This window comes from Carassius gibelio, chromosome B23 (genome assembly GCF_023724105.1).
Source record: "Carassius gibelio isolate Cgi1373 ecotype wild population from Czech Republic chromosome B23, carGib1.2-hapl.c, whole genome shotgun sequence".
In the NCBI taxonomy this organism is placed as follows: Eukaryota; Metazoa; Chordata; class Actinopteri; order Cypriniformes; family Cyprinidae; genus Carassius; species Carassius gibelio.
Window position 1 is genome coordinate 6,728,996 of NC_068418.1, and position 72,089 is coordinate 6,801,084.

The window sequence follows — 72,089 nt, forward strand, 5'->3', positions numbered from 1 at the left end:
ATTACATATCAAGGTATTTTTTAAGTCTATGGGAATAACGCAATAATCTACTAACTGAGCTACACGAAACGCAAACCAGAGGGCAAATAAAAGAGTAGAAAACATTAATATGAAAACGCCCTTTTGCTGATAGGGGCGCAATTGTAGTATACGCTCTGATGCGTCGTATTTCAGGGATTTGGACAAACGACCTATACAAGCGTATTGGTTGGAGGACAGGTTGCTACTGTATACAGGCATCCAGGGCACCATACATACTTTATTAAAGAGTTTGGTGATTTTACATCTGAGTTAGTTCTGGCTGCAGATAATGTTAATGTTTTAATTGTTGGTGATTTTAATATCCATGTTGATAATGAAAAAGATTCACTGGGATTAAAATTCATAGACATTCTGAACTCTATTGAGGTTAGATAACACGTCTCAGGACCAACTCATTGTCGAAATCATACTCTAGATTTAATACTGTTACATGAAATTGATGTTAATGGTGTTGAAATACTGCAGAAAAGTGATGATATCCCAGACCATTATCTATGCAAATTTCATATAGCTAAAACTGTAAATTTTACTCTTTGTTACAAGTATGGAAGAACCATCACTACCACAAAAGACTGCTTTGTAAGTAATCTTCCTGATGTATCCCAATTCCTCAGCATGTCCTATAGCTCAGAACAACTTGATGATGTAACAGAAACTATGGACTCTCTCTTTTCTAGCATTTTAAATACAGTTGGTCCTTTACGCTTAAAGGGAAAGTCAACCAACAATGAAAATTTGATATTTATCTGCTGACCCCCAGAGCATCCACAATGTAGGTGACTTTGTTTTTTCAGTAGAACACAAACCAAGATGTATAACTGAAACCATTGCAGTCTATCACTCCTATAATGAAAGTGGATGGGATTCATGGCTAAAACATACAATAAATAATAAAAAAAAAAGTACATACAAAAACAAAACCAAATAAAACCCTCAGGCTTGTGATGATAGGCTGATGTGTAAAGACACAAAACAATTTGTCTGTGCAAGAAACTGAACAGTATTTATATATATGTGATGATAGGCTGATGTGTAAAGACACAAAACAATTTGTCTGTGCAAGAAACTGAACAGTATATATATATATATATATATATATATATATATATATATATATATATATATATATATATATATATATATATATATATATATATATTACCTCTGATTCATGCAATGTCTGAATTGTCAGAACTCTCCTGAGTGCTTTCACACAAGCAGGAGCGTGAGGAGGCTTCTTCTTCTTGCTTTATGGCAGATGCCAGACTTATCAGACTTACCTATCATCCAAGTGTACCATTGACACTCCTAATTTAGATTCTAGATAGTGTAATCATTAATTTAATGAACTAAACAGAGCAACTAAGCAGCTATTTATTTCCTACAATACTAATTTCCCACTAGAAATTACATTAAAAAGTGAAAAAGGAAGTAAAACTTACATTTACATGAAAACTGACCACCAACCGAAACTTTCAGATTCCATCTTTACTTTTTAGCTCAACTATAGAATCAAATGAGGGAATTCCAAGTAGGGAAATCATTAATCCTTCAGTAGACAGGATGTGTCATGATCATTAGATTCTGACGTCCCTTGTTATCTTATACATCTATGTGCTGCCTGCAGAGGCTGCATTTTTCAGATTTTGGATGCAATCTACATATGATTTCGTCCAGCTGGAGGAGATTCAAATGATCATGTTTAGAACATTTATTGTTGGTAACACTCTAGTATATGTAGGAACTAATTCTCACTGTTGCTAATTAGAATGCCTATTATTTACAAATTGTCTGTTTATTGGAACATATTCTGCATGACCATATTTTACATCCCTTTTACATTTTACTACCCAATACCTAAACTTAACAACTACCTAACTAATTATTAATAAGCAACAACACAGGGGTTTATTGAGGCAAAATTCATAGCTATCGGTTTGTTAATAGCAGATAGTAGACCTAAAAAATAAAGTGTGACCTTATTGTTTTCATTTGTCATGTGACTCCTTGCAACAAGACACACGTTTCTGTATGAGTTTGTTGTGCTCAGAATGATTGAAGGTCTTCAGTCATTTAGTTATTCTATGTAACCATTTTCAAAGTCAGCAAGTGTTTGATGCTTAGTGTTTAAAACAATTGTTCAAATTTTAATAATTGTGCAGTGTATGCCAGCCTTCAATTTCTTCCATCGACCACAAAGAGCTGTTTTGAGAATGTTTAAACAGTTGTTATAAGCATATAAAACTATCAATTAAATACATAAATAAAAATTATGTAAAACTTTGTAAAAGATAATGATATAATATACATTGTTATTATTATTATTATTAGCCACATGATTATTTCTGTTTGTTTGTTTCTATTATGATTTAATTTTATTTAGTTCTTTTAGAATTATATGGTGAACTTTCCACCTTTTCTACCCTTTTCCAACTTTTCCACCAATGAGACTGCAGAAACGAACTCCTAATGTGGAGCTTCAGAAACTTTTCACCAATCAGAGCACAGAAGTCCGTTCCCTGTAGGGCCAACTGCCAATCGGAACGCATCTCCTGTACAGACAGTTACACGCAAAACCTGGTGTGTATTCCAGAAAGCAGGGTTAACTTACCGTGAACTTAACCCTGAACTCTCGGTTGATTAACCATATTATCTCAGATCATTATTTAGTTTTGTGAAAACGTCATATAACCAAAATTGTAAATTCTACTTCTTATTACAAGTATGGTAGGACCATCACTTCTACCACAAAAGACTGCTTTTAAGTTATCTTCTTGATGTATCCAAATTCCTTAGCATATCCAAAACATCAGAACAACTTGACGATGTAACAAAAACTATGAACTCTCTTTTCTAGCATTTTAAATACAGTTGCTCCTTTACGTTTAAGGAAGGTTAAGGAAACCAGTCTGACACCATGGTATAATGAGCATACTCGCACCCTAAAGAGAGCAGCCCAAAAAATGGAGCACAGCTGGAGGAAAGCAAAGCTAAAGGTATTTCGTATTGCTTAGCTGGAAAGTAACCTTTCCTACAGAAAAGCATTAAAAACTGCTTGATCAGATTACTTTTCTTCTCTTTTAGAAGAAAACAAACATAACCCCAGGTATTTATTCAATACAGTAGCTAAATTAATGAGAAATAAAGCCTCAACAAGTGTTGACATTTCCCAACATCACAGCAGTAATGACTTTATGAACTAATTTACTTCTAAAATCGATAATATTAGAGATAAAATTGTAACCATTCAGCCGTCAGCTACAGTATCGCATCAGACAGTGCACTATAGACCTCCTGAGGAACAGTTCCATTGATTCTCTACTCTAAGAGAGGAAGAATTGTATAAACTTGTTAAATCATCTAAACCAACAACATGTATGTTAGACCCTATACCATCTAAGCTCCTAAAAGAGGTGCTTCCAGAAGTCGTAGATCCATCTTGTCCCCAAAACCTTCAAACTGGCTGTTATTAAGCCTCTTATCAAAAAACCACAACTTGACCCCAAAGAACTACCGTATTTTCCGCACTTATAAGGCACACCAGATTATAAGGCACAACTTCATTGAATGGCCTATTTTAGAACTGTTTTCATATAAAGGGCGCACCCGATTATAAGGCGCCTAGAATAGAAGATACTGCAGACAAACGTTTGACTGGGTTTGCATTATGCTAAAGGCAATGTCAACTTTTTGAAAGAGCGCCTTGATCCAAATATAATCTATAATATAATATAATATATTGAGATCTGTCTATAATTAACTACCGTATTTTCCGCAGTATAAGGCGCACTTAAAAGCCTTTAATTTTCTTGAAGAAACGACCATATAGTGCACCTTATAGTGCGGAAAATATGGTAGTTAATTTAAAGACGGATCTCGAATCTCACTTTACTGTCCGAGATACTAGAAAAGGTAGTATCTTCACAATTATATTCCTTCTTAGAGAAAAATGGTATCTGTGAGGATTTCCAGTCAGGATTTAGACCGTATCATAGTACTGAGACTGCTCTCCTTAGAGTTACAACTGGCCTGCTCTTATCATCTGATCGTGGTTGTATCTCTCTATTAGTTCTCAGAGATGTATAGTAACGAAGTAGAACTACTTCACTACTGTACTTAAGTACTAAAAGGCGGTATCTGTACTTTACTAGAGTATTATTTTTTTCTCCTACTTCCACTTTTACTTCGGTACATATTTTCGCTGAGTTTAATACTTTTACTCCGATATTTTTTTTTATGTGCTGCATCGTTACTCGTTACAATTATAATAATGTTACGAATCATTCCATTACAAACCACTGCCAGAACTGTAGATGGCAGGTTTGATGAAGCTGGCACATCATTGAGCAAATCAAGCGAGACTGCGCGTGCTGCCTGAACTGCTGTGAAGAGAGAGATGAACACCTAGCCGAGCCAGATAATGACTCGTTCACGAGTCAAGAACCGGTTGCATCGGTTTTCGGATGACCAGTAACGTTAGTTCTTTCTGACAGTTCGATTCAATAAACCAGTTGAAGAAAACAGTTCACCGATTCTTTTGCGCTCGATGCAATGGCGTCATTGGCGTTGACTGCACCTCATAACATTAACACAGAATCAGTTCAGAATCAATCACCAAAAGAATCAGTTCGGTTCCAGACGCTCTGTGTCGGTTTGCTTCACGCTAAATCACACATGCGCAGTATCATCAGCTCCTCGGTTCACGAATCGGACGCGTCTGACAGAAACGGTTCTTGACTCGTGAACGAGTCATTATCTGGCTCGGCTCAGTGTTCATCTTCAGTTCTCTCTTCACAGCAGTTCAGTCAGTGTACTGTTTGAGTCAATGAATTACTCCGGGATATTGGTTTGTTTTAACTCAGAGGGAGTGTCAGACACATTAAACAAGTTAACAGCTTAATTCATCTGTGGATTAATGCGTATTGGAGACGCGAACTGTTTAAAACGATTCAGTTCGATTTGGTGGACTGTTTCAAAAAGATCCGGTTACATCAAATGATTCGTTCGCGAACCAGATATCACAAACTGCTTTGTTTTTAACTGTCTTACAACAGACACGGAAGAGAAGACAATGCTGAATAAAGTCTAGTTTTTGCTATTTTTGGACCAAAATGTATTTTCGATGCTTCAAAAAATTCTAAATGACCCTCTGATGTCTTACAGGTTTGAAACAACATGAGGGTAAGTTATTAATGACATCATTTTGCAAATTGGGCTAACTAACCCTAGTAACAGTTTTTTGTTTCCAAGAAGTTACAGTCAAAGGAATTGTGATTGTCCTTTAGGTTAATCATTTGAAATAGTAAAAACAATATGTTCAAATTTTTGACTACTTTCTTTAATAGCTACATAACACAATACTTCTACTTTTACTTTCAGTACTTGAGTAGTACATTTTAAAATAGACTACTTGCAATACTTAAGTACAAAAAATGTTGAATACTTTAGTACTTCTACTTAAGTGTGGTGCTTAAAGAGCACTTCTACTTCTACTCAAGTCACTTTTTTGATAGAGCACTTGTACTTTTACTCAAGTATGGTTCTCTAGTACTTTATACATCTCTGTTAGTTCTATTGGATCTTAGTGCTGCGTTTGACACTATTGACCGCAACATTCTTTTGCATAGATTTGAAAACTTTGTTGGTATAAATGGAAGTGCATTAGCATGGTTTAAATCATACTTATATGACCGCCATCAATTCGTAGCAGTGAATTAAGAGGTATCATATCGATCACAAGTGCAGTATGGAGTACCTCAAGGCTCAGTACTAGGGCAGCTACTCTTCATGCTTTATATGTTACCCTTGGGAGATGTCATCATGAAACATGGTGTTAGCTTTCACTGCTATGCTGATGATACTCGGCTCTATATTTCTTCACAGCCTGGTGGAACACACAAATTTGAAAAACAAATGGAATGCATAGTCAATATAGAAACTGGATGACGAGTAATTTCTTACTGCTAAATTCGGAAAAAAAAACAGAGGTGTTAATTATAGGACCTAACAACTCTGCACGTATTAACATAGAACACTGTCTAAGACCTGATGGCTGCTCTGTTAATTCTTCGTCATCAGTTAGGAATCTAGGTGTGCTATTTGATAGAAATCTTTCCTTAGAAAGCCACATTTCTAACATTTGTAAAACTGCATTTTTCCGTCTCAAAAATATATATAAATTATGGCCTATGCTCTCAATGTCAAATGCAGAAATGTTAATCCATGCATTTATGACCTCAAAGTTAGATTATTGTAATGCTTTATTGGGTGGTAAATGTGCTTTAGAAAAAAAAAACAAAAAAACATTAGTGTTGTGCATTTTGAGACAAAACAAAGGCACTGACATGTTTTAAGATCAGTCAGTGCAAGTATCTTTCAGATGAAACAGCTCAGACTTGCATTCAAGTCTGGGACTAGGATTAAGCCTTGTCTGTGAAACTGGGGGATATTGATTTAAATTGGACTTTCACAAGTTCACACTTACATATAATTAGCTGAAGTATTGTAATGCATATTTGGTCTAGTCCGAATCTAGAGTACCCACCTATATAAAAGTGGAAAATGAACTCTAAGTGGACAAGATGGGGTGGAGGGGGGATGCTGATAAACTGTCAGTGGAGACAGGCAAGTCAGATGTATTTATCTGTATAAAGCTGGATGTCGACCGAGCAGAGAAAGGAGTTCTCGTTTAGAACAGCTTGGGCTGTCGAGGAGGGTTGAAGCGACAATAATTATCCTATTGACCTTCTCCTTATGCAGAGAGAGATAAAATTTAGCTGAGTCTAAATTGATGCCTAGGAATTCAATGAATGTAGCAGGACCCATTGTTTTTTTCCTGAGCGATGGGGATCCCAAGCTCATAAAAAACTTTTTGGACTGTGAGAATGTGGGCGGCTGGGATTGCATGAGATGACCAGAAAGTCGTTGAGAAGGTGAATAAGGGGGGAATTGCGTAATTATTAAAACGGCTTCTGATAATGTGTAAAACATTTTAGGGTTGCTTTTGCATTCAAAGGTTAGACGAACGGGGAAATAGAATTTCCCAAGCCATCGTATTCCCAATAAAGGCCATGGCAGAAGTGATGTCTATTTTAACGAGCCAGGCTCCTCGACCTGCAATTTTTATCAGTTCGACTGCTTGATCTTGATCATGGTACTTGAGAGAAAAATCATCAAGAGGGATCAAACTATTAATGCTTGGGACCATGGAATTATGTGGTGATGACAGATCGATTATTAGGCATTTCTTACTTGAAATTTTTTTAGTAGCCACTCCGATGGGGCTGACGCGATACACTTTGAAGGAGGGTTTATCGAAAGGGCCGATCATGAAGCCTGAATTTACTTCTTTTTTGATTAAATTATCTACGATGTTGGGCTCCGTGTGGGTGGACTGGAGATTATTGCATATGAACCTTTGGGAGAGCGCTTATTCGACACCGAGAATAAAACCATTGCTGAGGCCAGAGAGAAGATAATTAGTGATTTTTTTTGTCTGGATAGTGAGTGAGTTCCATGGTCAGGCGATAAATATTCACAGGAGTCGATAGGTAATTTTTAGATTTTTTATTCACACTTTTGAATACTGGGCAGATAATGCGAATGTGAGCTCTGCCGCAAAATCTGCAGATGTGGAGGAAACAGCAGCACTGTCTGACACATTTCCCACTGTTGAATGCAAAGCATGTTTGCCTGCCATCTGCTGCTAATGGGGCATTTTGCTTAGTCGTCTTGGGAAGCGAGTGGCTGCTGACGCCATGCCGTGGACTCTCGATTGGAGTCCAGTGCCAAGAAGGAGTGGCCTTAGAGCCAGCTGGTTGCGGCGGTGGAACCGGAGGTTTGGCTTTGCGACATGGTGCTGTCGAAGTGAACCAGGATGCTGATAAAGCGTCAATAGAGACAGGTAAGTCAACTGTACTTATACCCTAGTGTTGATTATCTTAAGTGTGTTCCACCTGTGCTAATTAGGCTAAGTATCTGACGTCCTCTTCCTGAACCTTGTTAATGAAACTTTGATTTTTATGATTTTTTTGTTTTGTTTTTATATTCTTAAAAATTGAAATGAAATAATGTATGGGATTGCACATGCAATAATGTATTGGATTGACTTAGTACATTTCACAATTAGTTACAAATAATAACATTTGCCATTTTTTTAAGTAGAAAGACTGAAATAGCATTATCTTGTGAAACATACTCCAATAATAATATTATTATTTTATTTACAATTTTGCAAAATAAATAAATAAATACATAATAATAAAGTGTGTGTGTGTGTGTGTGTGTGTGTTGTGTGTGTCTGTGAGTAAGTGCACTGTAAAAAGTGTTTCCCTATATTTATTCAGTAAAATTGTGTCAAAATTTTACAAGCAATATTATTAATTAAATTTAAAACATTTTAATTAAGTAGAAATAATCATTAAAAATGAGTAGAATAACATGAAAAAAATAAGTACAATTTACATAAAAATATTGATTTCATTGGACAAAAAACAAACGAACAAAAAAACACTATGCTAAAGAATACTATGTTATGCATGCCAGGCCAGTAGTTGGCGATCATGAAACATTATATGCATGCACATGACATCAGCCTTTTTACAAATTGACATTTTTGTTGCTTACATAAATATGATACAGGCATCATGTTCAAAAGGCTGTGTCTTAAGGCCCCCCAAACAGAGTTATTGAAAACACCTAAAGTTCACAAACAGAATCAAAGGGTAAATTGTTGGTTACCATTACAGTGGTCAGTGTTTGCTTTAGTTGTGTTCTTGACCCTTGATGTTTTAATGTTACATTTTGTATGGCTGTTGTAACTCAGTTATAACAGCTAGACAAACTAAGAATAAAGATGATCAGGTAGTGTTGGTCATGCTATTACATAATCTTTATTCTTCCTGAATATCTGAACTCATTCAGAGTCTGAAAAAGTGAGTGAAAGTGACATTCAGCCAAGTATGGTGACCCATACTCAGAATTTGTGCTCTGCATTTAACCCATCCGAAATGCACACACACAGAGCAGTGAACACACACACACACACTGTGAGCACACACGGAGCAGTGGGCAGCCATTTATGCTGCGGCGCCCGGGCAGCAGTTGGGGGTTCGATGTCTTGCTCAAGGGTACCTAAGTCGTGGTATTGAAGGTGGAGAGAGAACTGTTCATGCACTCCCCCACCCACAATTCCGTCCAGCCCGAGACTTGAACTCACAACCCTTTGATTGGGAGTCCGACGCTCTAACCATTAGGCCACAACTTCCCTTAATCTCTGAGACAAGATAACATTCATTATGGTAGCCCTGTGATTCAGCAAAAACAGAAAAAAAAGGTGGAATTTTCAGTGTAAACCAGAGTTTGAGAATTCTGTTTAAAACAGAGAAAGGGGAACTTTCTTGACACACAGTCACATCAAGAACCAGCGTATGAATCTCAAGAATGGTGACAAACAGCATATTCAGACAAACTGTAAGAATCACAAAACAAGCTACTATAGAATTGTTGCTCATTATTCATTCATGCCGCAAAGCATGATGTGAGACATAAATGAGTTTTGATTGGTGGCACCCAGAATGCAGTGCAACATGCTTTTTGATGGTCATTGTTGAGGTTCTCAGGCTGATTCTTGATGTCTGTGTGTCTAGATGAAAACACTTTTCTTTTTTAACAAGGTTTTGATCAGAGGTGCTTCTAAGAATTTCTCTGATAATGCTGAAAACACCAGAGCTAATATTGTTCAATCACAGGACACATGTTATTGATAAGACACACCCAACTCAGACCAAATGATGATGTAAAAACAAATAACACCACCTGGTCGCATTTCCTTCTTGGCTTACCTAGCTGCTGTATCACAACTAGCAACCAAAAAAAATCTGTTTAAAATTTTAAGGGTCAAGAGTCCAACTAAAGCAAACACTGACCACTACAATGGTAAGCAAATTATTATTATTTTTTTCATTCAGTGATTCGGTTTGTGAACTTTAGGTGTCTTCAATAACTGTTTTGGGGGCATTACAACCTTTTGAACATGATGCCTTTATCATATCTATGTAAGCAAAAAAAAATGTGAATTTGTAAAAAGGCTGATGTCATGTGCATGCATATAATGTTTTCGAAGGGTGTTTCATGATCGCCAACTACTGGCCTGGCATGCATAACATAGTATTCTTTAGCATAGTTTTTTTTTTTTTTGTCTGTTTGTTTTTTGTCCAATGAAATCAATATTTTAATGTAAATTTTACTTAATTTTTTCATGTTATTCTACTCATTTTTAATGATTATTTCTACTTAATTAAAATGTTTTAAATTTAATTAATAATATTGCTTGTAAAATTTTGACACAATTTTACTGAATAAATATAGGGAAACACTTTTTACAGTGTGTGTGTGTTTGCATATATATATAATCCCTTTATTTCTTAATAAGATTCAGCTCCTGTTTCACTTTCTTTGCTTGCCTTGAGTTTTCATTTGGTCGCATCTAAATTACCTCAAGTCACCTGAAGCATACACAAGCTTAAGGAAATATCATCTGCAGATTTTAGACAGTTTTTTTCCATATATTGCATGTTTTGAAACTGTATTCTGAACATGTCTGAGTATACTTGACATCTCTCTAAATGTGTACATCTTAGAATAAATTCTATGAGTGGAGACTCAACCCATAGACGCTTAGAGATCCCACAGAGCCTTGATCATGTTCAGATAGCATGCATAAACTGCTGGATGTGACATCAAAGCCCAGTCTCACACACACACACACACACACACACACACACTCACTCTTTCTTCACAGGGTGAGAAGTTTTGTATGTTCGAAGGTGAACAGCGGATACTGAGTGAATTGGATGAAAGCATGGATACACGACTGATGTGGGAGGTGGGTGACTAGACTCAACAATCTTTCCATCACTTTAAAATATAAATTTAAGCTATATTATTATTTGTTATTTTTTTCAGTATGTTGCATATTAAATTAAATGAGTGTCTAAAATATTTCATTAATTTGGCACTTAATTAAATTCTGTTAAATAGTGACATGGCTTATTTCTCTCATTCATTGCAAGTCTGACAAAAACACCTCTCAACGAGTCACATGACTTGTGGTTTCATTCATGTCTGTAGCACAAACAGTGTGGGATGAGCTACTCCAAAGTTTGTTCAGATAATACTAAAACTAGTAGACATGTTTGTCTTTGCAAAGACCACTAATACTGTTTTCAGGTTGTCTTTTTTTTCTTTTCTTTTTTTTTCTTTCTTTCTTGTTTGCAAGTCTCTTCCTGCGATCTTTGAGGTCTGACTGAATTTTAACCATCTCGGAGAAGTTGTTGCCCCCTTGTTGAGACAGATGCATCACTGCTCATCTCCAGGCAACCATTAATTGGACGAGACATGCCAGCATGAACTCAACTCACGCTGACTCTCCCATGCCAGACACGTCTCCCAGTACATGCCGTATCTAATATCCCATCAAATATCTGCTCTCTGAGCTAAAGATTTGGGTTTATTTTCGGCTGTATTAAAGTTTTAATTATAACACAGACCAGGTTGGGTTCAGCCACATTAGAGTTGTGATTTATTGATCTGACTGCACTGATGATACTATTTTGCACAAAGTATAGTGAGCTTAAGTTCTCCCAAATTACACACTTGTGCATATAATTATTATGATAGATCATCGTAGTATGCAATATTTGACTGTGCCGCTCTTTCATTCTGCTTGTGTGTTGCGATGCAGGCAATTTCAGGGAATTTACCTTTCAAGATTAGTCAGAATAAGTAGCTATTAGTCAGCATTTCAGTAAGTTAAGAACAAGAAATATCTCAAAATAATAATTTGTTTCTAAAAACAGTGGGATCAAGGTACTCATCAGATTTGGGAAAAAAAGCATTCCTGTGGAAAGTGAGCAATTTTCCTGATACAAGACTGGAGTTTCAGACACCATCTGTGGCTTTACAATAATGGAAAAAAAGGGTACTTTTTGAGAATATGTCCTGATTACAACTGATATATTTAAAATACATTCAAAAGTATAGTTCAGATATGTAACATATTTACTGACATATTGCTCCAGGCTTACTGATATAAAAATTGTAATGCAACATTATTTGGAGTACTATACTTGTGCACAATGCACAATCACTATTTAAAATACATAAAGATTGCAAGGTCTCAAAACATGGTTTGCAAAAGTTACATTTCTTATAACTTGAGACACATGCAACTTTGCATCATGTGCGAGGCGCTGTTAAAGACACAGTGCACTTTTACATTGAAAAGTGCATGTTTGCATTGTAAAACAATGGACAATAGCGTAGTGGATTGGAAAAACGTGTTGTGTTTATTATTATTATTATTATTATTATTATTATTATTATTATTATATTTAAGATATAAGTAAAGGTAATAAAAATATAAAAATGGAAAATTAACACAATTAAATATCCATTATTGACTGATATATCCAATATAGACTGATACCAATCAATTAAAAATGGTCTAATATTAAGTGTTGAACAGTATTGATGTACAGTGGTGGCCAAAATTGTTAGCACACCTGGCATATTTAAGAGGTTTCATTTGTTTTTCGTTGAATTGGCCATTACAATACCCATAAAACAAACTATTTCCGGAACTACCTGCGATGGAAGGAATCTGTTGGAACTTTGAAAATGATAGACTGGCTCCTCAAAGTCCGGACTTTAACCCCATCAAGCAAATTTGGAACGTGTGTTGGAAAATACGTTCAAAGGAAAATCTTTGGCTTGAGTTGCAGAAGGCATGAGGTAACATAAGTGTAGTAAAAGTTCTCAGGAAATATACTGACACTATGTCAGAGAGATGTGCTGCTATAATTGTTGCAAAAGGTGGACACACCGCACATTCATTAATAAAATGGGATTAAATACGTAAAGGATGTTTGTGTTATTTGACATTTAATTATTGCATGTTTTCATCACATTCTGAGTTTGCAAGTGAGCTGAATAAATGCATGTGGACATTTGGTCTAGACCTACAGTAACATCACGTTCACACAGCACACTCAGCGCCTCTGCACTTACTCCTGATTTATTTCAACATGTGGACAGGAGAGCGGTCAGTGAATACATGAGAAAACTAAGTAACTGGTGTTATTGATTTGAAAACATAACTCTGATATTTTCTTGCAACTTATCAATGCAATGCGTTACTTTAATAGTTACTTAAAAAAAAAAAAATAAAAAAAAAAAATCTGATTATGCAGCTCATGTTACTTGTAATGCGTTTCCCCCAACACTGATTGTGAATCTCTAATAATGTGTATTTGAAGTATTTTGGGCCCCACTTGGATGCTATGCAATTCATGAGAGCATCTTGAGTGGATAAAGCTTTGGGTTGTTAATTGGACACTGTGCTTTCAGTGACTGCTTAGAGGCTGTTGAGAAGCAGCTTTTGAGGAGCAGCATTGCCACTTTGATTCTGATTGGCTGGCTTGTGACCTTTGAATATTTGTGCTTCTGCAGGTTTGAGGGAATAAAAGGGACGTGCTTTATAACCTGGACACTAGTAATAGGGTGGCCATATGCGCCGTTCATACGGGACACGTCCCAGCCAGGATTTTAATAATGCCTAAAATATCCAGGTTTTGGCTATTTTCACTGTACGGAAGTTTTAAGCGGACATGCAATATTATTTTTTTCTTTCTTAATTTCTCGTTATCTCGACATAACCGTAATTGTTTTCTCGTTATATCAACATAACGAAAGTTGTTTTTTAATTAATTCATAAATGTTAAATGCTTGGATCAATACTATTATTTTGTGTATTAAGTTCTTGCTAGATGCATGAGTTTCAACAACGCGTTCTGTGTCATAACATAACTGCTTATCCAAACTAAGGTTGACGTCACTGTATTCTGTTTGCACCTATATCTTTATTTGTTCTTCTTTGAGGTACATGATTGTTATTTAATAAGCAGCGATGTTCTGTTTATCTACAGTAAGCCAGGATTTAACAATGTAGGCTATTTTGTGATGTGCCTCTTTCCCTTATTAATATTTTTTGTTAATCATATTGATGAGAAATGTGATGTATATTTAAAGTGCATAGGCTAATTTAATTCAGTTTTGTTCTATAATGTTGTAAATGTTTTTTCTACACACACACAAACACTACACGTTCACATGAACGCTCTTTTCAAACAGAAGCTTGTAACATTCATGATATCTGTCACAGCATATAATGATTACTAAAATTACAAATTATATATAATTTTATTTTAAGGGGGGGGGGTGAAATGCTATTTCATGCATACTGAGTTTTTTACACTGTTAAAGAGTTGGATTCCCATGCTAAACATGGACAAAGTTTCAAAAGTTGAGTTGTATGTTTGAAAAGTTCCCAAAATACTCCTTCCGGTCACAAGTTTCTGAAAGTTTTTTTCGAGTATGGCTCTGTGTGATGTTAGATGGATTAGATGAATGACATCTCGAAGCGCACTTTTATTCCAACGAAGCAATAATACTGTAATATGGATGGTAATTCCTTTGATTACATCTCATTTCTTCGGGGACAGTATTGGGGAGAACTGAGACCAATGCTGCACCTCGTTCCACTCCCTCTCGGAGGAAATGAAGAGGGTGTTCAACAGGGCCGTGGCTGGCAAGGAAGCGACACGAGAGCTTGCGGACCTCAATAAGGGATTTATTGTTATTCCATCCAGTTTTGCACCTTGGCGGCTGCGTGTAAGTGGAACTAAGAGGCGCAGTGGGAAATGTTCTGGCGTGGGATGGCCGACCGTGTCCACAAGGAGATTGTGATGAGTGGGGCGGTGCCGAGAGCCGTGGGAATGGAGCGAGGCCAGTGGAGTGATTGGAAATGAGTGACACCTGCTCGACCCACTGGTCTTGAGTCCCACGGAGGAGATGGAAGGATATAAAACAGGAGCTACGACAGTGACAGACGAGAGACCAGTGGGTCGAGCAGGTGTCACTCATTTCCAATCACTCCACAGGGCCTCGCTCCATTCCCACGGCTCTTGGCCCCGCCCCACTCGTCACAGAGATCTACCTCCTCGAGTTGCCAACCAGCCTCAACGGACTCATCGACTTGGCGTTCCGCGTGGACATTCGGATTGACCACCTGGGGGCACAGGCCGGTCACACACGTATTCTGGGTACCCCGGAGAGTGGCAACTCGAGCCAGGAGAACATGGTCGGTCCCGTCGTTGATCACAAACCCATGAAGGTGGGTAGAGCTCGACTGACCCGGGAGGAGAGAGAGAAGTGGAGGTCCCAAGGATTTTGTCTTTACGGCAGTGGCTCTGGACATCTTTTGCTTGCCTATCCGGTAAAAGAGTCAGCCCGGTTGAGGCAACTATCGGGTGGGATCTCTGCCGGGAAGTCCTCAACATCATCAACTCTCCTACCGGTGAAACTGAAACTCACACCTGTCACGGCCTTCTGGACTCAGGAGTCAAAGGTAACTTCATAGACACTACCCTTGCACATCACCTGAGACTTCCTATCACTCCCCTTTCACATCAGATTACAGTCAGCACACTCAATGGCCAGGAACTGCCTCACATCACCCACTCTACAGGACCCATAACTCTCCACACCTCTGGCAACCATATCAAAACCCTTCCCCTCCTCTTCATGGACTCTCCTGTTGCACCCATCATGTTGGGTCACCCCTGGCTGGTCCAACACAACCCATGAGTGGATTGGGGTTCCAACGCCATCACCTTGTGGAGTGAACATTGTCATGAGTCTTTTCTGGTTTCTGCTTGTCCTGCTTTGTCTGTTTCTTTTTTTCAGGAGGAGGCTACGGTTCTGTCAAACGTGTCCGCGGAGTACCTGGACCTGAATGAAGTGTTCAGTAAGTCCCGCACTGCTTCTCTCCTTCTGCATTGTCCCTATGACTGAGACATAGAGTTAGTTCCAGGTAAGTCCCCGCCTAAAGGCAAACTTTACTCTCTTTCCATTGTGGAGAAGGAGGCCATGGAGAAATATATTTCTGATTATCTAGCATCAAGGTTCATCCTCCCTTCCTCTTCTCCAGTGGGGGCGGGATTCTTTTTTGTTGGTAAGAAGGATGGTTCCCTGCGACCTTGTATTGATTACAGAGATCTGAATAACATCACAGTAAAGAATACTTATCCTTTGCCATTGATGTCTTCAGCTTTAGAGAGGTTACAGGGAGCATCCGTCTTCACAAAACTGGATTTACGCAACGCTTATCATTTAGTCCGCATCAGGAAGAGACATGGTAGATCAGTTCATATATGTTTACCTGGGTGACATACTGATTTTTACTTTGTCTCTCTAGGAACAAGTGCAACACATCAGACGAGTGCTCCAGAGATTACTAGAGAATGGGCTTTTTGTCAAGGTAGAGAAATGCATATCCCATGCACATTCCCTTCCTAGGGTACATTGTCTCATCTGAGGGAATATGTATGGATCCTGACATGGTTAAGGCTGTGATAGATTGGCCAAGTCCAGATTCTGTAAGGCCCAACAGAGTTTTCTGGGGTTTGACAATTTTTACCGGTGTTTTATTCGCAATTTCAGCCAACTAGTCTCACCTCTGACCGCCTTGACCTCCCCCAGTACTGCGTTCAGGTGGTCTAATACAGCTGAAAATAGTTCCAACCTCAAGAGCTGCTTCGTTTTGGCTCCCATCTTAGTAGCCCCTGATCCCACATGGCAGTTCATGGTGGAGGTCGATGCATCAGAGGTGGGAGTAGGTGCAGTTCTTTCCCAACGTGCTGCCTCCGACAAGATGCATCCGTGCACGTTTTCTTCTCATTGTTTATCTCCTGCTGAACATAATTATGTCATTGGTTGATCATGGTCAACAGAGAGTTGTTGGCCATCAAATTAGCATTGGAGGAGTGGTGTCATTGGTTGGAGGGGTTGGGGGTACCTTTCATCGTCTGGACTGATCACAAAAACCTAGAAAATAAGAACTGCCAAAAGACTCAACTCCAGGCAGGCTCGGTGGGCACTTTTTTTCGGATGCTTAGATTTTCCCTATCGTACAGCCCGGGTTCCAAAAACGTCAAACCCGATTCTTTGTCACGTCTATTTGATCCTTCCGAATCAAAATCAGATTGCTACAAGACCTACAGCATTCACCCAACCTTCTGTCTTCTTGTTAATTGTTTGTCTGACTTTTCTTTAAATATATTCGTTAACCCCCACTTGCTTCCTCCCCCTCCTTCCAGTCGTTGCATCATATCATCGTATTATTTACTGCCATGTGAGCCACAAATGTAAAACTTGGTGAATGAAAAGTCAAGGCCAAGGCCTGGAAGGAACTTAGGGTGTCCTTATAAGACTAGATTAGCTATCATAACCATGCATAAAACAGTATACAATACAAAAGACAATATAAAACAGTAAAACAGTAAAATCATTCACAATACAACCTGATGTATATGTGTGTTCATTCAATGAAAGCTTTTCCTATGATTTATTTAGAGAAGAGTACATTTTTATGGGCATTATGTGTCTGTTTGAGAGAGAACTGAGAAGGAGGAAGATCCTGTCTACATAATTTTGGGTTTATCTAATATGTCTCAGGGGTCCTGGTTGCCATGGTAACCAGGGGCCTTGTGTCATTAGCAGACATCCTGGCACCCAGTATGTTTATTGGGTGAGGGGTCTGTGACTTTTTGTTAATCTAATGAATAATTGATTTGTTAATTCTAATGATAAATGGTCTGTCTGATTGCCCCAAATGCAACAGGTTTAGTACATTTTGTTATTCACTTCAATTCGCTCAAAGACCCCCACGATTTTGTGACGGGGTCTCCACGTCCTACTCACGAGGTGATGAATTTGCTGTCAAAAGAAGTCATAGAAATGGTTCCCCGAGTTTAGAGTAAATCAGGCCTCACAGCAGTTATTTCCTCGTCCCCAAAAAGGATGCCGGCCTAAGGCCCATCCTTGATTTCAGAAACTTGAACCACGCCCTCATGAGACTACCATTCAGCATGATTACATTGAAGCAGATCCACTCGCAATTGTTTCCAGAGGACTAGTTCTTTTTGCTGGATCTGAAAGATGCCTACATTCACTTCCAGATAGCCCCCAACCACAGGTGATTCTTGAGATTTGCCTTCAAGGGGGTTACATATCAGTACATAATCCTTCCCCTTTTGTTTTTTCCTAGCTCCCCGCACTTTTATGAAGTGCATGGATGCAGCTTTTTCCCGGCTCAGACAGATGGGAATCTGCATCCTGGATTATCTTGATGACTGGCTGATCTTGGCCCAGTCAGAGAACAAGTTATTATCCCACAGATCCTTACTACTCAGTCACTTGGAGTGCCTGGGACACAGGGTCAACTTTGCCAAAATCACTGTCCCCCAGCCAATGGATATCGTTCCTGGGAACAGTTCTTGACTCGCCAGTCACGTAGTCATGCCAGATTTTGCATTAAAAACATGTCATTGCATTCCAATTCTTCTGAAGCCATACAATACCTTTATGTGAAGAATAGAGTAAAACATAAGGTTTTAATCACTTAAATTCCCGCTCCATTAAAGCTCTCACATCACGTTTTATTAAAAAAGATACTCTCGTGGCATGATGCAATCGGTCATGAGACAAACAAGAGCCAATGGTTGACGTAAGGTTTCTTCTGGTGGCATTTTTTTTTTTATTTGCGCAAATAGACTAGACACAGGAAGAGATTAATGGCGGACTGAGATGGTGATCACATCTATTCCTCAAAAAATCAATCGTTGATCTAACGGAGTTTCCATTGCAGAAATTTGTGTGGCAGACAGCTGAGCCTATTCGTCCACATTTACCAGATTTTATAATCTGGATGTCCCGCCCTCCGGTACTTTCTGATAAAAGGACTTACTCTGGCAAAATCAATGCTAAATCAGATGTTTGCCTTCTCTGTACGCTCTTGGCCTCCGCTAATTTCAGTAATTCAACTCAAATTGTGAAACTTGTGTATTAAATAAATACAGTACACACAGACTGAAGTAGTTTAAGTCTTTGGTTCTTTTAATTGTGATGATTTTGGCTCACATTTAACAAAAACCCACCAATTCACTCAACAAATTAGAATATGGTGACATGCCAATCAGCTAATCAACTCCAAATATTGCAACGTAGACTGAGGTTGACTAAATTTACAGCAAATTTTCATATTTGTGAAAACTATTTTTATATATTTTATTTATTTATTTTAATTTTGTTTCACTTCTGATATGTTTTAGGGATTTTTCCACTAAGATTGTCACAGTGAACTGTGTATTTTCGTTCAGAACATGTGTAATCCAGCCTACGTTTTTGTTAAAATTAGCTTGCATTTTTCTGGTTTTGCAACAGCTTTCACATATATGATACACCTATGATTCCTTAAAGTGCTGCCTACGTAGGCCACTCATTAGGTTTGGGTGCAGAGCCACAAATTATGACCGCAGATTTGCATAATCTCAGAAACAGAAGCATTTCAGGTCACATGAGCTGGATATGGCAGTTGAGTAGCAACCAATGGTGAAGTGATCTGGCAACCTCCGATGCCCTATAACACAATCAGTGTTAATGCACTTGTAGCACCTCATGATCCCGATTAAATTATGGGAATAATGCTGTGATTACAGATTGATTTCACAACTCATCTTAATATGTAAAAACATAACATCTTTGTGTTTAACATAAAATAACTCACAGGAGGGTTCACTATAGTATCAATCACAACAAAAAGAGAATGTACATGTGCAGTATGATTCTGTATGTTAGACCTGATCCTAGGGTTGCACGATAATGGTAATGGTTACACTGATAACTATATTGATGATTATTTTATTTAAAAATTATAAATGTTAAAGTCTGCATGAACCGGAAGTTGCTGCCAACTTTATTTCAGTGTGGTGACATTTTTCCAGCTGAAACTGAATATTGAATGGAGAGCTTTGTTTTATGTTTGCGCTCCTCCTCTGTCTCTCACTCATAGCAATCTAACAGTTTACTCATGTCATTTAAAGATTTATTGTATTTATCATATACACTGACATGCTCTCTATTATGAAAACTGGTATAATGACTCTTCTAAAGCTAAATCAAAAGCTAATAAAGTGAAGTACTCAATATTATTTCAAATAATTGCAATAAATATTGTATATTTCCAATTAATTACAGTATTTATATTTGTATTTATTTTTTGTAAAAATTTCAGCATTAAGATGTTTGCAAGAAATTTACTGTAAAAATAAACAAATACATAGATACATAAAAATGGTATTAACCTTTTTTTAGTTAAACAGATTGAAATTAAAATTACAGTATAGCTGGTAAAGTACATTTTTGTACATGACACTAAAATAAGACTTAAAAAAAAAACTTAATTTTACAATCTTTAAAATAAAAAAAATTAAATGCCAGTGATATCTCTATACAGTAAGGAAACTTAATATTAAAGAGGTCATATGATGCGATTTCAAATTGTCCTTTCTCTTTGGAGTGTTACAACTTTTGGTGAATAAAGAAGATCTGTAAAGTTGCAAAGACTAAAGTCTCAAATCCAAAGAGATATTCTTTATCAAAGTTAACACTCGCCCACGCCCCCCTGAAATGGCTCATTCTAACACGCCCCCACATATCTACATATCTACGTCACTATGTGGGAATATTTGCATAATGCCGCCCGGATGTTCACGCCAAAGAAAGAAGGCATACCTTTTATTCTCGTTGAAGTATTGTTGTTGCTGCCACTGTCTTATAGACACTGTGTGTTTCACTGTGAAAGTGAAACTACATTGTTAGTCATGCCTGGAGCTGATCCATGCTGGGCACTGAGGAAATAAATCAACTTTGCACTGTGGTTTGCAGAATCGGCTTTCACCATGGATGAAGCGAATACACCTGAAGAGTGTTTTTGAAGCTCAAAGTGTGCAGAGAGGGCCGTCGCCATCTTGGCAGCGCATTGTTTTTTTTTTAACCAGGCTGTAAACATTTTTTTTTCTGCTGTAAAGTTGTGCATTTTAACAAGGGGAGTCTATGGGACTGACTCCATTTGCAGCCAGCCTCTAGCGGCCATTCGATGAATTGCAGTTTTAGCCACTTCTTTGTTGACTTCATCCAGTATGTGGAAAATTATGTTTTTTTTTTTTAGGGCTCAAGCCCGAAGGGGCGAAGAGCCCTATTGTTCTTCTAAGGATTATTCTTCTTCTTATTATTTTTTTTATTTTTTATTAAACCTTCCGGGGGTTTTTAGGGGCCTTAACATGCTCAAAAACTCTTGAAAATTGGCACACACATTGGAATCTGCGGCCATCAGGACGCTGCAGAGGCTGGGACCCGGGCGTGGCACAGGGACTCTACAGCGCCCCCTGGAACACCTTCAGAAATCTTGAACCATAGCTCACACACACTTGCATGTATTTATATGAAACTCGGTACACTTATAGATCTCATTAAGCCGAACAACTTTCCCACTTTATGTCTTAGGCTCCGCCCAACAGGAAGTCAACTATTCAGGGCTGTTTAAAAAAAGCATGCTCTGGAATTTGAAATACTCCTCTGAGGTTTTCAACCCGTTCGTCACGAAACTCGGTGAACATGATCTCAAGACATTGGGGATGAAAAATTGCGAGGGGATTTTTGATATCTCGAACGGTTTGCCCGTGGTGAGGCGTTGAAATTATGGCGAGAAATGAGAAACAGGAAATGTCTAATAACGTCCACATACATTTCCTGAATTTGATCAAACTTCATTGGTTTGTTCGTTGTATGATACAGATCGTATATATGTGACTATTAAGAGTCAACGTTATAGCGCCACCAACTGGCAGCAGGAAGTGAGTCATTTTCAAAATGTTTTGAATTTAGCATCTTATTTTTACTCGATTTCCTTAAAACTTCATCAGAATAATGACAAAACACGGCCGATGTAAATCTGTTGTGGGGATATTGATATCTAATATGGCGTTGCCATGGCAACGTGTCAAACTTGAATGTTCTGTTATGGTGAGTTTGAGGCAGACAACAAGCTCAGACTTACATGAAACTCAAAATACATATCGGTATTATTGATAGCTAGACAATGGCAAAAGCTTTTAAAAGGGCGTGAAGGAGGCACGCTATAGCGCCACCTTTTGTCAAAAGTGGGGGGGTTAGTTTTAGCTACAGACACAAAACTTGGTACATAAATTGTGCTAATCAAGACGGACAACTTTCTAATTCACAGTCATAAGCTACGATCAACAGGAAGTCGGCTATTTTGATTTGAATGTGTATTTTTGAGATTTTACAGTTGTGAATTAATGCATACTCCTCACAGGGGAAGTACACTATACACACCAAACTTTGTCTACATGAAGAAAAACCATTGAGGAACTTAAATTGCGAACGGATTTTGGTTAGCTTGAACGGTTTTGTCGTGGTGAATTTTTGAAATGACAGTAAAAAGGGAAACATTAATTGTCATGTATGTTTAAATTGCAGCTTCCAAACACTTCGAAGCATTTTTTTATACAAAGATCAAATCATTCTGAGGAAATATGCATAGTTTCACGACTTTACAACACTGTATGGATAAAAGAAAATTAAAAAACTGTCAGACTTCTCAACTGACATGATCTCACTCTGGCCACCCTGTCTGTGTGAGGGAAGGGAGGGGGAGAGGGAGGGGGAGTGTGAGGGGGTTGGTGACTGTGACAGTGTGTGTGGACTGTAGGGAGGGGCTGTCTGGCAGAGAGAGAGAGAGAGAGACCTAATCATCCCTTTAATAATCAGGAAAAAAAAAATTGTATTTTTATTATTGTTATTGTTTTTGTTGTTGCTAATGGTGGTGTTTTTTCCTTTCATTACAGGTTAAGAAATCTCTTAGGCCTTATCCTTTTCTGACAGTTTTAGGGATTTAAAAACATCCTAAGAACCCTAATTTGTGCTGCAAATAATAATTTCAAACTCATTTGATACTGACCTATGACAACCTGTGACGTGACATGACATTTATTAATCTCATGGATGTAACAGTAAAACTCTTCAACTGACAGATAAAGCTTCAAATGCAAGCAAAACTATTTCACAAATGCTTATAGGTCATTAAAATCATTACAAAACACTAATAAATTATTTAAGGATTTGGTAACACTGTAAAATAATGTTTAATTTGTTAACATTATGCAGTATAACATAGTATGCAGTCTTCGTAGGGCACCAACTCCCAGAGGGGGCACCATCCCAGTTGCTCAAAAAAAAAAAAAAAAAAAAACATGCGCCATTCTCCCATTCGCGCTCACGACCGCTCACACCTCATGTTTGCGGCTGAATGTTCGTAATTGATGGATGGACATCTATGCCTGGGTATAGGACATCAGCAATCCGGCACAGAGAAAAGAAAACTAAAGAAAATAAAACAGGCATAAAGTTGTCTTGACATTGGACTTTCTAGAGTCTCAAATTTAGGGCCGGTCTCTAAAGTTACATGTGATATTGTTATACACTTTTCTAACGTCAGTAGCATTTGAAGAGAATGACTTACAGTCATAAAAACAACTGTAATTGTTCATCTAGGTGACAGCTATAATGCACAATTAAATTGAATGTTTGATATTTATTACAACAAACTGTAAGTCATATGTAAATTATGCAACTTTTTCACATGGGCTCAAATGCAAATTTGAAGCTCAATAGCATTTGAGAAGAAAGACTTGCAGTCACAAAGCAATTGTAATGTGTTCATATAGGTGTCAGCTACAATGCACACCTTATACATTTTTTATAAATATAAAGTGTTACTAAAGTTATATATATTGTTCTGTGTATGTGATTTCAAAGTCTAGATTGGTCGGATTAACCCTTTAACTGCCGCATCCCTTAAAACTGATTGTCAGAGGGTTACTGTAAATGCTTATGCCCGCTGGGCACAGTTATCCTGATGCCACCGGGGTGGCGTTGCACTGATGGCTTGAGCCCGACATCGCTGCTTGCAGCTATATTTTTGTTTGTTTTTTTTTTTACCGCATAAACATATTTCATTACACCAAATACACAAAATAATGTTCTTTTTAGCAACATCATATGATCCCTTTAACCAATTAACAGGTTTTTGCTTTAGATTTTTACAGTCATTTACTGTTAAGTTTGCACTCGCTTTTTAGTCACTTTCATTTGCAAAGAAAATCTTAGTAATGATGGCTAAGATCCAACATACTGTTTGATTATGCCTAATTTATCTAGATTAGCAAAAATGTAGATTTTGCGGTTAAAATGTGATTTAGTGAAGTCCTATGTGTTCATCTAATATCAATATATATATATATATATATATATATATATATATATATATATATATATATATATATATATATATATATATTTTTTTTTTTTTTATCAGTAACATTTTGTCTTTTTTTCAATAAAATAAATTAATTCTATACTACTATAATACTAAACTATAAATGAATAATTATTAGAATGGTTAATTATGAATTTTTTCAAATGGATTGATCGATCATTGCAGTGAGTCTGTGAACAAGTCTCTGGTGAGTGTGAGATCTGATGGCCATTACAGCAGAATCAAGAGAACAGAGTCTGTGTTTCCTCACACATGACACTTCTCTCACCGTCTCCCTGTGGATAAATGTACAGCAACTGTGCTTATTTCTGTATGACCTTTTAGGAAATGAAGGTCTGATAAAGCCATTAAACAGAGGTTCGAGTGTTTGGCCTTTGACCTTAATCAGGAAGTGCTGCTGATCTTATGCTTCCCCTCGTGTAAAGGTTTGATTGCAGCTCCCAGCAGATCTCTGTTGTGTTGTCTGTTTAGTGTCAGGCGACACCTGGATCTTTGCTTTTCTACGTCTAATTCCGTTTATGTCTTTTGTGATAAGACACACGCACAAACACAACAGTTACTTCTGGTTCTCTTATTTGCTGAGAGTCATTCCAGCCATAAAATATTTGTCCAGTATCAGTATCCAGTATTGTTTTTGTGAAAAGTGTGTTCATCCCATAGGCGTAATGGATTTTATACTGTACAAACAGTATATTCTATGGCCCTAAACCAACCCTACACCTAACCCTAACCCTCACAGGAAACTTTGTGCATTTTTACTTTCTCAAAAAAACTCATTCTGTATGATTTATAAGTGTTTTGAAAAATGGGGACATGGCTTATGTCCTCATAAGTCACCCTCTCCATCTAATACCTGTGTCATACCCATGTCATTATACAGAGTTGTGTCCTGATATGTCACAAAAACAAGAGCACACACACACACACACACACACACACACATACACTTTCACAATGTCTCATGAAGTCCTGTTGATTTGAAGTGTTCTTCACTGTACAGAGAGCTCTGCTTCATCAGGAGACCCTTCAAAAGCTCATCAGTGTGTCCTGTGTCACAGCACCTTCTGTTCAGAGTCCCGCTACATCAGTCTTAAGTCCGATATGCAGTCCCCATTTTCATGACCCCCTGAGTATACCGTTTGACTCGGAAATATGTCACATTTCTGAAGAGAGCAACTACAATGGAGTTTTTTTATGTGCAGTTTAGAGCAGCACAAAGAGATGTGTAAAGGAGACGGTCGATTCCTCTGTAAGGTTCAGAGCTGTGGGAAAAGATTCAGGAGTAAAGATGCCCTGAAGAAACACAAAGGCAACGTCCACACAGGTTTGTCTCACAGCCTCAGTGAGACTGAGGCGAGTGTGAAATTACCCGTCTGTAATGAGAGTCTAATCAGCAGCTGTTTAACATCTTCATTAATCTCTTCATTTCTGAGCCGCTCTTCATCCTCTCGGTCTGTCAGATAAACGCTAAGCGCTCCCTCCCTCTCTACCCTCATCTTTTCACCAGACTCTCAACACGTCTGTCTCTCTGCCAGAAGCGCACACATCTGAGAAAACGAGTCAAAGACCCCTAATCGGCTGATGAAAGCGCGTATCAGAATGTTTTCAGTGTTATTGTCAGTAATTATAATTGGACCGTTTAGCCACATGCAAGTGAATCAGTCATTTGCAAATGAATCCAAACAGTTAGCTAAACGATTAAGCTTATGGAACGATTAAGCCTCGGCACTTGTGAAAGTGCTTACAGCAACATTAAATATAGTTTTGCTATAATAAGAGTCTTTAAAATGGACATGGAAAAAGGATGCTGTTTTGAAATAAAGGCTTGATGTAAATGTTTCTCCCCAGTCCAACCGAACCTGTTATCCGTAGTTCTGTTCTGTTCATTCTGCACTCTGGATGTTAAAATACTCTCACAATCACAACTTATGTCACATTTGTCAATGTACGATGAAATCTGTTTTCTATGTTTTCATTTACTCACCCTCAAGTTGTCCCAAACCTGCATGAGTTTCTATCTTCTGTTGAACACAGAAGAAGATATTTTGAAGAATGCTGGTCCCCGTTGACTTCCATTGTATGTTTCGTCCATACCATTAAAGTCAATAGTGAGTGGAAACTGAAGGAAGAAACATAGTGAAGGTGAAAAAATTAAGAGTTTTCATTTCTTGGTGAACCATCCCTTTGAAATGCATCAGTATGCCAATATGCTGAAATTAACCAATCACAAGAATTTTAAAGAAGCAATACAATAAAGATACATAATACATAATACTAATACTAATACTAATACTAATACTAATACTAATGCTAATACTAATACTAATACTAATACTAATACTAATAATAATAAAGAGGGGAAACAATTTAATACAAAATTCGGACATTTTTGCCGCAAGAAACATTGACTAAGATTAAAGTGTCTTTATTACTGAATAAATGCTACAAAGTGTAGAATATACCCTTTTAAAGCATTTTAAAATACCAGTGCTTTGAGAACTGTTTTTGAGGTGTTCACTTCCTTTTCTATAGGAAATACGTATTAGCTGACCTTTCACCCCTGATAAATATAGTTGTTTTTGTCTTCACTGTTGTACTTCATTGCGAACCAGGAACTGATTTATGTTAGAACTTCCTGATCTTTATTTGGAACTGATGCAGTGTCTCCATTAGCAGCTCCTCATGCCATCAGGATGTGTCCTGCTGCTCATGTGATGTATGATCTCTCTCTCTGTGTGTGTGTGTGTGTGTGTGTGTGTGTGTGTGTGTGTGTGTGTGTGTGTGTGTGTGTGTGCGTGTGTGTGCGTGTGTGTAGGGAGTGCTCGCAGGAAGTTAGTATGCACCATCTGTAATAAGAAGTGCTCATCCTCACTCAACCTGCAGGAGCACTGCAAGGTCAGATCATTCCTTCATAAATCTCTTATCGTTCATCCAGTCCATCTCTTCATATTTCTTGCCTTTCGCTCATCTATTTTGGCTTTAATCTTTCTCCTCTCTCATGCCATCTATCCATCTGTGGCCTTGTCTCAAATGGCACCCTCAGCAGTTGCAGTACACACTTTAGCTCTAAAGGAATTATGCAAATAAGGTAATGTAAATGTTTGCTGTGAAGGATGTAGCAGATTATTAAGATCTAACTAGCTCAGATATCATTAAATTAAACTTACTTTTATGAGCTTCTCCAAGAGAAAAATATGAATCAAAAAACAGAATATAAGCAATATATACTCTGGTCTGCTATAAACTTGCATTTCCAACTTTGTTTTCTCAGAATTGCAAGATGCTGTATAAAGTCACAATTGCATGTAATGAGTGAGAATTGCGAGATATAGTCACAACTGCATGTTATAAAGTCAGAATTACATAATATAAAGTCGCAGTCGCGTGTTATAAAGTCAGAATTGCTTGACATAGCAAGTAGGTTGCGAGATATAGTCGCAGTTGCATGCTATAAAGTCAGAATTGCAAGATATAGTCAGAATTGCAAGTTATATAAACTCATAATTATGACTTTATTTTTCAGAATTTCAAGATATATTCTCACAATGACAAGTTATAAAGTCAGAATTACAGGATATAATGTAAATTCACAATTCAGTCTTGTTTTCTCAGAATTGTGAGATACAGTACGTCGACTACACCATTTCTGATGAGGCCTCATCTCTTGGATCTCACTTGAGGTCTCGACTTCCTCTTTTTCTCTTTCTTTGGCTGCCGTCTGATCTATTTAATTTAATCTGTCCTCGTCTGTTTCGTTGTTTTTAAAAAGATAAAAAAAATAAGAAACATAGCCGCCTTAGACTCGGGTTTGCTCTTGCATGCCGTCCATCTCTCTCTGTCTCTCAGCTGGAGGTGGGCTTGATGTTGATGTTGTAAGGTTTTCCACTGGTGTGAGTGTGTACAGAAAGGTCGTCTTTTGTTTCACAAGCTCATCCCTGTGGCCCTCATGAAATTTAAGAGCTGGGGAGTCCAGACTGCCCAACCTTCCTGCTGGCGTCAGGGTTCTTCTGCAAAAAGACCTGAGGAATATCAGACAAACAGCTTCATCACCATCTCCAAATCACCACAAAAGTCAGAGATCTGAAATAGTTCATGGTCTATTTTCTCTTGGGAAGATTCATGGATAGACTGTGTGGGTGTCCTTTTCAAAATATATACCACTTTTTAGATGCTTTTCAATGAAACCACAACGCTAAACTTTGGCAGAGGGAGTTGAGAGTGACAAATGGAGGTAATTTGATTTTCTGACTGAAGGAGGAAGGTGAACAACCACAATTCAGGTTTAATGTTCTTACGATTGGAAAACATCCCAAGCTTCCACTGCTCCACCAAACCAACATCCCAGTCTGTTTTGGCCTGGAGAATGCTATCGTCACTCTCTTTGCCTAAATTTGACGTAAAACAGGCACTTCCTCCTGTCAGCGTTCACTCATCAGCAGTTATCAGCGAAGCCGTTCTGAGAGCAAGCCTTTCCATTTGCAGCTGTCCGGATTTGGCCTCAACCTGCAAGAGCGTCATGCTGCTCTGGTGTGCGTTTCTGATTGTTCAGCAGCGGTCAGCCTCTCTCTCGAGAGAGAGAGGAAATGCTAATGTTTCTGTAAAATTCTTCCCGCGGGTGTTGTTAAATCCAAACCTGTTTGGCTCTTCTATGTCATTTTGTTTTATTGGACACTTTCTTGCTCAAAGATGCATCCAAATGATTTAATATTATGTTATTTTAGAATGTTTTTATAATATTTCTGCCCAGGCTCATTGGAAATACATGGCTTTTCCTAAATTTCTATGCAACTCAAAAAAAAAAAAAAAAAAAAAAAACATACAAATCACTGCAGTTTTTTAGTTGAAATCAACAGTAAAGGCAGTTTTCTCACAAATTATGATTTACAGGGCGAGAGTTCTGATTAAGAGAGCCTAATTTTTGCCCAATTCCTTGTATAATATGTGATGATCTCAAAACAATTTTTACATTCTGTCAGAGAACATCAGCGTCACATACAACCTCATGTGTATGGAATTTCTAATAGGTTTCCTATTTTCAATAGGTTTGCTCGGTAGCTCGTGCTATACGGCATTGCTCTTGTGAGTTGAAGTGCTCTGATATCCCATGAAACTACAGGTCGACAAAACAGCTCAAAGTTAAAATACCACAGTTACATCAACAAATGCATTTTTATAGCATTCGTCAACACTATTCGGCATGTTCAGGGTTTGGTTTGGTGTAGGGGGCATCTTATTTTCCAGCACGATAGAGCATTAAGGTTTGTGCACACCAAAAGCAAATGTATTTATTTGTGCAAATAGATTATATACAAGCTCATGCGAATAGACGAAAATTCGCACCAGGAGAAGTGAGTGACATGAATTTGGCGAAGTGATTGCCTCGACCATACGTTAAGAACTCGAGCAGAAAATGTGCATGATGTGTTGCCAAGCCAATCAGCGAAGAGCTTAATGACACGTCCGGTGTGACACGTCCGGTTGTATCAAAAAATCAAGGAAAGCATTACACAATGATTTTATTCGCGCAAGTGACACAAAAAATTAGTAATCTAGAGTGATAATGTGACACAGTTAACCTTTTAGCAACACTTCCAGCCTCAAACATTTGAATTTTGAACCGCTTAAGCAGAGTTAGCAGAGTAATAAAAAAGTGGCCACAGTCAAATAATAAATGTGTGTTTACATTTCACTAGAAAGTATGTGCATGTACGTAATACCGACGTTGCAGTTGGTTGAATTATATCTCTCCATTTAGTACAACCTTTATTCTTTATCAAAAGAAAGTTAGTTGGGAAGCTGATCTGTTAACACTAGAACAACCAGAATTCTACTACTACTAGAATGGCCATATCGGTCATTCTGACTGTACATACTAGATTTAACTGAATGCCAATTTTACATTCAAAGCTTATTCTGAGGTTCTACAATGAAGCTTTGAATGTCTGCTGTCATAATTTATGATGTCATCTCTCTAAAAATATAATATATTTTTGTAATATTTAAATGTAAGAGCTACGTAGACCGCTCCCATCTTGCTTTGTATCCAGCAAGCAGGAGAGCAAAAGTTTTTCACCACAGTATAAATGTTGTATTTGAAAGTCTTCATGCCAACACATGTGAACCAAAGCAGAACATTTCTGTAGATAAAACATTTTGGCATGCATGCATCTTTTTTCAATACATTTTTACATTTGTACTTTTGTAACTCTCTAGAGTTATTGGAAATGTTTTGATCAGATGAATTGGAAACAGTTCTATGCAGCCACCAATTGAATCATGATCCATGTATAAATGGTAATAATAAATATTGTCACTGTCGCAAAAAGAAAAGCCTATAGTTTGTTTTATTTCACAATATCAGTCTTGTCAAGGCTAAAATTTGCCTATAGGCTATGCATTAGCTACAGTATTACACTAGCATAAAAATAATAGGCTAATAGCCATTATTATTATTATTATTATTATTTTTGCTATTTGGCATAACATTGAAGTAGTCTATTATTGATAATAGCCAGGCTATAGTCTTCCAGCCTAACATAGCCTGTATGCCTGGAACAGTTGCAGATTGAAGGACAGCAGTTGTTGTATTGGAGGTGTCCACCCGGCTTTTTTACGAACATTTTGGCTTAGCAATAGAATATAAAAACAACTAGAACAAAAGTTGCTGGGCAACAGTGACGTGCATCTTCCAATGAGGGAAAAAGTCGCAAAAGCTGAAATTATACGCCTCTGTAATGCGAAACGGTCAATTTGACTGCTTTGGCCATTCAAGGTAGAAATACTCAGAACTCTTAAGTGTTTTATCATTTTAATAAAATAGCAATGTTATAATAAAATACACACACATTTAGGAAAAGTCAGGGTATTATAGTTATATGGGTTTTATTTAAACAAAGTTATTACATTTTTAAATTTAAAAATGGTCAAAATGACTGCCTTGGTATTTATAGTGTTAAAGTTTTAGGTAATGTCTGCATACATAACATATGTACCTTTCTCAACTCATTAATGGAAGAATTCTGAAAAAAAAAAAAAAAAAAAAAAAAAAAACTCCCCCACAGGATGATCAATTTAGGTTTCAAGTAGAATGAAGTTTAAATCTCTGTGGCCTTGCTTAATTTCCTGGGCTGCCCGATATACAAACACAGTTTGGTCGCAGACCTTTTTCCTGGCTTTCCATCCATCTCCATCTTTGTCTGTGTAATATATGTCAAGTCTTCCTTTTTGCACCAGACCGTATCCATCCGACTCATTGGAAAGCCTGCGAATATGATTTGCTCTGTGAGAAGTGGAGACTTGAAAGACTCTGTAGAGTCGCTTCCACATGCAGACAGCTTCTCTATACATTCATAAACTGGCATGAGAAGATTACATGTGCCAAGCATTTCACAGAAAACCAAGCCATCAGAGCTGTGCTGCAGAGCTTATAGCTCTGCTCTGAGTATTTAAAGACGTAAAGAGAAGATTTTAGTAATGAGTTTCAGTGCTTTAATAAAGTGGCATTTCAAATTAAATGACTATACAAAATCAGATATGTTCAAAGTAGCATCAGGTAAGATGGACCAGTTTTTCATAAATTAATAGTTTATAAAAAAAAAAAGAAAATTATGCGATATATTTATTCATCATAATAACCCAAACTTTAATGCTTCAAAAAGTTACATAAGGCACAGACAGTTGATCTTCCTTTTACCATATTTGAAGTGCTCAGTACACACAGTACATGATTAACGTTTACTGTAAATGTCATCAATGTTTATATGAATATGGATTACTTTTATAATGTCTTTATTAACTTCTTCTTCAAAGTTATGGTGCATTTTGTGAGACAGCTTAGACACTGGCACATCTTACCCCACCCTGCCCTGTATAAGTCTATATAGGTTCTCACACAGATTGTTGAAACATAATATTTACTTGACATCTTAACTTTTAACAAAGCACAATTTTAAGGAGCCATCATTGCAAAAAGAGCAAAAAAATAGCACTGGAAAATCCTTCAGAATTATAGTTCTACCAGAAAGACTCGGGAGATAGAGGAATGTACGAAGCATACATTTATTGACAGCTCAGCGAGCACAATTATAAAATTTCTTTGGCGGAAGGCCCCGTCCATGGTTCGTAATCCAAGGGTAGCGAATCTGCATTTCCTGCCTGAAGACGAAGGCAGGGGCGCAGCAGACCCCCCTGGAAGGTAAGGACAGGACCATCCTGGTGGTGGTGGGGAGGGTGGAGGTTGTTGTCGCGTTGGCATCTGCGAACTCAAACATGTGTAAGTACGAGCTTTTATACAGGAGTATAAAGACGTGATTGGATAATGATGAAGGTAATTAATGGCGAAGTGATTGAGTCTTCCTGGCAGAACTTAGGCTAAAGCTTCCATTTATGGCGCTTTTTTTTTTTTTTTTTTTTTGACTGACCGATTATTCACAGTTGTATAAAACTTCAGTGGCCGTTTAATTGGACAATTACTTTGTGTAAAACCATTACATAGTTACAAAAATGCAATCCAAGCAGGACTGTCAACACTATTTTATACAGTGCTACTAATTGCACTAGAACGACAGTAGCTCATACAATTTCATATATCACCGCTTTTACAGTAACAACCTGTAGTGGGAATGTTTGTGAGAACATGACTGTTTTTATATTCAAAGCATATTCAGCATATTCATATATATTCAGTGTAGGTAGCTTTAGTAGGTTGATGTGCAGCCAACTAAACTTCAAAAGAGTTAGTAGCTACAAGTTGAAAGTAATAATTGAAAGTACTTAAACTAAATTATTATAAGCTTGTAGCTTGAAAAGATAGTGTTTCAAAGAACCTCAAAACTGGTTTTACATCACGTACTGTGACACATGTGGCGCCTTGTTTTCATCACACTGGATGAAGCAGCAGAGAAAATTTGACAGTTTTATTATTGACCGTTTATAATTTTCAATGGAAACTGACTGGCTGGAGTTCACAGTCATTTGTACCTCCTGATTCCCAGGGAGAAATCGCACTGAAATCTTCAGACGGACTGAAATGTGAACATTTTTCAGCTGAAGAGCAGAGATTGTGTTTAGCAGCGGAGTTATTTAAAACCGCTCAGAAGTTTAATTACATTTCCATCTGTCCTTGTGTGTGTGTCGTCCTCTGTGAGTTGGGTTAAGGATATTTTCAAGGTCACACACCAAGAACAGGCAACTAAATCCCACCCAAGAGTTCAACAATCACCCTCAACGGCCCATTAAAAGACCTCAGGTGTGTTCTGGTCATCACGTTCATACACAGAGCGCTCCAATCTGGTCCGGTCTGGTCTGGTCTGTCAGTGTGTGTACTTTGTGGTTACTAAACACAATTGTTGACAGTTTGAAAGTTATTGGTCTGAGCCCTCAAAGGCCCCTCATGTCATTTCAAACAAAGGATTTGTGAGAAAGGGATTTTTTTTTTCTTCACACAATGGAACTGAACGATAACAAACATTGTTTGGTTCAAAATTTGTTATTTTGTGTTTCGCAAAAGATTTTGCATAAATATTTGAAGAAACATGAGGTTAAGTAAATGATGACAATCATTTATTATTTACATTTTTTTTTTAGATCTTTCACTTTCACTGTATTGTTTTCTTTTTCTTTTCTTTTTTTGTACTTATAAAATCTTTTTTATGTGTGTGTGTGTGTCTGTGTCTGTGTGTGTGCGTGTTTTCAGGTTCATGAGATATTTGACTGTCCTGACAGTGAAAAACATTAATCTCCATGATTCAGTTGAAGCGACACATGATCACACACTCTGTTAAACAACACTCGACATTCAATAATGTAATTACACTAGCAAAAGCTAGTTTACTAAGATGTTGTAATTGTAATGTGTGTGTAGAAAAGCGTCCGTGCACCTGTGAGATCTGCAGCCGGAGTTTCAAGCGTCTGGATCAGGCCACTGCTCTCAAGATAATCCAGAGTAAAGATAAACCGTGCAAGTGTAAGCTGTGCTGGAAGGAGTTCACCCATCGCAACTTCTACAAGAACCTCGAAAAGGTAACGGTCAGTGTGTGTGTGTGTGTGTGGGTGTGCTTGTTCTTGATGTCTTAAGAGGCCTTAGTTTTTTTCCAGTTCAAAGTCAGGCAGAGCGGCAGAATTAAACAGGAAGGCATATGGTTGGACGGACAGATCGATCCGACAGATTTTTGGCCAAATAAACTGCTGGCATCTTATCTTAATGGAGATCTGGAGCCCAATCAGCCACTGTGGAGCCTAATCAAAACCTTCAGCCTAAACCTGACCTGTGACCTGTGACCTTTACACCCTGCAGATAACATTAACCCCAAAACCCCACACAGCTCTGAACACAGAGAGTGTGTGAAAGAGAGCAAAGAAGACAAAGCAACATTCAAAACTAGAGGGATAAGACGACAACATTTGCTTTCCTAATAAATAACTCTAATCAGCAATAAAGGAAAGCTTCTTCTAAATATAATAACATTCTCTGCTTTTTTCTTGTCTTTTTTTTTTTCTTTGTACTGATTTGACCAAGGGAACATAATATTATCTTCATTTTTACATTTTGAACTAAAAATATGTTGTACTTTGCATGCACAACTTTGCTGATGCTATTGTGTGCAAGGTCTGGAGTTATCAAAGTTTTTGATTCCAATGCCCCAATGTCAGATATGATGATAATTATAATGGGACCCCTTCCAAAATATAAGGACAACATTACATTTACATGTATAAAACTGCTTATAATACCATTTATAACTGTATCTAATTAAATCTATAATCACTTCTGTGGTTTCTATGATGTTGTGGGTGGTTAATGGGTGGCTCATGCAACCCAAGTCAATATTGTCCAGCAGTTACAATAATGAGTCTGAAAAAGTAACACCAACCTTTCCTGAACGAGGCACCAAAATATGTCACATTATGGAAGTTTAATGCATCATGAATGCTGTTTCATGTTGTTGTTGATTCATTAATGAAATCTGTTTTCTATCTGCAGACTCATTGAGAGGAAAGGCCTTTCCAGTGTGAGGAGTGTAAGGCCCTCTTCTGCACCCCGTTCTCCTTACAGCGCCACCTCCTCATTCAAACCAGTAAGCGTCTGTGTCCATCGGCCCCCAGCACCCCCCGAACCATGGGCTCTGTGTCTGCGGGTGCGGGGGCTGCTGGAGCCGACTGGTCCGGGCAGGATGGACCTCAGCGCTGCTCTGCCCAGTCTAGACTGATCACACTGAGATTATTGAGCTGGAGGAATTTCCTGCTGTCCTCCCCAGAGACTCACACACACACACACACATATAGAAATACTGGGCTAACACTCTTTTATGTATCTGGAGGGCAGGGGTTACGCAGTAGGTTTGAGTGGTGTGTGCTGTATTTACAGTATGTGCGAGTGTGTATGTGTGTGCGATCACTTACGGCCCACTGTGACATAATCTGATCCATCTGTGTCAATATTTGGTTTTCAAATAAAGCTGTTTTTGTGACCATCTATTAAACACACATTATCGTTTTTAAAAGGCCCGATTGGCTCAGTAGGGTATTTCACAAACACCTCCCCCCGTGCATGTGTGTGTTTGTGGTTTAGATCATCTTCAGTGCCTTTTGGCATAGTATCATTCACACCAAATCAAAGACCAATATTTATATAGCAGAAGCTATTGACAAATTGACTAGTCTTTCATTATTACTGGCATTGTGCTTGATCACTTGACCGATGAACCCACCTCCAAAATAAAATTCAAAAATGCATAGGGTTTGCAGATTTTTAGTATATATGTTAAAAATGTTATAGATTAAATGTGCAACTATAATTTGGTTTGGGGTTAGTAAGAGTGTTTTTTTTTTTTTAAAGAAATAATACTTTTATTTAGAAAGATACATAATATTTCTATTTCATGCTGTTCTTTTAAATGTTCTATTCATCAAAGTATCTTGAAAAAAGTGCACTTTTTTGTTTCACATAAAAGTCAAATCGATTATGAATGCCACTTCATGTGATTATTAACTAAGTATAGCAAAGATCTAAAATCAAATCTTAGATGTGGAGTTTCAGTACTGGAATTACAAACACACCAACAAATCTTTGTGGATTGTGGACTACAATCCGTTTCTGGGCTGACAGGACCTGCTTACACGATGAAGCTACAGAACATTCTTGTGAGAAGGTATCACACAATCTTATGAGCTCTGAGATGTGTCCAAATACCAACAAAACCACCTCAAGAATACACAGATTCACTGGCACGGACAAGAAGTGATGACAAGGCTGGCATACCACTGTTTATGGCCATTAATTCATCAAAAAAGACATTGTTCATAGTCCAGGCTTTTATAACCCAGCATTCAGTCCGTTCTGCTGGTGATTAGATGCGGTGACGTGTTGGACTCAATTCAACTATTTATAGACCAGAACTCGAGTTTTGGCCCAGCCTCTGCGTGTTTGCATTGTTTGAGCAGAAGAGGTTTTCACAGCACATACTGTTTGTATGATTTGAAGGAAGCTTTGGAAGAGCAACAAGACTGCCTTCTTCTGAAAAGAACGGTTTGAGATAAACATTTCACCTCTTTTCCTACCTGATTTTGATTTATTTATTTTTTTAACTTTAAATCTCTCCATCTTTCAAAACAACAGGGAACAGAGGGTTGACATCCTTTTCTTCTAAAGCAAAAAGTGGCACATAAAAGAATAATGGGACAATTTTGACCCTGAGGACAGTAAAGTGGGTTTGGACACAAAGAGAGTCCCTGTTAAGCTGTGCTTTTAAAAGGGCTGTGAACATTTTTCTAAAGTTTGGTGTCTCAGGGAGTCCGGGTGTGTGATGTTAGAATGGGATGCTTGACTCGCTGTGTCTGCAATCATGTGCCTTTTCTGCTCTTCTCCGTCCAGCTGAGAGAACGTTTAAGTGTGACCAGTGTGATGCAGCCTTCAAGCACAAGGACACACTCAGCGTGCACATCCAGGTTATACACGATGGCCACAAGAAGTACAAGTGTGACCTGTGTGAGAAGGCCGTCGTCACGCCATCTGTGCTCAAGAGCCACAAGACGGTGAGTTCAGAATCTAAAATACAAGATGTCATCAGACCCAAAACACTTCATGTTTTTGTCATTAGTTGACCCACACAAAATCTGAAGATGCAGATCTCTGCAGAAAGCTTTGACAATTTAAAAACTCCATTTATTCAAAGTTCTACATATGCCCTGACTCATTGTGTTTGTTTATAAAAAAAATATTTTGGCTGATTCAACAATGCTGTCTGTCAGCTACCAATAAGAGTATCAATGTGCGGTCTCATTTACCGTTTTTGGACACATTTTCACAGTAATTTTAATAGGCATCCTTTTGTGAGGCTCCACAGTTTTTGCAATGGATTAGAGATGAGCTGTGTGTGATCTGTGATTCATACATCAATACATTATTGACAATAGACAATGAGTCTTATTGCCTGCAAAATTGAAACAAAATTCCCAAATATCTTCAGCTCTGTGTAATTTTAAAACATTTAAATCAATTCTACAGAATTCTAGATATTCCCTGCACATCCCATGCTGATCTGGTCACGAGTGTGTGTGCTTATATTTTTGACTTGATCAGTCACTGTATGGGTAATACAGAAATTAAATGTCAGGGGGAGAAAAATCTGATTTGTCAATTTTTCTATATTTATTTATTATTATTATTTTTTATCATTTTTTATTATTATTTAAAAAATATATTTAACATTTAATTTAATTAATATTTTATTTAATTTTTAATTTTATTTAATTTTGACAAATTCGGATTGGTTAATCATGACAAAACCATCTATTTATAACATACAGTAGCTATGCTAGTTTTATATCTTTTAATCACACTTCGCCTGATTCTTCTCATTCTTCTCACATTAACTCAAAAATGGATGTTCATTTATTTGTTTATTTTAGCTATGTAATAAGCAGCATAATGTGCAATCAGTCAGTCGGTGTCACAAAAAGCAGAGCAAACAGGACTCCTCCAGGGACATTTTCTGAGATTTACTCAATGTTTGTTTTATGAAACAATTAGAGTTTCAATATAAAAAGCAGTTAAGCTCTTTTCTAATATAAGCACTTTTATATCTCAGTTGAAAAGCTTTTATTTATTTTTCAGCTGAAGTTTGCTCACATATAATCCAGTGCGTTAAAGTTTCAAATCTGTTTCCTCACACACGGTGAAACTGAATTCCATGATCATCTTATATCCTGCACATCATTTACCCAGCAGTCCCTCCGATCATAACAGAGCATGGCTCGATCATGAGATACTGCCCCATCCACACAGAGGACGATTGTACTTCCATACCTTCAACTTCATATGCAGTTTCATCTCAGATTCAACTTCAGTTAGAGCACCTAATATGAACAGCAGCACAGTGATACCAAATCCGATACAGTTTTAAAGCTGTGTATGTCATTACAGTTGAGATAGCATGGGCTGAATTTGACTTGTGTTATCTAATTTCAGACAGGACTGAAATGTGACCTGCTGTTGGCACAAGAATGAAAAAGCTTCATCATATTCAATTACTTTCTGACAGCGTTAGGAGAATAGAGCCCCAGCTGCATGTCAGATACACTATTACTGATATTGTGATCATGAAATCAAAATCGACCCCTATTGTGTAGTAAATGTCCCTTATTGTGCACAGTTCATCTAAAAGACAATGTCAGTTTTCATAACCATTCAAGCTAATCTGAGAACTTTCGTGCATCTGTAAGGTCTTTCGTGCTAGCTTAACTAAAACCACATGGGTGGGGAAAATGTTTAAACAAGAACAGCATAGCTAAACCACAGGTTATTACACAACATCACAGGAGCATTTTAAAGAGTAATGGTGTTTTAATCTATCTTATGAGTGAGTGATGTACTGTAGACAAAGAGGGAGAGGAGAGGAAGTGATGGAGGTGAGGAAGTGGAGATGGGAGGGGAAGGATGAGAGGAGGGAAAAGGGAGGAAAAGAGGAAAAAGATAAAGAGATGGAGAAAATAGCAGGAGGTGGAGGAGCTGGTGCAGCTATTCCCTCCAGCGCTGGGAGATAAGCACTGTTTACAGCAGCTTCATGGGAATATGATTCACGTCATCTCATTGCTATGAATTGAGATCTGCATGAGAATATACATTCTCAGAGGTTTACATAAGTTATGGAAGGAACAGCGTACGCACGTGTGAAAAGATCTCACCATTTTAAATGCCATGCCAGTTTAGAATAACGTTTATTGTCATTTTAAACTAGTTTGACTTGATTTCATGAAATCACATGCTCACAGTTTTTCACACGATCTACACACATTTATTGTGCCCATTGATGTTAAGACCCTAAAATGAAAAACACCATAAATGTGACTCATGTACACATTTATTTCAGTCCTCTGAAGCCAAATGGCAGCTTTGCATGAGGAAAAAAAATTTTAAGAAATTGTTGTGACCGATCAAATCAATGATTTGAACTCAAGAACCAGATCAGTGAACCAGTTATTTTCAGTCAACCAGTTAATTCAGTTTATAAAACAGACTTTACATCAGTTCACATCGATTCAGTTCAAATTACACCATTTCTCTGTACTTTACTTATATCAGTTAAACTCAGTTCAAATAAGTTAAGATCACTTCAGGGTCAGATCTGTTAACATCAGCTTAGTCAAGCTTAGATCACTTTATGTCAGATCAGTTAAGTTTAGTTAAACTCTATATAACAGAAAGTCAGGAGTAAAAACAGCACAAGTAATGATATCTAGGGTATTCATACTGTTTGTTTGTTCTTATCAGTGATAAATCATGCACAAATTAGAGGATCGTTCTCAAATGTAAAAACCCTGTTGCACTGTGTTTCTCTCTTTTAGACCCATACAGGAGAGAAGGAGATGATCTGTCTGTACCGAGGCCAGAAGTTTGCCATTGAGTTGGCCATTGAGAGTGCGTATCCGCAGCCACATGGGTCAGTACCTCCTCTTCCAAACGTTCACTGTTTGCTCTTTTAATCTGAGCTTGCCTCACATCATAGGTTGGCTAAAACTCAGGGAACTAAACAATGCTTTAGATGCTTATTTTCATGGCATGACAACAGATGAGTTCAAGAAAAAATGCATTTGGGAAATACATAGTATGCCACCCACCACAGTAGATGCATTGCATTTGGCATGTCTCTCTGTGTCTGTCTTTCTGTTTTTGAACATCTCAGCGTGGACATGGTGACAGAGAGCATGTTCATTAAAGAGCCTTTATAGTGGAGAACTCAACATTCCAGTGTGCTGCCATAACAACAGACTACCACACACACACACACACACACACAAAGGCATATATAAGGATCGTTTTCTAACACCTACCCCACACATCCATACACACAGTTCAACAAGGCCAACACATGCCCAGTGGAGTAAAAACACTGTATATTTGTGCTGGAAAGCAGTAGACATGGTGACAGTGAGTGATGCGCCTGAAAGAAAGAAACACTCTTTGTAGGCATCCAGCACTGTGACCCCTGACCTCTGCCACCTGTAAATCTGACTGCCTGTTCTTTTAACTGCACTAGTATTATTTCCTTTTTTTTCAGAGACACATGCTGAAAAACATCTGTGTTGTTATCTTTGTCTACCTGGGGCCTGTACCATGATGGTAGCTGAACAAATTCAGAGTTACAGGATTAGTTTTGAGTTGATAAAACCAAACCTCTCCAATCCGGCTTTGTTGGTACCATGATGCTGTTCATCATCTTTCTTTGTCAATTCAGGCTGTGATCCTGAGTTTGTAGAGCGCGTGCACATGAATGTGTGACATCACTAGCGAACAGCCAATCACAAGCCTTGCAATACAAAGCAAGTTTGATTTACTTCTCGCGAGAGACCCAGCGAGATTCAAAACTAAAGGTTAAAGGTTTTGCTAAAGGTTAAGAGATTGAAGAATATGACTAATTTAAATGTCATATGAAAAATGAGAAAGACTAATAAAATAAATGATCTTGCTCCATCAGTGTAGTCACAAGTGGAATTTGTTAACTTAGTTCATACATTTGAAAATATATAGTGATAGAGACTGGAACATGTAAGGTCAGATTTTAAATTTTTAAAATAGTTCAATTTTTTGATACAGCTTATTTATATTACATGATCTGTATGCATTAATATTTATTTAAAATAATTTATAATAACTGTTCAACTAAAATAGCTTGTGTGTAAGAGATAAATAATAATATGAATCACAATAATTATATAAATCATAAAATGACTCAATTATTATTATTAAAGCCAGACTTCTATTTTATTTTTTTTTAAGCATAAGTGACCTTTAATTTGGAGCAAGATAAACTGGAGTGACTTTGCGTCAGACATGTGTCACTTCTCTCACATCTGATTGGTTCACCTTCAGTCTGAGGTCTTGAATCCAGAACATAACCTTCCCCGGAGCAGGTTAGCCGTGCAGCATAAGATACTATGGCAACGATATATATATATATATATATATATATATATATATATATATATATATATAATAAAGTCCATATTTCTTCCATTTTTTAAAAACTTGTGATCTTTTTGAAAATCTTTTATATTCGGATGAATGTCACAATACAGAATTTTAATATATAGACTTTTGTCAATATATAGTGATTTTGTCAAAATGTTACTTTAACTTTTTTCAACAGTTAAGGCACTTTTGCTCCTGGTGTATTACAAATGTTAAAATAACTACTCTTTATTAACTCTCTCATACTTGCATATAAAACTTAATTGAGTTGCTTAGTTTTTAGTTTTCATCATGATTATGTCATGGTCATTCAATATTTCACCCAGTACATTAATAATTAGCAATATACATCAAAAACATAACTTCAGTTTGGTAAGCAGAGGTGGAGAGTGATGAAGTATACATCTTTTTATTTTATTTTTTGTAACCGCAATTTCACTGTCCACTCAGTCTAAATGTGGATGGACAACTACACATGGATGTGTGCACACATTGCTAGAGCTGTGTAAAATCACTACCATGCTGCTTTTATGGGGGTGGGTAGGGGTGATAAATGACATTTATTATTATTATTATTTACAACTCACTAGATTCATTTCTAAATTTTTAACATTCTAAATACTAAAAAAGCATTTAACATTCTAAAAGCTACTAGCTACTAGTAGCTACATTCTAAAAGATACTACAAACTAGTCAGTGTGTATTCAGTAGGTGTAATGTATTGCAAGTATTACATTCAACAATAATAAAACAGTGTGTTGACGTAAAAAGGGAAATTTACTTTTGGTATAGAAGTACTTGCTTTTTAAAGTACTTGAGTAAAAACCTGTCTTTACAACTTATGATGTTTTATTCATGTTCGGGAGGAGGACATCAGATACTTAGCCTAATTAGCACAGGTGGAGCACACTTAAGATAATCAACACTAGGGTATAAATACAGCTGACTTACCTCTATCTATTGATGGTTTATCAGCATTCAGTTTGCACCTTTTGCCATCATACATCAGACTCCGCTTCAACCATTTAGACGACGAGGTCTATGCTGGGGATTTTTTGGTTCTCTGGCCAATTGCCGGCCCCAGGATCGCTCCTTCTCTGCCAAACACCGCTGCCAAGCTCCAGTCTTCGTCACGGCCACTGCTCTCTGCTCGTCCAGCCACACGCTTTCCACGACACCTAGGCTTAACCTCTCCTCAACCGGCATCACTTCCAATTTTTCCCTGGCATCTTCTTATCTTTCTGCTGTGCCAACAACTCCTCAAATTGGAAATTAAACGTATTTAAGACAGAGACAAATGCTGATTAATTCCGACGCTCCATCCTTCATGGTCAGCCCTTTCGATGCCCCGCATTCTCAGTTTTGCATTAGCCATTGGAGTGGCTACTTGGGAAATTCTGGGGTAAGAAACTCCTAATCAATCTGTCAGCTCTGCATAACTCACCATTTTCAAACATAATCACCTTGATGAATCACCTCGAAAGAGGGAAGAGGAGAAACATTTTTTTTTTTATATTTCATGGTTCTCTGTCGATAGTGAAGACGATATAAGGCTCATTCTCCTATGAATGTATTTTATTATTATTATTAGGTGGCCTATTATAATTTGGCTATCAAGCTGCTCAGCTATTTCACTTCAGCACTGCATTTCACACACATAAACGCGCGTGCGTGCAAAGAACGATTTGAGCATGTAGTCGCCGGTGAAGAAGTCTCCATCCACAAACAGACGTACATCGTCTGCAGATAGAAGATATTTCATTGCACTTTAACAAGTAATCTGAACAGCCTTTATATGTGCACTATTTTAAACAAGCCCTCAGTAACTGAGTGTAATGCCACAGTTATGTTAGAATGCATCTCTTTCTTGTTTCTGTGACGGTGCGTCAGCTCGTCATGGGGCGCATGGTCCAAAGCACTGTATGACTGATGCATCAGTTCAATTCAACTTTACTCCAAATATATGAACTCATCCATTTAGAATACTTTACATTTAACACATTCATTTATGTCCAATGTTACAGTTAAATTGTTGGACTTTAAATGAAATCTACTACTGATTTTCATCGTTGACTGATTTTGCAGAACATTTAGACTGATAACTTCCGTGAGCAGATGCGACAGATTAGTCACAGGACATGCGGTTTGACAGTTGCATTTGCTTTTACTTCTCCAAATCCAAACATACTAGTCCATCCCAGAGTGCCTCCGTCGTAGAAAATCTCAGATTAAATTCCCCCACGGATCATTATTTTTAGACAACTCCAAAAAAAAAAAAAAAATTACTTAATTCTGGTTCCAAAAACACACAAAAATCTGTCCTGCAATTATCGGTTATCCCAGCAGAAAATTTATTTAGCCACTCTTTTTTTAGCATCGGCGCACCAACAACTACACTGTCTGGCCAAATACTGGCCATTCAACTTTACCTTTCCATCTTACGTTTGGAGAAGCTTACCCATTTGATGTCGTGATGGCGAGAGTACTCCAGGTTGGGTTTTTTTACTTGCTGCCCACAAACAGGTCTTATCCATATGATGCCGTGAGTATAGATCTCCTGTCAGATGTTGCAAGAGTACTCTTTGTCGGCAGCCCAAAGCCTGTTTATCTGCTCAACTGAGAGGACCTACACATCCGTCATCCTGATTCTTGATCTCCTGTCAAAGGCTACATGGGCTCTCTCGGTCAGTAATCGGCCCTGTTTGCCCACTGATTAGCAGGGGCTCATCAGCCAGTAGGGCCTGTACACCAACACCGTGACCTATTCTATTTGAGGCAACTCGGGCCCTCCTGGTCAGGCTATTCAATCACGCTGCTCCTCCCTCATCGGCCGTTAGGGCTCATCCATTCCAACGATGTGAGGTGCTCCGGTTGAGCAATGGCTCGAGCCCTCCTGACAGGGCGCCCCCAAATCTCATAGTCCGATACCAACAGCCATTAGGGTATACCTCTCCAAAGGCGTAAGTCACTCCCACCGGAATACGTCGGCTCTTCCTACCTGCCAACCAGCTGACTTTCCAAATATCAGCCCCCACCAAATCTCAATGCTATTGGGGGGGGGGGGGGTCTTCAGTCTGACGGCTGTCCTTTTGCTATTTCTTTTTGGGGGGTACTCTAGGTTCGACCATTCCCAAGCTCTGAGCCCTTCCCCAGAAAGCATTCAAAATATGCATTATAATACTTCAGCTAAATATATGTAAGTGTGAACTCATGAAAGTGTTTTATTAACAAGGTCGGGAGGAGCATGTCAGATACTTAGCCTAATTAGCACAGGTGGAGCACACTTAACATAATCAACACTAGGGTATAAATACAGTTGACTTGCTGATAAATCGTCAAATGGATTGAAGCATCCATCCTCCACCCCATCTCCTACATTTAGAGTTCATTTTACACCTTTATATGGTGGGTTTGCTATTGCTTTTTGGGGGGTACTCTAGGTTCGGCCATTCCCGAGCTCTGAGCCCTTCCCCAGAAAGCACACCAAATATGCATTATAACACTTCAGCTAATTATATGTAAGTGTGAACTTGTGAATCACTTGTAATGGAGTAATTTTTGACCAGCATTATCTGTACTTTCACTCAAGTAATAGAAGCAAGGTAAATTTGTGTGTAGTTTAAGACGTGTTGAAAAACCAAAACCCCTGAAGAAATCAGCTATAGATCTAGCAGCAAACTGTTTCAGTTGTGTCTTCCTCTGTCCCTGCCCATGCTCACCTCTGCTGGAGGGGGTTAAAACCATGTGCTGACAGCCTCTCCGCTGGTTCAAAGGGTTCATCTAAAGATTGTTTGTTTGATTTACCTGCTTGATTAGAAGCTTGATTCAGATTCTTCTGCCAAAGTTAAACTCAACCCAGCACTTCCTATAAATAAAATCATACCTAATTAAAACATCTAAACCTAATCATAAACCCAACCATCTGTTTCTAAGATCTGAACTTAGGCTCAACTATACACACAACGGATCATTCCACCTGCCCATTAACATCCAAAAAGCTGGGTTTTTACTCTTTTTAATTTCTGTGGTGACAGAGTGGCCCTTTCAGGCACTGCTGAATGTGCTATACATCTGATCAAGTCGGTTTATTTAATAATGCCGGGTTTGGACGTGACAGTACAGAACAGCTGAGAATGCCTGGCTGCTGCAGAATAAGGCAAATCCACCTTTGCTGAACTCGGCGTGTTGATGATGTCATCCTCAGGCACCACACGGGATTCTGATTGTTAGCCCTGTGGTATATAAAAACTAGCAGACTCCTCCCCCCAGACATAAAAGTCCACTTAAATGTTAAATGTGTTTAAAGAAAATGAGTGTACAAAAGGTAAGAGTTCAGGTTTACTGCTGTAATAAAAATGTATAAACATTTTTGGAATATAGGATTGCTAAAAAATATTTGAATCAATATTACTAACTAAATTATGTTTTAAATTTGAAGTTGATTTCACAAAAATTGATGTTCCTTTTTCATTTTTTAGGTGCCATACCAAAAATAGCCACTGGTTGACACCCATACTCTAATGATTTTTTGTGTATGTGTATGTATATATATATATATATATATATATATATATATATATATATATATTGCTGTCACAATATTTATCACAACAAAATAGTTATCACATATGGAAACTTGAGAGCAAATTTTGTGTTTTCTCATGTTTTTATATTCTAAAACACTGTACTAAATTTTGTAATGACACATGACTCAATCCACTAGGGGTAGAGGTCCGATAAAAGGATTTAAAGTTTAATTTCAATAGCAAAAAAACGGCTGATTTCAAAAGTTTTCACATGATGGATTCTGTTTACCCTTATGAAAGGAAAATATATTTACCAATATATTTCTTAAAATATATTGTGATATATTGTAATATATTATTTTCCCTTTTTATTTTCTAATATTATATATATTTGAATACATTTAATAATATAATGTTGATACATATATTATATAATATATTGCAAAATATACAAATGATTGCCGCTTTTAATATATTGCAATATATTGGAAAAATATAAATATATATAAGAATATATGCCTAATATATTACATGATATTTTCCAATATATTGCAATATATTTTTGTTTCATAAGGGTAAGCTATCTAATATAGGATAATTACGAAAATATAAAATAGGGAAAAAATCTGAGAGTTAACAGGTTCAAAGCATACAGTAGACATCAAACTGACATCAAAGAGCAGCGACGAAAGCTAATTGTGGTTTTCACTTGCATCAGGGTCAAATTCTTAACTTGAAAACACTGCAGACTAAATAACTCTCCATACCAGCAGATTGAAGTATTCTGTATTCTACATTCAAAAATAGAAACCAGGACTAGGACTGTCAATATGAAAAATCAGGACATCCTTCATGTGTGCCATCTTGACTCGACTAGTTGATTTCATGCTTCCATTTTGTTCTTGTGCACAGGTTTGGTTAGCTGAACAGCCAATCAGAGTGATCCGTCTCAGAAAGCTGCCGACAGGGTCTGAATTGTACCATTGGTGCAAAACACACACTAAAAACTAAGCCGACAGATGCTCAACGCAGACCCAACATTAGGCGACCTTCGGCTTGATGTGTCATGGCCGTAAGATTGCCAAATACAGTACAGAACATCAAAGCGCATGGAGACTGGGCTGTTTTAAGACGGAACGGGTGTTTCTCTTTAAAACACTGTCCAAACAGATCCAAGGACTCCGGCGTGAATGGATGCTCTGTTTGCTTGTATGCATTAGTCTTGGTTTGCATGCTCTACTGGGTTAGTGTGGTGCCATTGGCAGAAGGAATGCAGGAGGACCTAAAGGAAACACTTATGGAATGTGAAGGGCTGAATGACATCATGTGAGTCGTCAAGGGCTGGAAGAAGCTAAAGTTGCCCTGGTTTTACATCTCATTTACGCAAAACTGAAAAGAGCCATTGTACAGCCACAATGTGTAAGGTGTGTGTGTGTGTGTGTGTGTGTGTGTGTGTGGAAAAGCCTATGCATTTGCCCTCAGGACAGATCAAGCCACATTAGTCTAGTGCCCTCATCAGTGAAAGTAGTTCAGCCGTGAGGTCAGTGCACATGCTATTGATGATTGTAGGTGAACGTGACACTAAACATTAGCCAAGATCTGAACACTCTCTCTTACAATAAGTAAAAATGTTTTCACAAAACTTTTTGTGGTTTTGTTTCCACCTAGTTTCTGGCTACCTCTGCGGCTTATGTTGTTGTACCGAATGTAACATGCCACTTAGGGATGGGATTGGATGTAGATTTTCTTAAACTGTCTTTGTAAAGAATTATTTAATTCAGATTCACTATTGAAGTAACATTCAAATTTGATAGATATAAAATTGTTGTTAAAAAGATTTAATCCTGCAGTAGAGAAGATGCAATACAGAATAGTGTTGAAACAAAGTACTGTACCAACATTGGACCAGATGTTAAGAGAAACTCTTGAGAGAAACTCAGAGCCTTATATTTAAACCAGCCCAGAGATGGTCTTTTCTTCCTCTATTGTTATGTTGTATGTCAGTGCTACATAACTTTTTTATTTATTTTAGAAAAACAGTGGAAGTTACCAGGCCAAATTACATTATTAACAGATCTCTCTCTCTCTCTCTCTCTCCCTCTCTATCCCTCTCTCTCTCTCTCTCCCTCTCTCTCTCTCTCTCTCTCTCTCTCTCTCTCTCTCTCTCTCTCTCTCTCTCTATATATATATATATATATATATATATATATATATATATATATATATATATATATGTGTGTATGTATCTGCCTCTTTTACGTTACTTACAGATGTTAAGGAAGGAACTAGTTTTGATGTCTTTGTTGACATTTGTTCTGATAAAATGATCAAGTGTAACCATGGGTGCACCAGTATGCCACAAACAAATATTACAGTATGTAATATTCTTCCTCACTGAGCTGAAACTTAAGTCAAGTAATCACAAGAACAAGAACATTATAACTTGCAGTTTCACGCCTCGACCATTAAGGGCGGCAAATAACAGTATTCTGCTTATTGAATTCTGACTCGTGCAACTCTTTTTTTGGGTCGGGCCTTTTTTCAGCATTGTCTTGCGTCGTTTGTCGTGCAGTGTTCGTGCAGTGTACAAGGGGAAACGAGAGGCGATTAACCTCTCCTGACCGGCAATCGGTTGGTCGGATGGATTTCTAACATGTCAGAAATTTTGTTCGCCTCTCGTGAGGTATCGCACTATTGAGGCAGGGCTAGGAAAGATTTTCCGCGTTTCCCCTTACTGCGAATGCGCAAAACAATAAACAGAACCATGGCGACACGGCATGTAGTGTGGACTGAAGTGATGGAGGGAAAATGTCGTGGCCTAGTGGTTAGAGATTTTGACTACTAACCCTAGGGTTGCGGGTTCGAATCTCGGGCTGGCAGTACCACGACTTGAGCAAGGCACCAAACCCCCAACTGCTCCCATGGTGCTGCAGCAAAAATGGCTGTCCACTGCTCCGGGTGTGTGTTCACTGCTCTGTGTGTGTTCACTGGTCTGTGTGTGTGCACTTTGGATGGGTTAAATGCAGAGCACAAATTCTAAGTATGGGTCACCATACTTGGCTGAATGTCATGTCACTTTAAAACTTGTGGAGTTATGGCAGCAACATGTCAGCCTTTTCGACGTGTCATCGTCAACTTACCACGACAGGAAAGCCAGAGAGAAAAGTTGGGAGCTGCCTGCCTTTTGTTTTTGTTTTTGGATGTTTCAGCACACATAATTGTGCATATCACCAAAGCAGTGTGTTTATCCCAGGAAAGCATATATATTTTGAAACGGCCACAAACATCCGGGTTCTGAGGGATCATACGTAGTGATTCCCCACATATAGTGAGACCAGTCAAATCGCAACTTGACGATCAGACCATACAGTGAGCGCATAAAAATCATGAGCTTTGGCTTTACATCGCATGCGATCTACTCGTACTGTGTGATTGTCTTCAGATTCTATTTCCACAGTGCTTCGGCACACCTGCACCTGAAGATCTTGATTAGCTGGTTCAGGTGTGTTTGATTAGTGTTGAAGTTAAACTCTCCAGGACAGTGGCCCTCCAAGAGCAGAACTGAAGACCCATTTCTTAGACTTTAAAGAAAGGCATTATCTTTTCCTTATCTACATGTCTTTTCTGCCAAAACTCTGTATCTTGCACTTCTCTTAGGCTATGTCCACACTAAGCCAGAGCTTTCCCTATCCAATCTTTTTTTTCCCCAGCGTCTCAAGAAATATCTGTATCCACACGAATCCACGGAACTGACACAAAACGATGTAGTATACATGCCAGACCAGCATGTGGCACTGTAATTCTGCCACAGAGATACACTAAAAACAGAGAAGAAGATTTGGATTATGTATATAAACCTTGCATGAGGTATACAAACGAACATGGAACAATACATTTATTGGCCTGTGTTAATGTTAGTTTATAAAAAGGCAATCGTTCAGTGTTTGTTCATGTTTTTGTTGCTGGAACGTGATGTAACAGTGTCTGACTAGGGGCAAGATGTGGGCTGATGATGTCATAGTTTCAGAAAATGTAAAGATTCGCTGCCCACACGAAAATGCAAGGGTGTCATTATCAGATTTATCCACTCTGGGACCGGATCCGGTTTAAAAAAATATTGGTTTCACTCTCCTAAAACGCCAGATCCGTCTGGTTGAAATGCCTATACAATACAAAATGTATGCGTATACAGCTAAACATGTCTCCATGTGGATGGGGCTTTAGAGAACAGGGTCAGGGAGGTACTACACCAATAAAGTATGATTACAATCCATTTACAACAGCTCTGCCCATGGGCCACTCACTGGCCACTTGATGCATGCTGCACACAGTAATCACAATAGCTTTATTAAAAGCCAGTCTGATTCTAGTCTAATAGGCTGGCTTTACATAATTTCCGCCGGTCAGGATGCACTGTGCAAAGGTTTTAATCAGTCCAATGGAAAACAAAGTCGTGTTTACAGGATACTGGTCTTAGAATAAGCACTTCTCAGGAAAAACTGATCACAGGATTTGTCACAGATTGCGAGGTTCATAGCGTGAAATCTCTGAAAGGTATTTCTTAGTTTAGTCATACAACATATTCCACATTGTCAGACAAATATTCGTTAAGCATTCAGAGCTTACTACTTCTGGACAGATGGAACCTCTGACCACAAAGTTTAAACACAATTTCCGATCATTCTTTAGTGTCATGTGGAAGGCCAAGCTCTAAATTACTGATTTATAAATAAACTACGCTCTGAATAACACTTCAAATCAAAACAAATTGCCAAGTGTTTCCTGTACAATAATGATTGTTGCAAACAACTGTGCTTATTCAGTGTTTCAAAACTCAAAAGACACTGACAACGAATGTAATGTTACTTCCAATTAATTGATTGAATTTTTAATATTAAATGGTTTAATTGCCGTTGTCATAGGCTTTAAAATGATTAGTGATGCAACTTCTTTGAAATGATTTAAAAGTGCTAATAGGTGCAAAAATTCGCTGCAATAAACATTTTCCATTTGAATCATTGGTACTATAGTATTGGAAAATACTGGAATGAATTAAGCTATGTCGCTGACAAAAGAATTGGCAACCATTGTTGGATAACGATAGTGTTGCATGCTTAGTTAGACTTATAATCTGGTGTTTAATTAAAGTTATGTGTTTGTTACATTGATAAGATATAAAGAGCGCTGGTCACTTTAAGAGTAAGGAACAGACAGTGACGTTGACGCTAGAATGTTTTCACACAGTTCAGTGATGTGAGTGCTGAGTTGATGGGAGTTCAGTAAGGTTGATGAGAACAATAAAAAGTAAAATAAGTTTCAGTACGAGTCCTCTTTACAGACATAACAATTGGCGACAAGGATGGCTGAGGAATTCCCCGCGCTGTCGCTATCTTCTCCGAACCCCTTTTTGCCCCATCCTGGCGAACCTACGGTCCCATAGGAGCAGTGGAAAATGTCGTTTGAAACATACCTGTTAGCAATGGGCCTCGATGGCGTCCCGACGAAGCGGAAAATGGCCATACTCCTCCACTGCCTTGGTGCCGAAGGACAGCGTGTATTTCGCACACTCGGAGATGCGGACGATTACGCCGCTGCGATTACACTGCTAGATCGACACTTTGAAAAAAAACAGAGTGTCCTGTTAAAACGGCTGCACTTCCGGCAGCGCAGACAGCGCGCTGGTGAGTCGATTGTTCAATATGTCGCAGACTTGAGAGGACTGGCAAAACCGTGCTGTTTTGGTGCTTTATCAGATGAGATGATACGAGATCAGTTGATTGAAAAAACAACCAATACACTCGTTCGGGAGCGGCTGTTATTGGAAGATGATGATCTCACTTTAGAGAAAGCTGTAATTCTGGCCTCTCAAATTGAGTCTGCTGCACAGTGTGCTGCTAAATTAAATACATCACACGAATCAAGTGTAAACAGTGGAGACATGATACATGAATGCACACAAGTTTACAGGGCAGAAGCAGATGTATCTTCAAATGCAGACATACAATATGCACGTCCTCAAGTTAATCGGCGTTGTGGAAATTGTGGGTCCACTAGACACCCATCACGTGCTCCTGACTGCCCTGCATGGGGACAAACATGCCGACGCTGTCAAAAACCGAACCACTTTGCAAAATGTTGTCGGTCTGCCCCAGTTCAAACTCCTACTCAACGAAACCCACGTGTTAACAATTCAACACCTGCGATTATTCATTCAATAAATACCAATTCAGCAGGGTTTTCTACATGCATTGTTACTATAGCAGATTCCTGTATTTCACTGCTACTGGACACAGGGGCTAAAGTCTCACTACTCAATATGGCTACTTATGAACGTTTCCTGACACACTTGCCCCTTCAGTCGCCTTCTCTGAATCTGTTTGGATATGGAAGTTCTGCAATTGATGTTATCGGCCTTGTACATGCGCCTGTCCAGTATGGCAACAAGGTCCTGCCCGACTTCCCTTTTCACATTACACACCATGGCAACAATATCCTTGGATTGGACCTGTTTATTAGTCTGGGCTTTTCTTTGCTGGACAATAAGGGGGCTCAAGTTCTGACTGTCAGCTGTCCTTGGCAACATGAATGGCCAACATTGTTTGAAGGCCTTGGCTGCCTAGCTGCGTTCACTCATCAGCCTCTTTTGGATCCTACAGTTAAACCAGTAATTCAGCCACTTCGCCGCATTCCGCTGGCATTGCGTGAGGAAGTCACAGCAGAACTTGTGAAACTGCAAGCAGAGGGCATCATCGAACCTGTCGACGCCTCCCCATGGGTGTCTAATCTGACAGTGGCTAAGAAAAAATCTGGCGGACTAAGAGTTTGTGTAGATTTAAGGTCCGTCAACAAAGCAGTAATCCCAGATCGCTACCCTCTGCCATCAATCGAAGAGCTGACTACACACTTTCATGGCTCGACAATGTTTTCCAAACTCGACCTCCGTCAAGGCTATCTCCAGGTTCCCCTCCACCCAGACAGCAGAAATCTTACTGCATTCGTTACGCACTCTGGCGTATTTCGTTACACAAGGATGCCTTTTGGACTCAGCTCGGCCCCAAGTTGTTTTCAAAAAATCATGTCCACTATACTGGCTGGTGTCCCTGGCACTGCCATCTACCTTGATGACATCATTGTCCATGCCCCAAATGCAGTGATTCATGAACAGCGCTTAAGGGCTGTTTTTGCTGCACTCAGTCAACACAATTTGACACTTAACATGGAGAAATGCTTATTTGCAGTACCAGAGGTTGACTTTGTCGGTTTTCATGTTTCAGCCGAGGGCCTGTCGCCATTGCACTCCAATATTGAGGCTATACAACAGGTGCCGGAGCCTTCATCCGTAGCACAGGTGGCATCGTTTCTAGGGATGACAACATACTATATGCGTTTTCTGCCTCAGTACTCCACAATTACATACCCTCTACGCCAACTGCTCAAAAAGGATGCCCCATGGACCTGGTCTTCAGCCTGTTCTGATGCTGTGCGCACGCTTAAGGAGCTGTTGACAAGCCCACCTGTCTTGGCACACTTTAGTCTTGACTGCCCCACACTGGTCACTTGTGATGCTTCAGCTACTGCTGCTGGTGCTGTTCTTTCACAACTCCAGAATGGCATCGAACGGCCAGTGGCTTTTGCTTCTCGTGCATTCAGCCTGACCGAACAAAAGTACTCCACTGGAGAGAGGGAGGCTCTGGCTTGTGTATGGGCCTGCGAGCGCTGGCATGCCTACCTTTATGGCCGAAAATTTACCCTTCGGACTGATCACCAAGCCCTCAGTGCGCTTATGTCTCCTTCTGGTTCTGGTCACAAACCACTGCGCATGTACCGTTGGACTGACCGCCTCCAGCAGTATGACTTTACAATACAATACACCAAAGGCAGAGATAATGTGGTGGCCGATTTGCTGTCTCGTTCTGTGTCATCAACCATTGCCTTCTGTCAGGTGGATGAGGACGGGGATTTTATTAATTTAGTGCATGCACCCCTGACAGCCTTTGTGTCCCTGGAGGAACTCACAGCGGAGTCTGCTGCTGATTCCACACTATCGGCGGTCCGTGAGTATGTCCTGAATGGCTGGCCAACTCAAGTGGCAACAGATATCCAGCCATATGCCAGAGTGAAACACGAATTGTCATGCTGGAATGACACATGCTTGGCTCGTGGACACTGCGCCATCATTCCTGCTAGACTCAGAGGACGAGTGCTGACCATGGCTCATGAGGGCCATCTCGGCATAGTCAAACTAAAGCAGCGCTGTAGGGATCTAGTATGGTGGCCGGGGTTGGACAAAGACATTGAACAGCTTGTTCGGGATTGTGCTCCATGTCTCGTAAGCGGGAAAACAGGCTCACCAGTGCCGCCGCCACTAGGGTCTTTGCCTTGGCCAACTCGACCCTGGGACCACATTCAGCTGGACATATGTGGGGAACTCCATGGTGTGCCTCATCATTTGCGTTTCCTTGTAGTAGTTTATGATCTACATTCGAAGTGGCCAGAGGTTACATCTGTAGGCTCGGTCACATCCAGTTCCATCATTGACTTTCTGGAGTCGCTTTTTGCCCGCTGGGGCTTGCCTAGGACCTTGACGACAGACAATGGCCCCCAACTAGTGTCCGCGGAGTTTACCAGCTACATCCAAAGCAAAGGCATCAAACACATTCGAACAGCTTACTATCACCCACAGTCGAATGGGGGCGTAGAAAGATTCAATCAGTCACTAAAAAATGGTCTGAGAGCCCACTTAGCACAAGGCTGCTCTTTCAATGAGGCCTTGTCTCAGACTCTTCTACACTACAGAGCAGCTCAGCATTCCACCACTGGGGTGTCCCCAGCAAAACTGATGCTGGGACGGGAGCTGGAGTTACCCCTGCATAGACTTTGCCCTCCTACTTCTCATGGTGGAAATCCTGTGGTGCAAGCCAGGGTATGCGAACAACAGCTCAAAGCACAAGGCAGATTCGACGCAAAGAAAAAGGCCCGCATTCCAAGAATCTTCCCAATGGACTGGGTGCGGATCCAGCGGCCATACCGGAAAAACAAGCTCCACACTTTCTGGTCACAGCCCCATCAAGTACAAAAGCAGTTAGGTCCAGTTACATTCCAGCTATCTGATGGTTCCCGTTGGCATGCCAGTCGGCTTAGGAAAGTACCATGCCCTTCTGGTGCAGATCACACCCGAGACACTGTGCTCCCTTGCTCTCTGCTTGGTTCTTCATACCTTCTGCCCCAACCACAGCATCCAGTGACCTTGCAAGCAACATCCCTACCACCATCTGAACCATCCCAAGGCAGGCCTACCAGATCACACACTCGGCCTGCTCGCTTTCAGGACTACTTAACGTTCTTTCACACTTAGTTCACTGGGAGGGGAGGGGAAATGTTGCATGCTTAGTTAGACTTATAATCTGGTGTTTAATTAAAGTTATGTGTTTGTTACATTGATAAGATATAAAGAGCGCTGGTCACTTTAAGAGTAAGGAACAGACAGTGACGTTGACGCTAGAATGTTTTCACACAGTTCAGTGATGTGAGTGCTGAGTTGATGGGAGTTCAGTAAGGTTGATGAGAACAATAAAAAGTAAAATAAGTTTCAGTACGAGTCCTCTTTACAGACATAACAGATAGTTATGGAAACTGCACCCCTGGTCAGTCGGACAATCTCTTCCTGTCAAAATGGGCCATTCTTGGCCAGAACAAGCCCAAGACTTTGTCGATGAAATGATAAAATGTTTGAATTATGACAAGATTTTACTTGATTTCCATCCGATAAATGGTTTCACGCAACAATTAAACCTTGAGGACGACAAAGTGGTACGATCTCAGGGCTGGGGTGACATGTTTATGGTGCTCAGATGTGGAGAATAACAGTATGAAATGTTACAGCACAGCTGTAGGATGTTCTGCACATGTATCTTGTAATGCTAAAGGAAACGGAGGCACGTGCTTATGTGTGTGTAGTGATGGGTAATTCTTTGGGATGTTCTCGCTGCAGGAGCCTGTGTCCTCACAGTAGTCTAACAGCGCGCACTTGGACAATCTCACACACACACACACACACACACACACACACACTGTCCGTTGACATCTGGAAAGTGAAACCCGTCCAGTCCAGTAACACTATGTATGTGTGTGATATAAACATCTCTACTAAACTGCCTACTGCTGGATCCAAACAACAGAAGAAGAGCAGCTTTTTCCACTTGAATGAATTCAGATTCAAGATGTGTTTGGGGAATATTTTTCCTCAGTTACTGTATCTGCCACTGTTGATTGATTTGACGACAGCGCTGGGAGTAGGACTATGAAAAACTATGCTTTTTCAACACTGATTATTTGGGGAGTTGTTTGAATTAGGGGCTTCCAGAGTTTTTCAAGCTAGGATAAATAATGATCAATCTCGACCAACAAAAAACATAAAGTTAATTATAAGAACAAAGAGAATACACACACACACATTTGACCTCTTTCTCATTTTTCCTTTAATTTAATAATAGTTATAATTTCCTTTATTTAAAAATGTAAATGTTTACTTGTCACTGCTTAGCCATCCTTTTCAATTTCTTTGCATTACTGTAATACTTATTGTGATATCTATATATATTACTTTCATGTATAGTGGATTATAAAAGTAGTTTTGCTGCATTAGTTATGCCTTTTAATGCACCTTATAATGCATTGTACAGTCTCATGAATACTTGTAAACACAGTTAATACATCACAGTTACACTATGCATTTTACATTTTGTTATAATAATTTACGACAAGATATAATGGATTACAATACCCTTTAATAAACCTTTATAATGCGTTATTCAAAAAAGTTTTAAGTAAAGTATTTTTGCCATGTTAGTTGCACAGCAAGTAAAAGGAGCCTAATGACTTTATCGAAGTACTGTAATGATGCACTGACGTAGAAATTGCAGTTCAGTGCATGAATCATGTGTTGAATCAGTAGAAGTAGGTCAGGATTCGTCAAGCTGTTTAACATATAATTATGCTGGTTTAGGATAATGTCCAAAATAGACAAATCAGAAGTGTTTTGGGAGCCATTCACACAGCTGGATGTAACAGAATAGAACAAGACTCCTGTAAAAACTAATGAAAAGTTGCAAAATTCAATATTACAGCCAACAATTTTTTTTTTTAAATTACCATAGTAATGGAGCTTGAAAGTTATTAATTTGGATCTCCTGCAACTCCTTGGAAAGTGTTTCAAGATGTGTATGTTACAATTGCAGTTGGACCTATTAAGGCTTGTTCAAAAAATGAATGTTTTGGTTAAAAAAAATGGTGCAGTAAACTTTTTCATTTTAATGAACAACTGTTAAATCACCTGTTCAGATGCCACAAATATATGATTGCTGTCAGTGAAAGAGATTTTTTATTTTATGGACCCACTTTATATTAAGTGGCCTTATCTACTATGTACTTTCATTTTAATTAATAATTTAGTACAATGTACTTATTGTGTACATACATGTTTTTACATTGTACTTATATTTAAAAAAAAAAACGACATGTAATTACATCTGTATTTAATTTCTGTAATTACATTTATAATTACACTGTTGACCCATACTTTACACCTTTACCCACCCTTAAACTTACCCATACCTCCAACCCTCTCCCTAACCTTACCCCTATCCCACCTCAATAGCAGCAAAAGTGATTTACAATACAATATGAACACAATAAGTACATTGTACTTATTTTTTTTTATGTAAGTACATAGTAGTTAAGGCCACCTAATATAAAGTGGGACCTATTTTATTTTATTATTACTTTATTATTATTATTTTTTTTTACAGATATGTTTTCTAAATTATTTTTCTTTGCATTGCAAAAAAAAAAAAAAAAAAAAAAAAAAGGCCAACAATCAGAGCCACTGCTGTGGCAACTTGTTGAAGAATACAGACCCTGCTCTGTTGTCACTGTACTTAGCGTTTCTTGGTGTTATTTGATATACATCATATCTTAATTTTCAATACGTGCCAGCTACTTTCAGAGAGTGAAGTAGAATTTTCATTTAGCCTGTCGGCTGTTTTTTTTTTTTTTTTACATTGGTCAGAACAGACAAATCGCATGTGAAAATGAATGCTTTCATTAAACGAACACCGTTCAGACTGGTATCATGCAAAAATCGTCGACAATTAAGCAAAACACTCACTGTAATTCATATCATTTAAATCACCTTCAGCCAAAAATAATCCCACTTGATGACCATCCTGACACAAGTCACTGAACACAGCGCATACATGGTAACGTTTAAGCCTGTGTGGCGGCCGCGGCATTACTTGTGGAGGTCTGTCAGTAATCACCAGGTCAAGTGTGAAGTGATTGGGTGTGTCTGTGACTGATCAAAGTCAATCACTTATCGGTCAAAACCGATCAATATTGGATTACAACATGGTTCCAGTCTGCTGGTCCATACCCAGCGGCGTTCAGGCCTACATTTCCAGTCCGTGTGTGTATGAATGTGTTAACCTGCTTTGAATGTTGGAATGAGAAAGAGGAAGCCAGGATGGAGTGTGTGATGGACAGGCCTAATGTCTTTCATACTGAAGCCCCTGAGCCACAAAGATCTCCCCGTAACACCAGCACAATGCTCGGCATGTGACTGGGACAACCATCTGTTCACCAGACACACACACACTCACTCTCACATGAGGGGAGTGCCAAACGGATCGATTAGCAGACGGGGGTGTCTGGGGCCACAGGGGACCGCCGGGGATCTGGAAAGAGAGCAGAGACACTCGGGTCACACAAAGACGGTGTCACATTACAACACATGCTAAATCAGTTAGCGGCCTTTCCGCACTGCACACACACACACCAGAGACTCGGATAGCGATCCTTTCGATAAATCAAAAAAGCAAGTAGATTTTTACAGTTTTTTGAGGAAAATGCATCAACACACTGCCACAACACTAAAGTCTTTTAACGTATTTTTAGTGTGAAATTATGTGGATACTTACCAGTAAATAATGATATTATGTTCTCTGCATATGGCTCAGGTGCTGCCTTTTTTTTTGGGGGGGGGGGATAAGGACAGTACAAAAACCATGATACCAGTCCCCCCAAAAAGATTATTATTATTATTATTTTTTTAATTTTATGCATTGTACATAGAGTATAGCATATGCTTATATTTGCAGCATGGGCCCATAGTAATGCCCTTAAGGGAAAAAGAAAACATCAACCCTTTTTTACATTTCTTTTTTCTTTTATTTCATTAAAGGTGAATATAAATATAATATGCATTTATATTTATTAAATACATTGGTTCCATTGTAGCACAATCAAATATACTTAAGTATATCCTTACTTGGACTTCAGCATTACCTTTACAACACACAATTAAAGTGCGTTAAGGAAATACATTTATTGTTCCAATTAAGTTACCAGTTAAGTATGTTAAAAGCTCATTTTTTTTATTATTAAGCACATAACACAGATGTATTTGTAGTATAATAGTATAAAATAAATGTATTTCAAGTAAATGTTAGGTTTTTTCCTCACTAGGGACAACTCGCACTCTTAGGGATCCTCTAAAAAAACAAGACACACTGTTGAATTAAAAAAAAAAAAAAAAAATGATATCGCAAATTTTACAGAATGAAGGCTCTTTAAAAACTCAATTGCAAGAACCTTATGCTGTATGAACAGCCCTGCTCACTATTTAGTGGAGCTAGATGCTGCTCTCACATCAGAGCTGAACCCAGCGCTCTGTGTAGACCGACATGGTAAGGGAATGAGTCGCCATGCATCGGAGACTCCTGTTATTGCATCAGACCGTGGAAGAGGAGGTAGAACTTCAGCCAGGAGCAGCCCTCCTCAATACCATCTGCTCTTTTTGTCCTGAGCTAATCCCTGTCTTACAGACCTGACAGATGCTCAATCCCTCCAGCCAGGGCCCAGACTCAACACGATCTTGCTGGATCCCTCTTCTAATGTCTTCTACAGAGACTAAGACAAACTCTAACCCAATATCCTACTTGTTACATAAATGACGGATCTCCTCCTGATGCACTCGAGAACATCTGTGAAGTACATTGACTTGTTTGTCAACACTCTGACCTGTAAACCGACACCGGCGTTCGTTTCAAACGGGCATCAATCCATGCAAGACACTTCGACTTTACTGCAACGGACGCAGTGGTGATAAATAGCTTTACAGGGTGAGGACGTTTCCTGATGGCAGAAATACACACCCAAATACAAACCAAAAGAGAAAACCACTTGATCTTGAGAGACAGATGGGGATGTGATACGTGGTTTTGAGATGCAGCTGTGAGGACCAGTTTTAAGATTTGTACTAAGACCATTTATAGAAATGCTTCGGAGAATGTGGAAGGCGCCATTTTTCCGTTACGGAGAGCTTGGCAGACTACATGGGTTTTGCACTGTGCATTGCATCCAGATTTTGGAAATACGAGGGAAGCTTGTCACCATCAAATCAGCACCACAACGGCTCATTTGAAGCCTCTCGGCAGACTCGTTTGGAGAGCGCGCTCATGTTTAATGAACATCTTACATGTGCATTCCCCCTGAAGCTGAGCTAATTAACCTTATTATTCAAAGGGCAGCAAAAAGTTTTTCTCACCAATCTCTTCGTTTATCTAATTAATCTACATACAACTTTTTGAATCCAAAAGTTATTCCCTCAGGAGATTGCATTAACAAGAAGGCGAATTAGAAACGGGATTGTTGCACAATCAGGACACACACAGGAACACAGCAGTTGGCATCTCTCTGAAGACAGTGTCTTATTAAGTTATGTTTTGCCATTTCACGTTTCTCTGTGGGGCTGCCCCAATTGCCAGGCGCATTACTTATTCCAAAGGGAGCCATTCTCCATCCAGAAAACCCTTATTTCATTAGCCCAGAAAGGCCCGTAATAAGAATGGAGCTTATTTCACGTGCCTGGGTTTCTCTCTGCTTCCTGCTGGTGACGGCTGGATCTCACGGTTCTGTGAGCCTGATATTTTACGTCTTTTCCGAAACTCATTAAATAATTCCTATAAGACATGCCAAGGCAACAGAAGCTGTGCCAGTGAGTTGACTTTTATCTCTCGCTGTTCCAGTTATACGGAGCTCTGTTTTTTATGCGGGAAATTATTTTGCTGACATCATGCAGAACTAGATTTGTATGCTGCATCGTCTTGATTTTAGAAATAAATCAGTCAGAACGCAATTTGTAATATATAATGCACAGTGTAATTGGTTGAAAGGGGGCCTATAGGAGACATAAATAAAGTATTTGTTAAAACTGTATGATCACACAGATCTATATATAGTTACATATATTATATAGACCTATATTTGCATTTTTTTTGGTGCAACATGTTACTTTATTACTGTATACTGTTCTTTGAATAGTGTATTCTGTTAATATGGCCACCAAAATTAATAAAGCGTCATTTACATGTGCTGCAGACACCATTTCTGTGAAACAGGCCATAATCTATGGAGAGATGTCCCATTTTCATTTATTGCAAATTCAACAAGATTATTTAAAGTATGACATTGTCTGATCACACTTTATATCGTAGTGTCCATGTTGTAATTACACTCAAGAAATGACACAAAATCTTCTGCATGTTCTTTATTGATTATGCCACAAAAAAAAAAAAAAGAAAAAAAAGAAAGAAAAGTTCTTTACATTCTTGGAATCTTGGAATATTGCTAGGATAATTTACGGTTCAAGGTAATATAAAGAAATTTGGATAATTTATAATTTATTTTGTATAATAAACAGTTTTGATATTGCTATAGTGATATCCACTGTCGGGAACGTTACTTTAAAAAAGTAATTAGTTATAGTTACTCACTACTTGTTCCAAAAAGTAACTTGTTACCAGGGAAAGTAACTATTGCTATCACTGTGTGAGCCAGGGGTGCGTTCAGATTGCATAGTTTATTAAATAAATGCATAGTAACGCACCGCATTTAACGTTCAGTAATGTTAATGGCGTTGTAACGATGGGAAAAGTAATTAATAAGATTACCCTCTTACTGAAAAAATAACGTTGTTACCTAACGCCGTTCTTTTAAAAGCCGTTATTCCAAACACTGGTGATATCAATTTGCATTATATATCCCAAAGGGAAAAAACAAAAACAAATTGAGGATCATTACATTTGTGCATATTTAAAGGGGGGAGGGGGGTACAATGGTGTTTCGTGTATTCAGAGTTGTTCACAGTGTTAAAGAGATGGATTCTCACGCTAAACATGGCCCAAGTTTCGGCTGGTTTTCTTTGATCGTGGATCTAATGATGAAAAGAAGAGTGGAACATAGAGCGGAACTCCTTATATGAGTATTTCTGTCGGAAAAGCACGCCCGCACACACGTTGGCCAGAGAAGAGCGAGACCGCGCACATCAACGCGCTTCAAAATCGTCTGCAGCGCTGCTTAGGATTTGTTCGAGAATGCCTCCAAATAATAGCATTTTTGGATGTGAGGAAAAGCTTACAGTGTTCAGCTTCCCCAAGAACCCAGCGTTACATGAACAGTGGATGCAGTTTGTTTTTCCGGGGCAGCAACGGAGTGTATCAAGTGCGTTTGTGTGTTCTGGTCATTTGAGTGACGAATGTTTTATAAACAAGGTCCAGGTCGATGCTGGATTTACACATCGTTTGCTATTAAAACATGGAGCCGTCCCTGTGATAAAAGACCCCATTCATGTAAGTACAATTGCATCAGATTTCTGTCTTTTTTTGGAAATCGGCACATAAGTGAATATATGTTAATGGAAACAACACGAAACATTAGTATTATAGCTCCACCCATGGCACGCCTCCAGAAGCTCGGCTTTTTCTGGAGAGAATCGGAAAGCTGTATTTTTCTTTAACAAATATAAAACTAAAGACATTTTGGAGTTATGAATGATGCAGTACTACTCTATAGGTACTCAAGATTAACATGAGATTAGGTGAAACTGTGTATGTTATGTACCCTTTAAGTATTATTTATTTGCTATTATATGGAATTTATTAATATTTTGAATTAGCTTTTAGTTTAATATTTTCAGTTTTCATGCTCATTTTATTTTAGGTTTGAGTAATTTTGTCTTCTGCCTTTTTTAATATTTCTATTTAACTTTATATATTTATTTCATTCACAGTAATTTTAGAACATAAAATAAGTTAATTAAGTTGCCATTTAAACATTTTATATATTTCTTAGCTTTAAATCAAATATTTCAAATGTTTCATTTCTGCTTTTTTTTTTTTTTTTTTTTTTCAATTGGTGATTTTTAATAGCTTTAATTTTAGTTAACTGTGACAAGCAATGGACCTTGCAATGCAATTTCCATATTATGTTAATTAGTAGTATTTTTCCAGCTAAACTAAATCAGAAGTACTGAATTGGGCCTCCAGTGCAGCGGTGTTTGTTACCTCACACTGCTGGATTGCAGCACTGCAATCATAACTGCTCTGCTATCTGCAGCCAGGATCAGCTTTATCTAAAACAGACCCACGTGTTTGTCCACTCTCTGATTGACAGCTTGTCACTCCTCCTTTGTGCTGATACTGAGCGCGCTGAGATAGCATCTCTCCCATTCAGCCCAGCGGCGCTTTGATCCGCGAGGGGTGGGGCTTAACCAGCTCCACCCACTGCAGGTCTGTGCAGTTCAAGATGGTGGAGATAGCGACACAAAAACCCTGTGTGTTTGCTTTTACGTTTCTGGAGAGGAAGACTGGCAATCTAAAGACACACGAAGTACTGATTTGGAAATCCTGTTTTATATTTTAGATTCCGTGTGGACATGTTATTCCAGACTTCATGTAGACAAAGATCAGAAAGCATATATCTAGACCCTCTTATGGGCCAGATCGTAAATATATATTCCCATCCATAAAGATTAAAGGCGGCTCTGTGGGCATAAATACATATCTGAATGAAATATCAATATGCAGCTGTATCCATGTATCCAGTCAAGCTGTACTTGATCTTGGGCTAAAAAAGGCATTTATGATCAAAAACGCGGAACAAATTTTTACAAAAGATACCCAGCCTGAAGGTGCAGATTTTAAACTCTCAAAGTAAGTCATCAAATCCGTCTTATTTTGCTGGTTCTGTGCATGACACAGTTAATTTCTGCATTCAATTCTGCAACATATTGGAGCCTTTAATATTATGCAGATTCCTGTGTTCTGTGCCAGGTTCTCCGTTCCAAAGCCGAATTATGCCTGGCATCAAAATATTCTTGATCCAAAGAGTCAGAAGAATCCGTTTTTTCCAAGCTTTGATTCCAGTGGTGCAGATCCTTAGGAGTGATGATGAAGCCATAATGTGCCTTGATCACCAATTAGAGCGTTCATTTTCCAATGAAACCGTCCTGGCACCGCTGCTCGGATGGGGATCAGTGGCGCTCTTTCAAAACCAACTGACTTGAACAATGACGTAACTGTTACTAAAAAAAACAACCCGCAAATAAACTTGCCACATCACAGTCTATGTTTACCAGTCTTGCTCCTAGTCTTGAGTATGGAGTTAAATAACTGAATGAAGTGCCACCATTGGTTTTGCTGTGATGGTTAGATCTTATGTATGTATGTATATTATGAGGGAACAACCGTCTCTCTCCATATCAAGGGCCACCTCGTTCCTTTTATTGCTGTCAGTGGTGTTTTGTCACCAGCTCATGTCTGCACCAGGGGGCTTTAAGTGTCTGACAGCACTAAACAACTGAAGAGGAGAATTTATTTATTTTTATTTTTTTTTTTTTTTACTAAAAAACCTGTATAATAGGGTCTGTATAAACTAGTGAGCTGTTTTTTTTTTGTTTTTGTTTTTTTTTCAGTTGCGAGTTTATATCTCACAATTCTGACTTTATAACTCGCAATTACAAGTATATATATATATATATATATATATATATATATATATATATATATATATATATATATATATATATGTGTCTGTATGTCGAAATTCTGATGAAAAGGTAATAATTGTGTTCCTGTAGCTCAACTGGTAGAGCACTGCGCTAGCAAGCAAGCAAGCGCAAGGTTGTTCCCCAGGAACACATGATATGTAAAAATTGATAGCCTGAATCCACTGTAAGTCGCTTTGGATAAAAGCGTCTGCTAAATGCATACATTTAATTGTGAGTTTACATAATGCAATTGTGGGGAAATAAGTCATTACTTTGAAAGTTTTTTTTTTTTTTTTTTTTTTTACAGTGGCATAAAATGGCCTTCATAAAATCATAATATGTTCAAATTGGCTGTAAATAATATCTGTCACCTTTCTCACCCCTGTGGAGCTGTGTAGTTGTTTTTAACCTCCACAGCAGCATCATTAGGAAAGATCTCCTCACCACAGAGCAAAACACAAGCAATACATTATCTTCAACATATGCTTAAACAGGCTACTGCCTGAAACACCATGTTAAGTGTGAGTGTGCGTGTCCAGACGTGTCCATGTGTGTGACATAAAAGCAGTTCCAGAGACATGATTAGGACCACATTACACAACTCGTTTAACAGATGAGAGTTTAAACATTTCATCTTACTTTTTACCTCAAGGTCACTGGAGGGGACTGTCTCTGATATTACTGTAATATGGTCAATATGGACGAGAGGTGATAGTAGACAGTTGTTTTTGATATTCCTCCCCCTTCACATATTATAACACTCAATGTACTGTAAATGAGCCCAACACTGATTGGGTGGAATATCTCTAGCTTGAGATGTTTTTAATGGAATCTGCTAAATAGCAAGAAATGAAACATGCTTTTGGAAAGCTGTATTCTGATGATGGATGGCATGGCTGTTTGTTGTTACATCATTTCCTGAGATAACTCCACAACTTCTCCCATCTTTTCCCCAGTCGTGTAGTATAGCAGTGTCCCTCGTATTTATAACACAGACAGAGTGGCAACATCAGCACTAATCCAAGAAAACCTAAGAAAGCAGAACAGATGCAGCACATCATTAGAGCTCTTTGCCAAATTTGGAGCGTGATCCTGCAGTTCTGCAGCGTAACATATGAGCTGTGGGGTGACACACAACAGAAACTCAGCCATTAAGACATCATGAAAACAGAGCATCGGTGAGGCAGTAATGAGAACAAGCAGTGACAGAACTGTGCTAATCCTCTTACGTGACAGATATTTCTTTCTATTTGGGCCGCACTAAACAGTTGTTAAATTTATAGCATTGTATTTCAGAACAACATCCTCTAGCTTATCCAAATACTCCTTGCACTTGAGGTTATTCTATTTGTGCTGGAACAGTGATGCACCATGTGTACTATAACCAGTATTTTCTTGCCAAATATGTCTTTCAGTGCAAATGAGGTTCATTATACACTCTAAAAAATAAATGTTTCACAAAGGGGTTTTTGCAACAATTTAATTAATTGAACAATTTTTGGTTCATCGAAGAAACATACAAAAGTGTGTAATTCTCAGATTCCCAATTTTATTTTATTTTTTCCAGCAGCCTTGTTGGAAGTATTTTTCCATTCATTTTCTTTCCCATAGGGATCTTAAAAAAAAAGAAAAAAAAAAAAAAGAAGAAGAAGTAACGTTAAACGGTTAGCTACGAGGTAAATCACAACATTACAAATGCTGATTTGAAACAAAAAAGTGTGGGGAAAACTACAAGCACTATGAATGACATGATCAAAATAAAAACAATGGATAAATGCCAAAAAATATCAATTGAAAAAAACTAAACAAAACAAACATGCAGTATTTTCAAAGTTCAAAGCACACAAAGTTCATTTCCAAAGCACTGAATAAAACAACAATGCTGACCATAGTGTTGTACAAACAATAGAGTCACGAGGAGAGGAAAACATCTGAAAAATCTTAACCATACAGTATATCTAATTTAAGAAATATAATAAAAACTTAAAAATATATATTCAAAAATCAAAATCTTAAAGACAAAAGAGGCACATATGACACTATCAACCTTCGCACTTTCCTTTGATCGAACTCTATCATAAAATATATATATATATATATATTTTCAGATGGCTTTTAAAATCACAGAGCACTGGTATGTCCCTAATGTATAGCAGCAGGCTGTTCCAAAATTTAAGGACTGCAGCCGCAAATGCGTGATTCACTCTAGATTTCATCTTAGACCGAGGAACAAGAAAAGTTCCTTTGATTTGAGATCGTAAAGATCTCATTGACAAAATATTCATAAATATCCAAATATTTAAGTAGCCTGAGAACATAGGGGGACTGACTATTATATGGGGGGTGCTAAAGTGTTATTTTTGTGCAAGTTGCTTGTTTTGGTTCTCTAAATGCATAGTCATGGGTATTGTAGTTTTCCACCTGAAATAATGTGAACCGACAACTTTAACAATAGCATATAAAGCATTAACAACCTCAGATTTTAGAGTAGGTTTGTCTTTAAAGGTTTACAAGTTATCACTAAAAGTCACTTCCCAATCAAAACAAATGGGATTTTTACTTCTGGAACTTACTTTTGCCCTCTATTGGCCTGATGCTGCTATTTCTGCTTTTCAACAGATGTGTGGCACTAATACTGAATCGACAATACCACATATTAAATTAGGGGCCAAGCACCAAAGGTGCGTAGACACTAGTTCTCTTATTCTTCTTCTTCTTCCTTTACAAAAATCAAACCAGATCATCTTCAGACCATGCTGGCAAGTTATGGGATTCAGGTTGATTGGTCAAACCATTCTCGGGTAACACGTGAACAAATTTGACGAAAAGACAAAGTGGACATAACACTATATCTCTGCAACGCTCTAAGGTATTCAAACCAAACTTGGTGTGTGTTATGACAACCATGACCTGAGACTACCTACATGGTTTTGGCACAGCACCACCTAGTGGTCAGGAGGTTTGAAAAATGGTTATTTTTCGTTATGTTTTCTTAATGGTTTGGCCAAAAATCAAAAAAACAGTACTGAGTCAAACAATACCCATTTGTCAAATGTCAGCCGTTTGGATTTTTGATGTAAAATGCTATATTATCCGAACACATTTGGTGTATTGTAACATAACTCGGTATGTGACATCGGCCCACCATGCCCTGAAGGCACTCAAATCCCACCTTGTGGTCAAAAATAATAATAAATTTTCAAAGAATGCAAATTGCTATTATAATGCAACTGGTCTTGATAGATCCTTGGATCATGTCGAGAACACTGCTTACACTTTTGCAATAATCGGCTTAACTTATTGTCCGCCATTTTGATTTATGTTAAAAACCTTGTTTTTCAAACTCAAAAAAATTCCCCTCAAATCACCTTCAGACCAAGCCAGCAAAAAGTTATGTTGCTAGGAAAAATATTTACTGCAGATACTGTATGTATTAATGTGTCCTTAGTAAAATAAGTAGTGACATTAAACAATAATGTGTTTACTACAGGTTTAGGGTTAGGATTTGGTTTGGTGTTAATTACTTTTATTTTTGCATAATTTATTACTATAGTAAAAATCTATTGCATTGTCTTATCTGGATGCATGCAAAAACAACATTGTGAGATTGTTCACAGGCAGCAAAGGGTATATGCTTTCAAAAAAGCAGACCAGATGAAGGTACAGTACATTGGTAAATAGGGACTTTAAGCAACAGCCTCTGGCGCGAATTTAACTGCTACTTTGTGACGTTCTACCTTAACGGTCTACTACGAGAGAACAGCTTATTTGCCGGAGTCGCTACAACGTGAGAGGTTAGGTAAATAAATGTTATGTTTTATGGCATATGACACTGTAACTTGCATCAGTTTATGATTGTCTGATCACAAACGATCTCATTGGGAATCCCGAGAACATCTATCAGAATTAGTAGGTCACATTTTCTGACACGAAATTCATTTAAGCATTCGTCTTCCTCCATGTACTCAAGGTTAAAAGGCAATTATTGCTTACATGGTAAATCTAGTTATTTTTTACATCATACAATATTAAAAACTCCTCTTCTGACAAAAGATTGTCATTTAACACCAAAATCAATCCTTCTCTTGCTTTTTTAAATTACCTTTTTTTTTATCTCAATAAACGAATTAATGCCGCCTTGCGCTGTCCTGTTTACCGTTGCTTAGTGATTTTTACGTTCTTGGATACGGCGGTGTGACGGCAAACTTCTGGTCGCTGTAGCCGTTCCATTCGCAGCTGTTGCTTAAACTCCCTAATGACAAAGCTGCAAGCCATTATGGGACATCCACTGTTGTCCATCTCTGCTAATGTATGTCGTAGAGCATGACTCTTGACCTTCACATATTTTTGTTGGGGTTGTGTTGCTGACTTTTCCAGCTGACGGTTTTACTGCTGATCTGATTCAGTGATAGAGCCTCTCCGCTACACGCTGGATGTATTATGCTCTACAAATGCCAGAACTCTCATCTTACACTAAATCTTTTTGTCTCTCTTAGTCAAATACACGTGTCTATGCTGGCCCAGGCCCATATTGATTACATCTGTCTTTGACGAACACACACACACTTGATCTGCAACACCTTGCATATCCTGTGTGGTGTGACCACACCTTGCCCTGCTCCAATTCCCAGGATCCTCTCTTCCTGTGTCCACCCATTCCCGTGACAGCTGGGTGTTGGAAGAATAAGTGGACTATCAACGTATGTTTGTTCACCACCCTGCTCAACACTCACACACACACACACATTATCTCTAATACACACATCTGCTGTCACACACTTCTTGTGTGTTTTTACTTAGCTACAGTTAAAATTGTCCAATAAAATGATTCATGCATAAAAACAAATATCTATATTACTTACATAATATGCACTTTGCTTTAAAAGTTCAAAGTCATCTATTGTGAAAGGATGCATTAAATAGTTTGGTCTTAGGTCTTACTTTGCCGGACTCATTGGTGTACATTATGCTATAGAAAATTAGTGCTTTTTAATCTTTAATGTGTAATGTTTCATTAAAATTTAGGAACTTATTCTTCCTCTGAAATGTTGTCTCAGCTGGTTTGTCATTGCTTTAGCTCAGACTCAGGTCTGCTTTCATTCTCGTATGTAAAAAAATAAATAAATAACATTTTACAATTTCACATTATGTATTTTATTATGTTACAGATAATGAAAAATTAAATTTTCTTTAAGGTTATAATAGTTGAAATGAATAATAAAAATACTATTGTTATTATTGATAATTACAGTAAATATGGAAAATGCAAAGTAACTGCTGAAGCACAAAAAATATTTAAGATAAAAATAAGAAAACTTAACTAAACTGAATACATTTATAAATTAAGCCTTAATAATAATAATAATAATAATAATAATAATAATAATAATAAAATTGACAAAAGCACACAGCAAAATTCCAATTCAGCCAATTCAAAAAGCCAATTCAAAATATTATTACAAACTATAATGGTATATAAAATAAAACTAAAATAACATATCTTCTTGACTAAATGTTTGCATTAATTTAACTTACAATATTTATTTATAATGTATTTTAATAATGACATTTTAAAAACATTTTTTAACCATTTCATTATTTTTCCCACAAAAATTTGAAGTATCTGAGATCAAACAATTATTGCCAGTGCCTCTGCAAAAAATGTCAAGTAAGTATTGAAGTACTCAGTGTACTTACAATAAAATGAAAAAGGCATGCAAATAAAAACTAAACCTAAAACAGATTAAATGCTGAAGACACTTAAGATATACTTACATTAAAAAAGGTCATATTCAGAGACTCAAATATCGAGACACAATATGAAAGTCAGTGGTGAAGATTTTGTTTTGACTTAAACTAGTAATCATTCACCAAGCAGCCATCCAGAAACCATTTAGCAACATGCTAAAAAGCATTTAGCCACTTCATAAGCAATGGCTTGGCAAACTTACATTGTGGCTGTGACTTTTGTAGACTTGTTTGCCAGGACAGGACATAATAAATTAGTCTAGTAGCCATAAGTGGATTTACGTTACATAACCCAAGAAAAAGATCCATGAGAGGATGGTTTTTATTTTGCCATTTCACATTTCACGAAACAGCTCTTGTTTACAGACTTCTTTCTGTAATGTTGTGTGTGTTAGCATGCCCTGCGACCGCGGAGAGGATGTGAAGGCAATGCTCAGGACATCAGAGCAGACACACAAACAACCAATAACTGAAGGAATAAAAACACAACCAAAGAACTGCAAGCCAGGGCCAAATCTTCTAAAGTTTGCCATATGCTATTGGTTGAGACCTTAACACACACACACACACACCCACACACACACAGACCAGAACCATTGGATGCAACACTGCCAGCCAAACAGACACTCAGAAACAGCCAGTTAGCAAAGTGAAGCCAAACCAAGCAGTAAATCGCATCGAGTTAAATCCTGCAGCGGCCTTGTGCCACGACACACACACACACACACATACAAACACTCATACAGCCACACTATCAAATATGCATCACCAATGGCACACAAATCCATTTCACATGATAAATCAAGTAAATCTCTCCAAGAACACTCAATATTCTTTATCTCCATGAAGAGACAGTGAAATATATTGCAGCTGTCACTTTCTTCATAAAATGAATGTATTTTTTTTTTATTTAAACAGCGTGAAAAGGCATTTAATGCCTTGATGGATGACTTATTAGTCTCAGTCTCTCACTATGACATGAAGTGCAGATATTAATGGCTGTGGGCACATGTAAGGAATAGAGGAATAAAGATGCTAAACCATTTATTATCTGATGTATCCATGGCACGAAAAAAAAGTGTCTTCAGTGTCATGTGATCCTTCAGA

General features: G+C 38.2%; 1 protein-coding gene and 1 long non-coding RNA gene across 2 annotated transcripts; both read left to right on the top strand.

Annotated features, from left to right (window-relative positions):
- Positions 1 to 6,623: 6,623 nt before the first annotated feature.
- On the top strand, positions 6,624 to 40,585 carry prdm5 (PR domain containing 5). The gene is given in 15 exon segments (XM_052594292.1): positions 6,624 to 6,666; positions 7,769 to 7,945; positions 15,090 to 15,274; positions 15,574 to 15,729; positions 15,847 to 15,907; positions 25,566 to 25,682; positions 27,174 to 27,253; positions 34,053 to 34,080; positions 34,083 to 34,134; positions 34,219 to 34,378; positions 35,340 to 35,433; positions 37,230 to 37,390; positions 40,202 to 40,255; positions 40,257 to 40,318; positions 40,540 to 40,585. Coding segments are annotated over 15 exon segments (1,476 nt in total).
- Positions 40,586 to 42,793: 2,208 nt separating this feature from the next.
- LOC128011158 (uncharacterized) lies at positions 42,794 to 47,908 on the top strand. The gene is made up of 2 exons (XR_008182485.1): positions 42,794 to 43,227; positions 47,264 to 47,908. It is a non-coding gene; the product is annotated as an uncharacterized LOC128011158 (long non-coding RNA).
- The last annotated feature ends 24,181 nt before the right edge of the window (positions 47,909 to 72,089 follow it).